The sequence below is a fragment of the Nicotiana tabacum genome, chromosome 17 (assembly GCF_000715075.1).
Source record: "Nicotiana tabacum cultivar K326 chromosome 17, ASM71507v2, whole genome shotgun sequence".
Classification (NCBI taxonomy): Eukaryota; Viridiplantae; Streptophyta; class Magnoliopsida; order Solanales; family Solanaceae; genus Nicotiana; species Nicotiana tabacum.
This window is the reverse complement of record NC_134096.1, coordinates 108,488,065-108,559,860: the sequence shown is the minus strand read 5'-3', so window position 1 is coordinate 108,559,860 and position 71,796 is coordinate 108,488,065. Positions and strand designations below refer to the sequence as shown.

Here is a 71,796-nt window from a genome sequence, read left to right as displayed (position 1 = left end):
CGCATGGTAGACTTAGATATTATTTTGGGCATGGACTGGTTGTCTCCCCATTATGCTATTCTTGATTGTCACGCTAAGACCGTGATGCTGGCTATGCTAGGATTACCACGATTTGAGTGGAGAGGTACCTTAGAATATACTCCCGACAGAGTTATTTCATTTCTAAAAGCTCAACGAATGGTTGAGAAGGGGTGTGATGAGTATCTAGCTTATGTGAGAGATGTCAGTATTGATACCCCTACAGTTGAGTCAGTCCAGTAGTGAGGGATTTTCCAAATGTATTTCCAGCTGATCTTCGGGCATGCCGCCCGACAGAGATATTGATTTTGGCATTGATTTGTTACCGGGCACTCAGTCCATCTCTATTCCTCCATATCATATGGCTCCTCTTGAGTTGAAGGAGTTGAAGGAGTAGTTACAGGAGTTGCTTGATAAGGGCTTCATTCGGCCCAGAGTGTCACCTTGGGGTGCTCCGGTCTTGTTTGTGAAGAAGAAGGATGGTTCTATGCATATGTGCATTGATTATCGCTAGCTGAACAAAGTTACAGTGAAGAACATGTATCCATTACCTCGTATTTATGATTTATTTGATCAGTTATAGGGTGCTAGAGTGTTTTTCAAGATTGAATTACGTTCAGGCTATCATCAATTGAAGATTCAGGAACCAGATATCCCGAAGACTGCTTTCAGTACTCTGTATGGTCACTACGAGTTCCTTGTGATATTTTTTGGGTTGACCAATGCCCCAGCAACTTTTATGCACTTGATGCACAGTGTGTTCCGGCCTTATCTTGACTCATTCGTTATTGTGTTTATTGACGACATTCTGGTGTGCTCCCGGACTCGGGAGGATCATGAGCAGCACCTGAGGACTGTGCTTCAGACCTTGAGAGAAAAGAAGTTATATGAAAAAATTTTGAAGTGTGAGTTTTGGCTAGACTCAGTGACATTCTTGGGTCATGTAGTATCGAGTGATGGGATCAAGGTGGATCCGAAGAAGGTGGAAGCAGTACAAAGTTAGCCAAGATCGTCCTCAGCTACGGAGTTTTCTTGGTTTGGCGGGGTATTACCGTCAATTTGTAGAGGGTTTCTCATTTATTGCAACACCTATGACCAGGCTGACCCACAAGGTTGCTCCATTCTGATGGACAGAGGAGTGTGAGGAGAGCCTTCAGAAGCTCAAGATAGCTTTGACTACAGCCCAATATTGGTATTGCCTACAGGTTCGGGATTTTATACGGTATATTATGATGTGTCACGGATTGTTCTCGGCACGGTGTTGATGCAGGACGGTAGGGTGATTGATATGCGTCCAGACAACTGAAGGTGCATGAAAAGAACTATCTCGTCCACAACCTTGAGTTAGCAGCTATTGTTCAAGCCTTGAAGATTTGGCAGCACTATTTATACGGTGTCCCTTGTGAGATCTACACCGATCACCGGAGTTTGCAGTATCTGTTCAAACAGAAGAATCTTAACTTGCGTCAGCGAAGGTGGTTGGAGCTGCTTAAGGATTATGATATCACCATTTTGTACTATCCTGGGAAGGCCAATGTGGTGGCCGATGCTTTGAGTCGCCGGGCGGAGAGTTTGGGGAGCTTAGCATATCTACCAGCAGCATAGAGGCCATTGGCGTTGGATGTTCAGGCCTTAGCCAGCCAGTTTGTTAGATTGGATATTTCTTAGCTGAGTCGAGTGTTGGCTTGTGTTGTCTCTCAGCCTTCTCTTTATGATCGTATCAGGGAGCGTTAGTATGATGACCCTCATTTGCTTGTCCTTAAGGACACGGTTCAGCACGGTGATGCTAAGGAGGTCACTATTGGAGATGATGGTGCACTGAGGATGCAAGGCAGGCTATGTGTGCCCAATGTAGATGGTTTGCGTGAGTTGATTCTCCAGGAGGCTCACAGTTCATGGTATTCCATTCATTCGGGTGCCGTGAAGATGTATCAGGACTTGAGGCAGCATTACTGGTGGAGGAGAATGAAGAAGTACATAGTGGAATATGTGGCTCGGTGTCTAAATTGCCAGCAGGTAAATTATGAGTATTATGATCGGGTGGATTGCTTCAGAAGTTAGAGATTTCAGAGTGGAAATGGGAGCAGATCACTATGGATTTCGTTATTGGGCTTCCACGGACTCAACAGAAGTTTGATGCAGTTTGGGTGATAGTGGATAGGCTGACCAAGTTAGCTCATTTCATTCCTGTGATGACTACCTATTCTTCCAAACAGTTGGCTCGAGTTTATATCTGCGAGTTTGTCAGGCTTCATGGCGTGCCGGTATCTATTATCTCTGACCGGGGTACGTAGTTTACATCACAGTTCTGGAGGTCTGTAGAGTATGAGTTGGGTACTCGAGTAGAGTTGAGCACATCATTTCACCCTCAGACGGACGGACAGTCCGAACGCACTATTCAGATATTAGATGATATATTGTGTGCGTGTGTGATAGAGTTTGGAGGTTTGTGGGTTCAGTTCTTGCCACTTGCAGAGTTTTCCTATAATAACAGTTATCAGTCGAGCATCCAGATGGCACCGTATGAGGCTCTGTATGGTAGGCGGTGTCGGTCTCCAGTGGGTTGGTTCGAGTCGGGCGAGGCTAGGCTATTGGGCACAGACTTGGTCCAGGATGCTCTGGAGAAGGTTAAGGTGATTCAGGATCGACTTCGCACAGCCCAGTCCAGACAGAAGAGTTATGCAAATCGGAAGGTTCGCGATGTTGCATTAATGGTTGGAGAGCGGGTCCTGCTCCGAGTGTCACCCATAACGGGTGTTATGAGGTTCGGAAAGAAGGGCAAGTTGAGCCCAAGGTTTATTGTCCCATTCGAGGTGTTACGTCGTGTTGGGGAGGTTGCTTATGAGCTTACCTTGCCTCCCAACCTAGCAGGAATCCATCCGCTATTTCATGTTTCTATGCTTCGGAAGTATCACGGCGATCCATCTCATGTGTTGGATTTCAGCTCAGTCCAGTTGGACAAGGGTTTATCTTATGTCGAGGAGCCAATGGCTATTTTGGACAGGCAGGTTCAAAAGCTGAGGTCAAAGAACATTGCTTCCGTGAAGGTTCAATATAGGGTTCAGTCGGGCGAGGAGGCTACTTGGGAGACCAAGAATGATATGCGCAACCGTTATCCTCATCTTTTCACCACTTCAGGTATGTCTCTATGCTCGTTCGAGGACGAACGATTGTTTTAAGAGGGGGAGGATGTAACGACTCGGCCGGTCAATTTGAGAGTAATAGCCCCGATTCCCTATTTACTACTTTTCCTGTATATTTTTCTGCTTATGTGACTTGCCGGGAGGTTTTATTTGTGGTTTCAGAGTGATTTGGGACACTTAGTCCCTAAAGCTGAAGCTTAAGTTCTAGGATTTTGACCGTAGTCAGAACTATGGGAAGACGACTCCGAAATGGAGTTTCGTCAGTTCCATTAGCTTCGTTGGGTAATTTTGGACTTATAAACGTGTCTGGATTGTGAATTGGAGGTATATGGCTGAATTAGGCTTGAAATGGCGAAAGTTGAATTTTTGGAAAGTTTGACCGGAAGTGGGCTTTTTGATATCGGGGTCGAATTCCGATTCCGGAAGTTGGAGTAGGTCCGTAATGTCAAATATGACTTGTGTGCAAAATTTGAGGTGCGAAATCGCTGGGCAGAAAGGGCCAAGTTCGAGGGTTTTATCCCATTTTCAATTTTGGGACTTTGAGAGCTCGGATTAAGGCGATAATTCAAGGGTTTTCCAGAAAGAACTTTGGGGTAATGATTCTTAACTTGTTTATGGTTATATTATACTAATCTATAGTTGATTTCATCATCTAATTAAGGAATTTGGTACGAGTGAACTCATGGTTGATTGGGTGTTCGTATTTTGTGACTTTTACCCGATTCTGAGACGTGGGCCCGGGTCGACTTTTTAGAACGATTTTCAAATTTTTTGTTAAAGTCTTGATTTCATTAATTAGATTAGTCTATTATAGTTGTATTTATGGTATGTAATTATGTCTGGCTAGATTTGGGCTATTCAGAGTCGGATAATCGAGGAAAGGGCATTCTTACTGATTTATTGAGCTTGGTTCGAGGTAAGTGACTTGCCTAATCTTGTGTAGGAGAATTCCCCTTAGGATTTGGTACTGTTGTGATATGTGAGTGCTATATACGTGAGGTTACGAGTATGTGCATGGGCTATTTGTTGTAAAACCAAATTTTTACTGAGTAGTAACCTATTTTCATCTTAATTGAGTTATACCAGCATGTGTAGTTATCCTGCTTAGTCTAATATCGTATGTCTACGTGCTTTAACTGTTTATTTGAACTATGTGCAGCATGTCTAGTTGATTTTCATGCTTTTCCTTGATCGTTATCAGCTTAGACTATAGAATTCTCGCTGTTAACTTTGTATTTATCGGTTGAGCTGTGTGTTTACTTTTGAGACTACGAGGAGGTACCTTAGGAGTTCTCCCTGCATATTTACTTTTGGGACTATGAGGCGGTACCTCGAGTGATCCTCCTGCACATTTACTTTTGAGACTACGAGGCGGTACCTCGGGAAATCTCCTCGCATATTTACTTTTGGGACTACGAGGCGGTACCTCGGGAGATCCTCCTGCACATTTACTTTGGAGACTACGAGGCGATACCTCGGGATATCTTCTCGCATATTTACTTTTGGGACTACGAGACGGTATCTCGGGAGATCCTCTGTTGAGTATTTACTTTTTGGACTATGAGACGGTATCTCGGGAGCGCCCCTGTTGTCATCTCATTGTACTGTGTTGTTATTTCTCTGTGAATTCTTTCTGTTAATTTCTCTGTTTTACTTTATTCTATTATATCATCTGTCTTATTATTATATCCCAGTAGGGCCCGGACCTAATCCCGTCACTACTCTACCGAGGTTAGGCTTGGCACTTACTGGGTACCATTGTGGTGTACTCATGCTACTCTTCTGCACATGTTTTGTGTGCAGATCCAGGTGCTTCTTATCAGCCCCGCTATTAGCTGAGAGTGCTTGCTACTGTACGGAGACTTCAAGGTACATCTGCCGCTTTCGCAGACCTCGAAGTCCCCCTCTATTCTATCCTATGTCATTTACCTTCCGTACTTCTTTTATTAGACTCTAGTGTATAGAGATACTAGTTTCCTTCTGTAGCTTGTGACTTATGATGTTCCGGGTTTTGGGAATATTGTGTGTTACTAGAGTGCTGGTTATTGTACAAGCCAATCGACATTGTTACCAGTTATTTAGTTATCTGTTGCAGTTAGTTGTTAAGTTTTACTTCCATATTTTATTTTCGCATTTTGTTAGGCTTACCTAGTCGTAGAGACTAGGTGCCGTCACGACGTCTTACGGAGGGAGAATTGGGTTGTGATAACTATATTGTTGATTGAGTTCATAGATTCTTCTAAGTAATCGAAAGAGGCTAGTTGAATCATTGATTAAATCTAGTTAGGATAATAATCGAAAGAGGTTTTCCTAAAAACCGATCCACTAATCATTCTTGCATATCTTCACAGAGCTTAAATTGGTTCATATTGTGAGGTTGAAACTTAATCGAGAGAGGAGTTTCTACTAAACATTTGTACTGATAATTAAGTAAATTCGAGAGACTCGCTTGAATATTAGAAGTGAATTATCTAGAGTTAAATCCGAGATAATTATCTTGCACTTATTCCGTCAAAATCCTATTTTCTCTCATTGATAACTTCCTTGCTTGCCTTTGTTGTGATTGTTATTAGTCAAATAGCTGTAGATTTTAGATTATTAATTATATAAATCCCAACTGTTAATCCTCTTGGATAGCAATCTAGCTACAAACTACGATAATACTGTTTAAATTCAATCCCTGTGGATACGATAATTATACTATACTATCTTTGACTAGCGAGCACAATTTAAATGCGTGTTTTGCGCTCGTCAATGGTAGTTGGAACATTTTTGTTTGTTTTAGATGCATTTTTAAGTGAATTCTATTCTAAAATTATTTATATGAACATGTTTTGCAGTGTTGGGATTTTCTTGTGCCGATAGACATAGATTACAGACCAAAGATAGATTGGATACCAACTGTAACATCATTCGTGAGTTGAAAGAGAAGTTAACAAAGAAGCAATTTCAGATGTTTAGGAAAATATGCTTTGGATATTTTATGGATCTGCCACAAGTCATTGTGCAGATTCGAGTTATGCACCATTTACTTACTATAGGAAAGTACATCATGAGGTGAAAGACGAGATGCGGTTTGTAGTGAGCGATTCTAGGTTGCGTTTTGATTTGGGTGAACACTTCGTAGAGACGGTGCTGCTGTTGAATCCCTTTTCTGTCCTTTTGTATCCGTAGTGGAATAAGTATAGAAAGCCCATCAGAGAATAGGATGATTTCAAAATATTTTGGGACTTCATCTATGACATGGACCCAACTAGAAGACTGTTTTATGAAAAGAAAATGGGAGTCCGATAATGATGCAGTGAAGATAGTAGTTCTTTATTTTGTGAACACCTTTTTAATTTCTATGATCAAAATAACGATTATTTCACGGTCTTACATTGACTTGGTTGAGTGCGATGATTTTAATAATTATCCTTAGAGTATAGATATTTATAACGCTACAATTGAGTCATGTTCCAACAAGTTTCAATATAAGCTTTCTTTTATAGGCTCGGTAGCTCCCGTTGGCTTTGCAAATTTGGTTGTATGAATGCTGCCCAAGTTTGGATGGTTGCTTTGCTGATCATATTGGAAACAAACTTCCACTAATTCTGAATTGAGTAGTCAAAGATCATATACGGAATGAGCAAGTTGCTTTGCGAATATTTAGCTTGCAATGCGAGCATGTAATTTTCTCCTATTTTTATTGCATCCTTTAATGTTTTGGTACAGTTGTATAGTCACAGATAGTTGTAGCAATATCCTAGAGCAATCATATACTATGTGGGTATATATGTATACCATATTGGTATCATATGGTACTAGAAATCTTTTTTGCTATTTATACTTTTATTGCATTTTTTAATATTTTATTATCATTTCTATTCTAACTAGTATATATGGAGATTTAGTGGTTAAAGATTGTGTTTTCTTGTTCCATAACTGGTTGTGTTATTGCTTATGGTAGAGTGTATACTGATATTCATAGGGAAGGAGGCAAGGTTTGTATGGCAATCACGTGTTGATTCTTAGAATCTGATTATGTAATTTATGGTGCTCAGCAGCAGTCAGTGTGATATTCATATTCAGTAAATTAGATCAAGTGACAACTGATATTATTTCAGTTTAATAATTGAATTAAAAAAATGAAAAAAAAAGACAAAAGGTAAATTATACTAGTTATATTAAAAATAAAGGTGAACAAATATTTACTATATCAGTTATCTTTTCTTATTGTATAAAAAAGAAGAAGAATAAAAAATAGTGAAAACAGTAAATGAAATTAGATTATGAAGAGAAAAAGAATATAAAAAGGGGAGTTAAATGAAATTGGAAAAGGAACAAGAAATAAAAAACAAACAAAAGAAAAAAAAAAGCCAAAATTGAGTGTGAAGTTAAATTATGATGAAAATAATAATAATAATATGATTTGGACCAAAATAATATACAGAAAAAAAGGAGAAGAAAACGAGAAAAAAGTAAAGGAGAAAGGAAGAAAAAAGACAAGAAGCTGAGAAATAAAAAAGAAAAGGAAAAAAAAGAGGAAGTTACCCCCAAAAGCTACAATATGTAGGAAAGGTAATTAGTTTGACGGGTAGAAAAGTAAATTGGTAGGTAAGGGTAAATAGTTCTGTTTTTGTGAGTAGAAGAGAAACATAACTGCATAAGGTTTCTACTTTATCTGTGAATTAAATGGCGCTCTTTGTACTTTGACCCCGATAGACGGAAAAATGTGAGACGAGATGCAATTTAATTCCAGAAACCAGAACCAAAAATAGGGTAAATTTGAAGAAAATAGTATACCTTATCTAGGAAATCAATCATTTACTTATCTACAACTTGAGAATAAAAAAGAAATTCACAATTTACAAGCTATACGTAAGTATTCCACAAATTTTTTCATAATTTAGAGATATTTTTATATTTTTATTTATTTGAATTATTTTTAGTCGGATTCCCGCACCCGTATCCACACTAGGACTGTATCCCCAAATCTTAAAATTTACATCTCGAATGATCCGACCTCTACATCCGCACCCATGTCCGAGCAACTTAGACAATATGTAAGTAATCTTTTGAAGCGTTGCTTTAAGATTTTGACTTTTGTTTTGTAGTAAGATTATGAGATAGATATATATTTTATTTTATTTTTGAAAAAGGATTATTTTTATTTTTTATTTTTATTTTGAAAAAGGATTATGAGATAGATAAATGTAAGTATAACAATAAATGTAAGTTCATGATATAAGAGCATTGTAGTTTCATTCTCTCTTTGTGCTTGAAATCAAAATAATATGTTATTCTTTACTTTGAGGAGCAGTGTCAAAGTACAATCATTTGTTATATCAAATTCTATTCTAATTTAATGCATTGAGTCATGGAAGATTACCTCATACTTTAGGAAGTAGTGCCAACTTGAATGTTTGGACAACATATAACAGAAATACATAAACATATCACACAACTAACGAACATCAGGTGCTGTAATTGTCACCTCATTGATCGAAGATGATGTTGTTTCTGTAGTATTCAAGTTGGAGGTAAGGGTAATCAATGGCTGCTTCGGGGAGGGAACTGTTGCCTCATTACTTAGCATGAACAGAATTGATGACATTGTTGGTCTGTGTGCTGCATCGATATGCAAACACAATAGTCCTATTTGAATACAGCGTAGTACTTCCTCATTGGGACAAGAATCAACTATTGTTGGATCTATCAGCTCAAAAGCCTTGCCATCATTCCACAGTTCCCAGGCCTGAAGCAGCAGTTCATTGAAATGAATTTTGATTTTTAGTCATAGATAAAGATTCAAATGCTTGCATCTTTAAAATTTACCTGCCGTATCAAATTTGGAGGGGAATCACTGTTATAAGATATCCTGTTCTTTTTTCCACTAATGACCTCCAATAACATAACGCCAAAGCTAAAAACATCGGATTTTACTGAGAACAGACCAGCTAGAGCATATTCAGGTGACATATAGGCACTGCACAGAAAAAGGGGTTATAATGAGTATGCAAAGTATTGGTAAATGGTAAGGATGTGATGGAAAAATCCCTTGTAGTATTTGTTTGCTTACTATGTTCCAACAACTCGAAGAGTCTTAGCTTCATTTTGGTTTCCACTAAATATTCTAGCAGTACCAAAATCTGATATCTTGGGGTTCATATCTTCATCCAAAAGAATGTTGCTGGCTTTCAGATCACGGTGTATTATTTTCAGTCTTGAGTCCTGATGAAGATAGAGTATCCCTCTAGCTATTCCAATAATGATTTCATGCCGCTTTTTCCAATCAAGCAACGACTTCTTGCTCTCGTCTAAGTTGTTCATATCAAATTTATCCAGTAAGCACTATTTGACAGGAGGAAAGAGTTAACACAAAATCAGGTGATAAGTAATCATACCGAATATGAAATAGTCTAAACTTTTGTTTGGCATGTATTCATATATCAACATTTTCTCCTCGTCTTCTACACAGCAGCCAAGGAACCTAACAAGATTTCTGTGTTGGAGTTTTGCAATGAGAAGGGCCTCAGTTTTGAATTCACTTATACCTTGCCTTGATTGAGTTGATAGCCTTTTCACAGCTATTTGCTGCCCATCTGGTAATTGACCCTAGAAATCGCAAACTACTAATTTATCACACCTTGAAAACTCAATATGAAAAAGACGTAAATTTAAACCAGTATGCCATCTGGTCATTTCAAGAGGGGCTTTTTCCATTTTCCTTAAGCGTGAGCAGATTTTGGTGTTGCAGATATTCAGGTTGTTAATATATTCTCTCATGTAGTAGCAATACCTTAAAAACAGCCCCAAAACCTCCTTCTCCAAGCTTATTGTCGAGGGAAAAATTGTCTGTCGCAACTTTCAGGTCATGTAATTCAAAGAACTTCAGTTCAATGTCACTTTTCTTTTCTTGTCCCTTATTACTGGAATGTCCAGGTTTTGCCAAGTTAGTTGCTAACTCAGCAAGTAACATTTCCCTGAACTTTTTCTTTCTCAAAATCCCTGAAATGGCAAGGGTATAGATTAGTTTAGAAGAAGCCGAACATACGCAGTTTAAACTTTTTATCTAGTCCATTATTCTCATTGACAATGAGAATACAGTTTCCTTTCCATGATCAACTAAACCAAAGCTAAATTTTGATAGATCCCCTGCAGTTATGTCAAGGTAGAATTGACTTAAGTCATTCAACCAGCAACCATTAAGAATTAGAATGTCACACGAAAATTAACCACATTCAAGAAAGATTAGGATTTGTTAATAAGCATGGAGTATGTTCATAAAGCACAGAGATGGATGCTAAAAGAAAGAGATGTACCTTTTTCCCTGAGATGTCTTCTCCATAGAAAGTAACAGCATGTACCACAGACAAATATTGCTGAAGTGATGGATGCTGCTAGTGCTACCAACAGTGGTTTCTTCTTTCCTAAACAATAAGACATATCAAGAAAGGAGGAAAATACCATTTTTTTCCGGTTGAAAGGAAGCACACATTAGAACAAGATACAGCTTGGAAGCAGCTAACCTTTGTTGGAGCTCTCAAAAAGCTTAAGGTTGAACTCTACTTGACTTGAATTGTTACGTAATCTTTTCAGATCGAACACATTGCCATTCCATAATAAGCACTGTCCACCGCTGCTGTAAGCATACGCATTACATGAGCAATTGGACAAACATATATATTCACAGATCTGATCATTCCCCACTAGCATTGATTCAGATGACGCAGGAAGTTTTACATTTTGTATATGGACAAAACCTACGTTTTTGCTGCCACACTGCATTGGAGTTTTTCTCACACACCCACCAGAATAGTCATTAATATCCCAGTCTAATTTATACTTCGGCTCATAACCTTGTAAACATTCACAGGGTGGAGCAGAATTTATGTCACAAATTCCAAAAGAACCACAGATGTTTATTCGGTCACAAGAATCAGCAGGTCCAAGCAACACTAATAGCCACTTCTGATCGTCTTTGGACCAGAACCATACACGTATCAGCCCTTGAGAGTCTAGGACAATTCGAGAAATGTCAGATTCACCAAAGACATTGTAAGTAATATATTTACTATCTTTAGTTGGATCATAGCTGAAGTTGAATACACCCTTTATTTCAGCAAGAGAAGCAAACCCTCCTTCGTCCCAAGGCCCACTCCTCCAGTTTTCCACGCGGTTATCTAGTAGTACTAACTCACCATTTTGATTCTTGTCTAATTGCAAAGAGTACTTTCCTGTAACCGGATCATTCAGATTCCTCCAAGAAGTAAGTTTCTGGAGTGTGTTCTTGCTCTTATCGAATCCAATCCTTGCACCAGGAAGCCATGTATCTGTTGGATAATCAAAACTCTGCCACTTTATCTCAATGCCATTTGTCAAAACTAAATTTCCAGAGTCAAGAAGTACTGCCCTATTGCCATCTTCTTTTGAAGCTATAGATACATTAGTACTCCAAACTCTTATTTTAAGTGTATCCAATAGTTGTAGGTTTCCATCAGTCAGCTCTAGATGAGAATTATTAAATGGAGGGCGAATGGGGTTGTCCCTATTTGCTATCCAAACTACAGTTTTGGTTTTTATGTTTGAATACCATATACCAATAAAGAGCTTATCGCAATTACCTGGACAGAAGAAACCAAGTTCAAACTTCCCTAGTTTGGATACTAATGTATCTCCTGCAGAAAAGGAAAGTAAACTGCCAGGCAACAACGCATCTGAACGAATATTATTGCAGCTAACTAAATAAAAATACAAAAATAAGAGAAGTAAATCAGCCAACAATATCTTCATTCCCGAGTACCTGTTGTGAAAGAGTATTGACAAGTCAAGGGAAGAGATGAACACTCAAACGAACATTCAAGTGTCCATAAATTGACATCAATGTGCTTATCTCATCATCTCAGAAGAAGAAGAAGAAGAAGAAAAGACTTTGAAAATTCTACCAAACCAGTAATACAGCCAAACATTCCCAACTAATCAACCACCATAGTCCAAATATTTGAAAATTCCACAAACGAAAATATGCAATTGATGAAAAAGTCATCAAACTGGTATTATTGCAATCCTTCCACTGGAATATAATAATTTTGACAAACTAATAATTCCAGTCACTCCACTAGATGCCCCTTCCTGACACTTGCTTCAGAAAAATCCAAAAACTGCAGGAAATCTTGGTAATGAATTTCCTGCACAGAGTAATTTGTTAAACTACTTCTGCTTTATTCTACTTCATATGATCCCAAAGGAGTTCCTGTTTACAAATCTTGTCTATTGCTTTTTCCAGCAACTGCTAATCGTCAAAAGAGCAATTCTCCCATCGAATGAAATTCATATATGATAACAACAACATCAACAACAAACCCAGTGTAATCCCACAAGTGGGGTATGAGGAGCATAATGTGTACGCAAACCATACTCCTGTCTTTGTGAAGGTGGAGAGACTGTCTTTGATAGACTCTAGGCTCAAGAAACAGTGAAAAGGAAGCAACCAACATTAACAACAACAAACCCAGTGTAATCCCACAAGTGGGGTATGAGGAGCATAATGTGTACGCAAACCATACTCCTGTCTTTGTGAAGGTGGAGAGACTGTCTTTGATAGACTCTAGGCTCAAGAAACAATGAAAAGGAAGCAACCAACATTAACAACAAAAAAAAAAAAAAAAACGTGTAAAAATGTTCTACTAATTTTACATGTTCTACTAATTCTTAAATTGAAAAATCTCCCTTCAACATTTAGTTCGTTGGAGATGGAGTAAAAACGAATAGTAAAGATCTAAAACCACATAGCTAAAAAGTGTGAATGCTATATGCTACTACTAGCCAATTAAGTTAGATGGTGGAATAACACAATTCTTAGGTTAATTAAACATGTTACCTGACAAGAAAATGTTGGATCTCAAATTCCATTCCCCTGATTATTTCAATGTGATCAATCAATTTAATCAAGTATGTTTAATCTCAAATTAGTTGGTATTGGTTATATCAATTCTCTGTAATATTCAAAAAATTCATCTTGGTTAGATTATTTTTACTTGGCTATCAATCTATTGCAACCATCTTCCTTTCCACGGACATCAAGCCAATTATGCCTTGCGAATTACTATTTCAGTGTGATAGAATTAAAAGTTAAAGGAGGGAAAAAAAAAATATAAGAATTCAAAAAAGAAAGACAGAGATCCAATGTGGGTAAGTGATTTTGTGGGAGTAGAAGATAATTGGAGCTGACTTTCCAAATTCATCGATTAATGGACGCCGGGAAAAGGAGACTTGATCAAATTGACGGTCCTGCTTGGCCATCGAATTGACTTTAAAAAATCATAATAATAATAATAATAATAATAATAATAATAATAATAATAATAATAATAATATATATAAAGCCAATATGGTCATGCCTACTTTTGTTCTTCTCCAAAAAAATATTTTCTATTGAAAAAGTTATTTTCCGGTGCTAAAAGATGTTTCCCAAGGAAAATATTTTACATCAAAAAATGGGAAATAAGTCACTTTCCTTATCAATAAAACTTTTTACTTCATAATATTTGCTTCGTGTAACATTTGGACATTATTATAATCTTTACAAATTTCATCAGAACACTCTCCAATTTGGTAATAATATTAATCTTTAATATATATATTTTTTTATTTTATTTGAATTTTTCACTTACCTACCTACATTATAAACATTTTCTAATTGAAAAATTCATTAAAAAATGACTTCCATCGTCGTGCCAAACACACATCATTGGTTTCCTTGAAAATTCACTTGTAAGGCATTTTGACGAATGAAAAGACTGACCAAGTCTGAAATAGAATTTCCAAACAAGCAAAGATCCTGAAAGGCTTGAACGCAAGTTCCAAGTAATAGTTAGAGAAATTCTTCATCTGACTTAGTCTTTAAATTCACCGGAAAACTTCCTTAAGAAGATATTGCATCCATGCTATAAATATCCACTCATTAATTCTGCAACAAGCACAACGGCTAGCTTTTGTCATTGAGCTGAAATGGAAGCAGGAAAAGCAAAGATGGTGCATTTAGAATTTCAAGATTTGCTACCAATTATGGCCAAAAAGCTAGGAAGAGATGGACTGATCAACGAGCTATGCAAAGGTTTCCAAATTTTAATGGATGGTGACAAGGGAGTGATCACACTTGATAGCCTAAAGAAGAACTCTGTGCTACTGGGGTTGCAAGATTTTAGTGAAGCTGAGTTAAAGAACATGCTTATGGAAGGAGATATGGATGGTGATGGAGCTCTTGATCAGATTGAATTTTGTATTTTGATGTTTAGATTAAGTCCTGACTTGTTAGATGTGGCTCAACAATTGTTACATAAAGCTCCTCAAAAGCATAAGTGATGTTGCAGTCTGTATCCTTTTTTTTTTCTTCTTATTTTCTGATCTTGATATGCTGATTCACATGTAATGTTTCATTTGATTTTAAAATGTGACACTTGATCTGCAACTTGAACTCGAACAAGTCCCTTTGTCTGATAGCTCATAAGCAATCAATTCGACTCCAAATTTCGAATAATGTGAAGCTATTGCATATTTACACCAAAAATTTAACCTGTGTTAGATTTTGTGTTAAGCGTCTGCCATGAATGCTTCTGTGGAAAGCTTTACACGACTGAGAGGAACAGAGAGGAAAAGAGAGGAAATGAATTTTCACTGTTATATTAAACAATGCACTGTACACAGAGTATAACCGACCTAACTACCTTCCTAATTACTTAATTAATAACTACTCAACTAACTCTTCTCCAGCTAGGATCCAGCTGTCACTCCACTCACGTGACACCTTCAACACTCCCCCTCAAGCTATGTAATGTAAACAGATTGAACATTCCCAGCTTGGATAATAAAATTTCATGTTGTGCCGTCCCTAGTCCTTTAGTTAAGATATCAACCACCTGCAAGTTTGTGGGCACATGTTCTATGCATATAAGGCCTTCTTGAATCTTCTCTCTAATGAAATGACAATCAATCTCTATGTGTTTCGTTCGCTCATGGTATATAGGATTAGCAACAATTTGAAGTGCTGCCTTGCTATTACAAAATAGTTTCACTGGCAACTTTAGTTGCATTCCCAATTCTTCCTATAACCCAGTAAGCCATACTATTTCTGCAATTGCATTTGCCATGCTCCCATATCCAGTCTCTTCTGAGCTCCTTGGCACTGTGTTTTGCTTCTTTGATTTTCAGGAAATCAAATAGTCTCCCATCTTGACTATAAAACCACTCACTGATCTTCTTGTCATAGGGCAAGTTGCCTAATCCGCATCACAATAAACTGTAAGCTTTGATGATAGTTTGGATGAAAATAGTATTCCCAATCCAGGTGCATTCTTCAGATATCTCACCACCCTTAGTGCCCCTTCCGTGTGTGATTTCTTTGGCCTATGCATGAATTGACTCAAGTTCTGTACTTTGTAGCTTATATCTGGTCGAGTCATAGTTAGATAAAGCAGCTTTCTCACTAGCCTTTGATAACCAGCAGGATCATGTAACACTTTATCAGTAGTGCATTCAGTCTCACAGCCTTGATCAAATTCTATGTTGGTAAGTCTCTAATTGAGCTCCATGGGTGTTGCAACAGGCTTGGAACCAGCCAATCCAAGATCTGCCTCTACATGTACTAACTGAACCCCCAAACAAGCCAACTGATGAATCTCTCTAGTTAGTTATCTTTTCTAGGCCTCTACATGTGCTAAGCTACCCATAGATCGGTGACTTAAGGCATCTGCTACAATATTAGCTTTCCCTGGATGGTAGAGAATGTAAACATCGTAATCTTTCAATAACTCAAGACATCGCCTCTATCGGAAATTCAACTCTTTTTGCTTGAAGATATATTGCAAGCTTTTATGATCTGTAAATACATCAACATGAACACCATATAAATAATGTCGCCATATCTTAAGTGCATAGACAACTGCAGCTAACTCGAGGTCGTGGATCGGATAATTCTTCTTGTGCTTCCTTAACTGCCTTGAAGCATACGCAATTACCTTCCCATATTGCATCAGGACACATCCTAACCCGACACTTGAGGCATCACAATACACGACATAACCCTCTGGACCCTCTGGAAGTGTTAGAACTAGCGTTGAGGTCAACCTGTTCTTAAGCTCTTAGAAACTCCGCTCACAAGCCTCCGTCCACTGAAACTTAGTTGATTTCTGCGTAAACTTCGTCAATGGTGCCAAAAGGGAAGAAAAACCCTCTATGAACCTCCGGTAGTATCCTGCTAAGCCTAGAAAGCTATGAACCTTTATCAGAGTGGTAGGTCTAGGCCAAGATTTCACGGCCTCAATCTTCTGAGTGTCTACCTTTATACCTTCATCGGATACAATATGCCCCAAGAATGCTACAGACTTCAACCAGAACTCACATTTAGAAAACTTAGCATACAACTTACAATCACGGAGGGTTTGGAGTACCGCTCATAGGTGGTTCACATGCTCATCCTCTGAACTTGAATAAACCAGAATATCATCAATAAATACTATCAAGAACAGATCTAAAAATAGCCGAAATAGGCTATTCATCAAGTCCGTAAATATTGTGGGTGCATTCGTCAACCCAAAGGACATGACAAGGAACTCGAAGTGGCCATATCGGGTCCTGAAGGTTGTCTTTGGAATATCTTCCTCCCGAACTCTGACCTGGTGGTATCCCGACCTCAAATCTATCTTTGAAAATAATCTAGCCCCATGCAACTGATCAAACATGTCATCGATCCTTGGAAGTGGATACTTATTCTTAATAGTTACCTTGTTCAACTGCCTATAATTGATATACATCCTCAGCGAGCCATCTTTCTTCCGCACAAACAGTACTGGTGCACCCCAAGGTGAGGTACTGGGCATGATGAAACCGTTCTCCAGCAAATCTTTTAACTGCTCCTTCAACTTCTTCAATTCGGCAGGTGCCATTCTATACGTAGGGATGGATATTGGTTGAGTTCCTGGAAGCAAATTGATGCTAAAATCAATCTCTAGTTCTGGAGGAATACCTGGAAGCTCATATGGAAATACATTTGCATACTCTTTGACTACGGGAATAGACTGAAGTGTAAGTATCTCAGCATCTGCATCTCTAACTCGCACAATATGATAAATGCACCCTTTTGCGATCATTTTCCTCGCCTTCAGATAGGAAATAAACCTACCTCTGGGTGTCATTGTATTACCTACCCATTCAAGGACTGTCTCATCTGGAAAATGAAATTTGGCTACCTTTGCTCGGCAATCAATTGTGGCATAGAAAGATACCAACCAGTCCATGCCCATGATAGCATCAAAATCCATCATCTCTAGCTCAACTAGGTCGGATGTGGTCTGACGACTACAAACTATCACCGTACAACCTCGGTAAACCCGTCTAGCAATAATCGATTCTCTGACCAGTGTAGATACTGCAAAAGGATCACTTAGTATTTCAGGCACTATACCAAACTTACCCGCGACAAATGGGGTAATATATGATAATGTAGATCCTGGGTCTATCAAGGCATAATCATCGTGAGAGCAAATGGTCAATATACTTGTCACAACGTCTGGTGAAGACTCCTGGTCCTGTCGACCCGCTAAAGCATAGATACGATTCTGATTACCACCTGAACTGGAACCTCTACCTCTACTAGTCGAAGACTGAGACTCACGCCCTAAAGGATGCACAGACATAGATGATCCTTTTGCTGAACTCTCTGGTTGTGCCATACCCCCGGAATCTCTATTTGGGTAATCTCGCATCATATGTCTCGGACTCCCACATGTATAACAAGCATCAGAACCTGCTCAACATTGACCCAAGTGTCCTCTACCACAGATGTCACACCGCGGCAGAAATGACCATGTCTGCCTTAAACTTCACTGTCGCTGCAAACCCGACGCCTGTGAGCTCTCACCTGGTCCTGGCTGGGTATAATGGTCATCCCTGTAACCTTGTAACTGAGGTGACGGAGGCCTAGGTGGTCATCCGAAGTACTAGGGCCTATAACTACCCTGAGACTGCTCTTGAGACCTAGGAAATCATCCTCTTACGTTGCCCTTGCTCAGTCCTCTCTGTACCCTACTACCGACGCCTACCCCTTTCTATATTTTGAGCAAATGCCTGAATCCGGGAGATATCCATACTATCATGCAATGCAGCGGTGGCACATGCCTCGATCAACTCTGGGGCTAATCCTGATATAAACCTGTGGATCCTATCTCGCATAATAGTAACTATGGATGGTGCATATCTGGCTAGTGAGTCAAAACGGAGACTATACTCTCGAACACTCATATTGCCCTACTTTAGGGCTAGAAACTGATCGACCCAAGCATGTAGGATCTCCCGCGGTAAGTACTGGTCAAGGAAGGCATCTGAAAAATTCTCCCAACTAGCTGGAGGTGCATCACGTGCCATGGACCTCTCCCATCCCTCGTACCAAAGGATGGCTATATCTTGGAGTTGAAAAGCTGCTAGCTCAACTACCTCTTTCTCTGTGGCATGCATAACCCGAAAGATCCTGTGAAGCTGATCTATGAAATCCTGCGGGTCCTCCCTCTGGTCTGTCCCCATGAACTCTAGGGGACTCAAAGCAATAAACTCTCGGACCCTTGAACTCCCAGACCCCTCTGCACTAGCTGATGCCCTAGCTTGTTGCTGGGTAGCTACCAACTGTGTCAACAAATGCACCACACTCCTCAAGTTCTGATCTGATGAAAGTGGAGGGGGAACTGGATGTGCGATATCCGTAGGAATCTCCTAAGATGGTGGAGGAGCCGGTAATGGTTGAGTAGGTGTCTCGCCCTGGGCCTCAGACTGGGACCCATCTACTGAGGGTACCCTGTTGATCCCTTCACCTGTTGATGCATCTTCCTTTTGGCTAGCCATAGTCTTCCTAGTCACGGTCATCTGTGTATGTAACACCAACATGTAAGTTTAACTCAAATTTTCTATAACTCAGTTCTACATCACGATTTAGATTTGAAAGAAGGGTAACCAACTCCAAAATACCCTGTAGTTCCCTGTTTATGTAATGTAGTGCACAACACATCTATAAACAAGACCCTACTAGACACGGCTTGTAGACTCCATAGGACAGAACTGCTCTGATACCAAGTTTGTCATGCCCCGAACCTTGGAGCGAGACCGGCACTCGGTGCCTCACCTAACCTAGCATACCAAATTGCGACTAAGGGACTCTGAACATATAATGTCATAATTTGGCCATGGGGACACATTGCAAGACAATTTGAGAAGCAAAATATAAAACTGAATGGAAACTAGCGCTAACTAAACATCAATATAAAGCTGGGCCGACAAGGTCGTCATAACTACTACAGCTGACAAACCAACAAAATATACATACCACGCCTACAAGACCAACATACTGTACTAACTGATAGGATATGTCTACAAGCCTCTACTGATGGATGTATTATGATCGGAATAGGGGCACGACCTACCCATAACATATATACATACATACAAAAGATGTACACAAAACCCTAGACTCGATAACTCCGAAGTTGATCTGGAGATATACTTACATGTTGATACTGACTCAACTCCTTCAATATAGTAAGTAAAATAAATGTTCGGCCCTAAAAGGCTCGGTACGTGTAACTGCTCGGCCGTAGTAGGCTCGCTCATAGGCGTTCGGCTATACTAGGCTCTGTATCTCGTCCATCCTGGGCTCGCTCATAGGCGCTCGACCATAGTAGGTTCGGTATATAACTTACCATCTGATCAGAGGTTGCCCAATAGGGGCATGCCCATCGATTATAGCTCGATGGTGGTGAAAATACTGTAATACTGTATATATATACCCTCTCCTCTCTTGACTAGAAGAAAACAATACTTAACTGAATATAAAGTCCCGATAAGGGAGAATACTGTAACTTCTGAGACTAGGATAATGTGAATAAATTCATGAATATGAACTTCTCTTTATGTCTCATTATCAAACACATGTAGCTACGAGATCATGCCAAAATGAAGGAAGGGCTTAGCCTTAACATACCTTATCACAATCTTTCCAATCACCAAGTTTAACTTGCCTCTTCGCACCTTAATATACAACAACAAATACTATCATTAAGTTACGAAAGGTACAACTATCGTACAACGAACGACAAGTTTATTTTGTATTAAAACGGGCAGCATCTCCTTTATAATCCTTACTTCCTCTAAATTCAAGATAACACCAACAACACCAAAAAATAACAATAAAAATATATATAGATTATTTTCCAACCTTATATACACCACAAAATATTACAAAACAGCCCAACACACCTCAATCTCTTCATACACAAAACGCCAACCGTAGTAGTGTCAAACAACCCGAAAATATTACGACGAACGACCAGACCACCAACCTGCATTTATGTGGTATTTATACACACCCTTCCTCCTCCAAAACTCCACAAAATAGTAGTAAAACATGCAGCCCAACAGCAACACAAAACAGTCCGCTACAAGTGAATAACTCGAACTCACGGCTTCCGATTACCGTCCCATAAATTCTTACAAATATAGAACGACTTACTATGCATTTAAAGGAGAAAAAATGGATGAAAGAGAGAAGTAAACTTACCTTATTTATTGGATAACTCAGCTCCTATCTTGGTTCTTCAAACTCTAAGTTTTTACCTCCAATTAGAACTTGAAAGGGAGAGAAAATTAATTGGGGTTTGTGGGAAATATTTGGGAGAATTTTGCAGAGCTTATGTCTGGTTATTATGCCCTATTATCAGTCAAATATACGAAGGAGATAGGACTTTAAAAAGGCCTCTTTGGACGACCCGAATTGGCCCATTTTTGGACGATCCGAACTGACCCATTTTTGGATTCTCGTTTAAGCAAGTAGGTGATAGTCTATGCGGTCTCGCAAACACGCCCATATCTCTCTATTCCGATATCGTATTGATAAACGGTTTAATGCGTTAGAAAATAGACTCACAGATATTTAATTTGATGGGTGGAACACCCCATAACTCTACGTATATTGGGAGAAAATCATAGTTACATTTGACCCAAAGTTTTAGTAAAACTTGTGAACGTAACTTGTGATGACTTTCATCGACTTTTGTTCCACCACTCGCTTGACTTCAAAACATAACACACGACTATCATACGACTAACATAACTCATAACGTAACCTTCTTATCATGTTAAACACCATGGTCCCACCCCAAAAGTACATGCTATAACATTTCCAACTTGTCGACTTTCGACGAAATATTATTTTCTTCAATTCCTTTAGCTCCTGAACCTTCCAACCCTCTTTGTACTTGTTATTCATGATCTTCAATATTTGTAACCTCCGAGGTAACATGATTAACTTACTTTATATATTTTCAAAGATGATCTTATTTTTTGTCCTACATTAGTTAGCTCGCGATGCAGTTTTACGTACGAAAATATATGGTGTAATAGTGGAACCATATAAGCATTTTCTATAAGGTAACCCTGAAGGAATGCATTGAAGACATACAACTGGTGCAATCTCCAACCAAACATAGCAGCTAGAGACAAGACATTTCTCACAGTAACCATCTTTACCACTGGAAAAAAAGTTTCCTGGTAATCTAATCCCTCCTGCTGGGTATAGCCCTTGGCCACTAGGTGAGTCTTGTACCTGTCTACCTCTCCTCTGGCATTGTACTAGACTTTGAACACCCATTTACACCCAATGGGCTTCTTGTCAGTAGGAAGTTCAACTAGTAACCAAGTATGGTTGTCTTGTAGGGCCTGCAGCTCTTGTTTCAAGGCTTCTACCCAGTGAGGATTGAGTAAAGCTTCCTAATAAGTATCAGGTTCTCCAATAGTGGACATGTTGCATAAAACTTTGCAGTATGAATTTGAGAGTGAAGCATAAGACGTATATGCTGACAAGGGATAAGTAGATCCTTCTGCTATATTAGATGTGGGCTTGGACACTGTATGTATGTAATCATTTAGCCAGCCAGGAGGCTTAGAAGTTCTGCAGGATTTTATTGGTCCCGTGGACACATTAGGACCAACAAGATCTGAAGCAGCACCATGAGTTGTGTCATCAAGCATAAAAGAACCAGTTCTAGTGGCAGGCACCACTATTTCATTAGCTAAGGAAATATGTAATGTGTGTCTGGTAGTATCATCGGTGTTACTAGTTGTTGAACCATCGAAAGACAAAGGACCAGGAGTACTGGAAGGACTATGGACAGTGTCAGTAGTAGATGGTGGCTCCAATAAACCTGTGACAACTTCTGCTCCAAGATCAAATGGATCATAGGAGTCATCCCAGTAGTCAACAACAACATGAGGCCTCAACTGATAATGAGAGGACTTTAAAGGAAAAACATCTTCCCTAAAAGACACATCTTTGCTCACAAAGAACAACTTTATAGCCAGGTTATACAACTTGTAACCTTTCTGAGTACTAGAATATCCCATATGTACTGTAGGGATTGATCTACTTGCAAATTTGTCACTCTTGGCAGCTACATTTGTGGCATAGCATAAACACCCCAACACCCTTAGGTGTTGCAAGTTAGGAATCCTTCCAGAGAATGCCTCAAAAGGAGATTTGGCTGCTAAAGTTATAGATGGAATCATGTTAATCAAATATGTTGCATTCTGAACACATACCCCCTAGAAGATTAGAGGTATAGATGCCTAAAATCTAAGAGCCCTTACTACTTCAAGAAGCTGTCTATACTTTCTTTCAACGACCCCATTCTGCTATGGAGTATGAACACAAGAGCTCTGGTGTACAATGCCTGCAATACTAAACAGATCTTTGCAATGTAAATTAAAGAATTATGTACCATTATCACTTCTGAAGACTTTGATTGAACCATTAAAATGGGTCTTTATTAGTTTCATAAAGTCCTTCATTACAACTGATACATCACTCTTCAACCTTAACAAGAAAATCCAAACCATTCTACTACAATCATCAACTAGAGTAAGAAAGAATCTATGACCATCATGAGTAGACACCCTGTAAGGCCCCCGGATATCTCCATGAACTAGTTCAAACACTTTACCAGCTCTACTAGTACTTTGAGGAAAGAGTAACCTAATTTGCTTGGCTAATGGACATATTGAACAGGTTCTGTCAGCAGCTGTATTGACAGTTTTACATATATCTATTTGTTGTAGTATTTTGTAAGGGACATGCCCTAGTCTCCTGTGCCATAGTCCTGTAGATAATGTCAACCTGGAAGCCAATGAGTGTGGTGCTTTATTTTGTATATTGTTTCTCTAGTAGTACAAGTCATTATGCATTTTACTAGTCCCCTTCACCTTCCCAGTGTGAAGGTCCTGCATCAGTAAGAAATCAGGATAGAAGGACATGAAGAACTGCAGCTCCCTAGTTAGTTTAGCCACTGGCAACAAGTTAAATTTAAACTCAGGTACACACATCACATCACTAATATCCCCTTGTTCTAACCTACATTTACCAACATGAGTAATTGGCAATTATTTTCCATATGGCAAATGTACTAGTGATCCCTGCTTAGGGTAATCATATAGATCAAATAACATTTCAGGAGTCGATACCATATAGTTTGTGGCTCATGTGTCCACTATCCAACTGTGACTTGTTTTACTTGCCATGAATGAACAAATAGTACCTGCCATATTAGCTGATATTTCTGGTACATTTTCTTTGTTGAGCATCTGTAGGATTTTATTGTATTGCTCAGGAGTAAAAGTGACAGTAACACCCCCTGTAGATCCTTGAGACTGTGCCTCTTGCATCTGCATAGAGTTGTGAGAACCTTACCTTTGCATATGCATATGATTGTTGCTTCCACTTGCTATACCTGCAAGAGAATTTCCAAAAACAACTCTAACCATACCTGTTTGTCCTGCATTACAATTTTCTCTAGCCTGAGCTGAGGAGCCTCCATGATGTGCAACATTTTCTCCTTGGTGTTGATGACCAGCAGTAACTCTTTGTACTGGTTTCCTTCTGCCTTTGAAGTCAGTTGGGTAACCAATGAGTTGATAATAATTTTCTTTGCTATGTCCTTTCATCTTGCAAAATTCACAATATATGCTGAAGTTCCTTTTGTTCTTATGCATTGAGCCTCCTTTAGCAGCTGAACTCCATAATGTTGTGATGTCGTACCCTTCTGCTATTGAGCTCAGTCCTGTATGTGATGTTCATGATGTACTCATTTGACTCTCATCTTCAACAATTAGAGCATAAGCCTGATTCAAGGTAGGTTCTACTGACTTCATTAAGATTTGTCTTCTAGCTTGAGCATAGGAATTATTCAGCCCACTTAAAAATTGTAGCAACCTTTGCCGTTGAAGATGATCTGTATATTCCTTCCAGTTTGTTAAAGGTACCATCGAATCATACTCAGCCTAGAGTACCTTTAATTTCGTAAAATGCATGGATATTGAATCTGTTCCTTGAGAAATCGTAGCAATTTCTCGATGTAGCTGAAAAATCCTCATCCTATTCACCTTATCAAACCTCTTTTTTAGATATTCCCAGACTAAATGAGCATTAGAAGCATACACAATACTACTAAGTAAATCTGGTGACACCGTGTTTTGATCCACGAGAGCACTATCGCATTACATGTTTGCCAATCTTTATGTAATTCTGCCCTAAATTGATCCTTGTTACAGGTACCGGTGACGAATCCTAGCTTCCGTTTTGCCCGAAGTGCAATTCTCATCGACCTTCGCCATATCCCATAGTTCTCAGAACCTGTGAGCTGGACTGGAACTAACACGGAGCTTGGAGTATCTAAAGGATGCACAAACAAAGGATGAGTGTGATCAATTTTCTCCGCTGCCATTGTCGATACGATATTTCCAAGGGAAGGAGACGAAGGAGAAGAAGAAGGAAAAGCTTCGTTAATGTGAAATCAAAAGGAAATTCAGACGAGCGTGACTACCGTGTTAAGCTTTGATACCATGTTGAGCGTCGGCCATGAATGCTTCTGTAGAAAGCTTTACACGACTGAGAGGAACAAAGAGGGAAAGAGAGGAAATGAATTTTCACTGTTATATTGAATAATGCACTGTACACATACTTATACAGAGTATAACCGACCTAAATACCTTCCTAATTACTTAATTAATAACTACTCTAACTAACTCTTCTCCAGCTAGGATTCAGCTGTCACTCCACTCACGTGACACCTCTAGCATTTTGTAGGAACTGTTTATAAAATAAATTAACAAGAACTCACATCAGATGTAGTATTTTGCTACTGTTAAAAAAACAAATTAAACAAGAACTCACCCGTTTATTATTTCTCGTTTATTTCTGGAGCCTAGTGCAGCTTTTGGCGCAGTTTCTACTAAGTATTTATGCAATTCCTAGTATTTTTGGTTAAATCTTTTTTTTCCCCTCATACTTCACATAAAAGCTAGACGATATGCTAAAAATTGTTACTCCAATAAGTGACCATAAGTGTCTATTTACATAATCAAGAAGGAATTAATTTTATTTTTCTAAAATTTATCCTTATTTACATATTCCAACGTGTCTAAGTAACAATTAATTAAGGTTAGTTTAGTGAATGCATCTTTTTTCTCTAGGAGTTCGTATTTCCTTAATGGGTGTGCCAAAGGTAAAATGATCACATATTGTGGACCGGAGGGAGCAATATTTAATTGGGACCAAAAGTGATCACTTTTATCAAATTTAGATGACCAATTTGAATCTACCCAAAGATAAGGGGCTAGTTTGTCATATTCTCTCCTGAATAGCTCCTTTTTTTCTTTCAAAGAGAGCAAGTCGATAGTGGTTCTTCTTCTTCCTTTGCTCTCCCCTCTTCTCGAACTCATGCGGTGCTATTTCGATGAAGTGACTAAACTTATTTCTTATAAGATTAAAGCAAGTAGGAACTGGACAATAGAATCCTCAGATTAAGATTATTCTTTCTCAGGTAGTCCCTTTGTCTTTCTAGACTTTTAGCAGTATTTTGGTAGGTAATATTGTAACAAGGTGCTTGGTATATACTATTACAAACTTTGGTTCTCTGATTGATTAAGCTCTAATTGCTGCTGGTTCTTGCCATTGTTGTCGTCATGAAGTTATATACTTAATTAAAGTACTCTGGATTATAATGCAATTTCGAGAATAGTCTGATGAATTGTGCACACCACATGTTTGATTCTTTGCTTGTTAGACTATCAATCTCTCGCGTACGCGTATTCTTTGCTTGTTAGACTTTCAATCTCTACGCGTACGCGTACAGGTACACCACTGGTTCAGGTAATAAATGTTCTTAAAGGTTCATTCAGCCCTTCTCCCGGTCATTCCCTTTCCCTTTTCTGTTTATAGCGTTTTGATGATCATGCTCTTAATTTCTTCTATGAATAAAGAGATTGAAACTTCAAAAGAGTTAGTACTATACTCAACATCAATACTATGACTTCTACACCTTGTTTTACTAGCTTCCCCGAATGTAGCTATAGCACAATAGTTGCCAATATTAACTTTGAATGTAATGCTAGTCTCCTTTCTTCTTTTTCCATCTATCTTTTAATTAGTATGTGCATAATACTATGTTGTGGATGTTCGAGTCTTTAGTCTTAAATGTTTTCAATATTGTGTTTTGTACACTAAAAGAGTTTAATAAATTTGTGTTCTTAATTTTGATTGGTGTTATCAACAGGTTTCTTATTTAGGAGTTATCCTTCATAGAGTTTTTAATCCTCCCAGCAGAGTATTTAAGTGAGAGAAAATGGTCATCCATTCTGCATTGAGTCTCAACTTTTGTGCACTTTCATCATTCTCTGTTCCCAAAGCGGGGCAACAGGGTAGTTCTTGCTCTTCTGCTAACTACCTATTACCGTCTCCTTTGAAACGTCTGACTTGCTTTGCCACTTCAAGAAAGTCCAAAGAGGAACATGTGCCTGATCCTAAGCATAACTCTGGTTCAAGGCCTAGGAAAGCTACAAGGTCCAGCGAAAGCAAAGTTTCTCTTAATGAAGACAAAGATCCCGTCGAGATCTTCCCTGCAACAATCCCTAAAAAGCCAAGACGTGGCCGCAGGAGCGAAGCAGCTGCAGTTGAGGATTTTGTTCGTGATTCATTAGAAAAGACATTTGCTTCTATCCGGGAGCAGAACTCTGAAATAATAAAAGATACCGAGAATATCCTCAAAGATAGGGTTGATGATGACACTGATTCTGATCAAAGTAGTGAAGATGAAGATGATAGTAGCAGGGATATGAAAGAAAAGAAAATGATCGTTGAGGAGGAGGATCCAGATTGGCCTCTAGATGCAGATGTTGGATGGGGAATAAGAGCATCAGAGTATTTTGACAAGCATCCAATAAAAAATGTAGTAGGAGAAAATGGAGTTGAGATCGATTGGGAGGGGGAGATTGATGATTGTTGGGTGAAGGAAATCAATTGCCTAGAGTGGGAGAGCTTTGCTTTTCATCCCAGCCCCCTCATTGTTCTTGTTTTCGAGAGATACAATCGGCAAGTGAATCTTGTTTTATTTACTAGTTGTAGTTCTTAGAGATACAATTGGCAATATGCAAATCTTCTGTGTTCTTTGAAACGTTTTCATAATGGCACAGGGCTAGTGACAATTGGAAAGCTCTTAAGGAGCTAGAGAAAGCAGCCAAGGTGTACTGGAGTAACAAAGAGCGCTTGCCTCCTCGGGTTTGTGAAACATAATCACTTATCCTGACATTGTCCATTAGTGAACACTCTTAACTTACCATCCTCCTAATTACTTGGTGTAGACTGTGAAGATTGACATAAATATTGAGAGGGATCTAGCCTATGCTCTTAAAGTTAAAGAATGTCCGCAAATATTGTTCTTACGAGGAAATAGGATACTCTACAGGGAAACAGGTACTTCTTATATATTCCCTCGCTAGTTTGATATAGTAATTGTAATCTTTTCAGCTGAAATTTCACCATGCGTCATTGTTCCGTGGAAAGATTGCTTTCTTTGACACTTTGGGTAAATCTGTGCAGACATTCGAATGGCTGATGACCTGGTTCAAATGATAGCATATTTTTACTACAATGCAAAAAAACCTTCCTGCATTAATGATGCAGCTTTATCTCAGCGGAAGTAGTCAGCAGAGGTACTCCTACTAACTTGTTTAGACTTTCATTATAATTTAATAGATCAATGTTATTTAAACATTCTTCTATGCGCAACTCAGATTAAGTTGGCAGAAGGATAGTCAAAGAGGCAGGAGAATTGGATCCCCGTGTAACTGGGATCAATTGTTTTTTTTTTTTTTTTGGTAACCATTGTGAATTACCATTGACAAACCAAATCAATTACAAATAAAGAGCACCTAATTCCACATAGCAGAATTTAGGCCTCCAACAAAAAAAACAACCAGAACGCTAGTTACGCAGAAGCTTATATACTAATCCTCTACATCTCCTAGCTCTACGAGATGTTCTATATGATTCTAGTCTAACCACTACATCCTTTTTAATCTGTGACACTATCTCTGATCTATGTACATTTATTCCTTTGAACAATTTCCAATTCCTAGCTTTCCAAGTGTGGTGTAGTAGAGCCCCCCATATTGCTGTCATCAGCTCTTTTTTGAGTCGCGGCCATTGCTTCCGTTTGAAACTTTCTAAAACTTGCTTAAAATCACATGCCCGAACCTGTATTCCTGTCCATTGCACCAACTCTTGTTTGACATTCTGAAACCAATCACATTCACCAAACAAATGCGTATTTGTTTCCATCACCTGTGCATCACAGAGACAGCAGTACATATTTTCGACTGGTATCTGCAACTTAAGCAGTCTCTCCCTAGTAAGCAACCTTCCATGAATTGCTAACCACATTATGAATCTATGCCTTGGTTGTGCCATAGCAGTCCATACAAGTTCAGCTATTCTCATCCTAGAGTGACTGCCAATTATATCCAAATAGCTCCTTGTAATCGAATACTCACCGTTAACTGTAAGCACATATCTTCCTTGTACATACCATTCCTGCATTCTTTCTTTTAGGGAGTTGAGTTTCTTCCAATACCAATTACAATCCATCGGTGGTTTATGTTCCCAGAAATTAGTTTCTGTCTTCATATAAATGCTATATACCCATTTGACCCATAACGATTCCTTATTTACTTGCAATTGCCAGATTAGTTTGCCTACAGATGCAATGTTCCATTCCTTGCACCCCTTGATATTTAAACCTCCCAATTTCTTAGGTTGGCAGATCTTTTCCCACGATAACAAAGCCACCCTTTTTTTCTTGTCAACTGATCCTCCCCATAAGTATTCCCTACAGATCTTATCCACCTCCTTCAGTACACTTTGAGGTAGAATGAACACTGAACTCCAAAAACTTTGTATGGAAAATAGCACTGCTTCTATCACCTGAAGTCTCCCAGTATAGGATAGTTGTCTGGAATAGGTGACTTTAACTCATGTGTGTAATCTTCTCCACTAGTTGATGACAATCCATTTTATTCCATTTCTTGGATGAGAGTGGCAGCCCCAAGTATTTCATAGGCAAAGCACCCAATACAAATCCTGTTCTTTGAAGTAGCTGCTCCTTAGTGTTATCATCTATTCCAGCCAAGAAGATGCTGGATTTATCCATATTTGCAATCAATCCAGTAGTGGCACTAAAATGATTTAGTGCCTCCATGAGGCGATTTACTGAACTCACATTACCTTTGCAGAAAAGCATCAGATCATCTGCAAAACTAATATGTGTAAGTTTGGTTGGCTTGCACATAGGATGATATCCAAAATCAGGTAATCTGCTTGCTATCTTCAATATCCTTGAGAGATATTCCATCACAAGAACAAACAAAAGAGGAGACATAGGATCTCCTTGTCGCAGACCTCTCATTCCTTCAAAAAAACCATGGCTTTCTCCATTTATTTTAACAGAGAACTTGTAGATGAAACACATGTCATGATTAAGTATCTGAACTTTCTTGGAAATCCAAATCCCTCCAAAGCTTCATTAAGAAACTCCCAATTAACCATGTCATATGCCTTTCGGAGATCAATCTTCAGCAAGCACCTTGGTGAAGTTTTCCTATTGTAATGTCTTAATAAATCGTGACATATCAAGACATTGTGCATCATTGATCTGCCTTCAACAAAAGCTGATTGATTCTCTGCTACCAAGTACTTAATTGCCTTCTTGAGTCTGATGCAGATCACTTTAGAAATACACTTATAGATTACATTGCAACAAGAAATTGGTCGAAAATGGCTTGCACATTAAGGAACCTCTATCTTGGGAATAAGGGCTATATTTGTACTATTAATCTGCTTCAAAAGTTGGCCATTCTGAAAAAATTCAAGTACTGCTTCTGTGACTTCTATTCCAATAATGTTCCACGCATCTCGAAAGAATCCACTACCATATCCATCAGGCCCGGGACTTTTATTCCTGTCAATATTAAATAAAGCCTTTTTCACATCCTTATCAGTATAAGGTTGCAACAACTCCATATGTTGATCAATAGTAAGTGTTGTTCCTTCCTGTAGTACTCTATTGTTTACTCGTGTTCTTGAATCATCTCTCCTCCCCAATAGATCTTCATAATACTCGACAAATATTCTAGCAATGTCGTCAGGCTTATTCTGCCATCCTCCTGCTCTATCCTTTAGCTGAGTAATGGAGTGCTTCAATTTCCTATGTTTGATCACAGAGTAGAAGTACTGTGTATTGTCATCACCCAACTTTATCCATACGGCTTTGCTTCTCTGTTGTAGATATATTTCTGCTAAGTATGAGGATTTCCTGAACCTATGATATATTCCGAGTTCATACTGTTGTAGAGCCCTGTTAGTAGGATCTCTCTGCAATTGTTGTTGAGCCTCCTTCAGTATCTTCCTATCCTCATTAGCTTCATTTACAATATTGCTAAAGCAGTCTGAATTAAGCAGCTGAGTTTCTTCTTTAAGGATTTCAATTCTTTCACCACTTTGAACATTTTACACCCTTCAAATGATGTATTACACCCCTCTCTTACTAGCTCCACAAACTGAGGGTGGTGTGACCATGTGTTGCAGTATTGGAAGGATCTTTTCCTCCTAGGATTCTCTTCTGCTAGTGAGACTTTTATAGAGCAGTGGTCACTTATGCCTTCCGGCAAAAGAATGGCTCTACAGGTAGGCATATTGTCCAGCCACATATCATTTATAAAAACCCAATCTATTTTGGAGAAGATTCTCTGATCAACACCTTTATCATTCCAGGAATACCTATTGCCTAGCATAGGCAATTCAATCAAGCCAGCATCAAACACACAGTTATTGAAATCCACCACCTCAGTCCAGGAAACAGGAAACCCTCCAATTCTATCCTCATCATGGAGCACAGCATTAAAATCTCCCGGTATCATCCAAGGTTGCATACTTCTTCTACTCTGATTCATCATAGTGTCCCATAAACCTCTCATTTCTTCTCTTGTGTTATGGGCATACACAAAAGAGACATCAAAAGTCAACTGGTGAGGTATATAGAGAGCCTCACATGTAACTATTTGATCAGTCATAGCAATAAGTTTGATTTTGTACAAATCATCTCTCCGTAGAACCACTATCCTTCCATTGTAATGGCAGTCCAAATTTGAGATGAACTGCCATCCACCAAACAGCTTCCCCATTACTTGATCTATTCTATCCCTCTTTAATCTCCTTTTGCTTATTAGGGGCATTTAAGCCCCATATATTCCAACTAAGTAAGTTAACCATCCCCTAAATGGGGCAATGGTTGGCCTCCCACATTCTTCTCCTTCTTCATACCTTCTACGTTCTCTGTCTCTCCCCTTTGCAAAACTTCATAAGCATTCGACCTCTCAATCTGTGTCTTGTCCTGTAGTGGATTAGCCCTACCAATTTTCATCGGAGTTACTCAACTGGAACTACTAGTAGTACTTGTGTGCCTTTCCTCGCCTTGAACAGTTTTTGTTTTACCTTTGTCCATCCTTTTATCTGATCTTATCTCTGCAAGCTGGTTATCCACCTTATCATCTTTGTTTGTTTGCTTCCCTTTCTGTTCTTGTTGTGTTGCTAGCGTTACTGGATGTTTCTTCCTACATATACTTTCTGAATGACCATACTTTGAGCAATGTGTGCACAATGTTGGTTTCCAATCATAGCTAACTCTTTGTTCTACCAATTGTCCCTTTTCATTCCGGAACAACACCACTTCAGGTAGTTTTGAGTCCATCTCCACTTCAACTAGCAGCCTTGCAAAATTCAAACCATTCTTCCTTTCAGTATTTTGGTCCACCATTAATGGTTTCCCAACTAGACTACCAATCTTGCTCAAGCCTTTAGGGCTCCAGTATTTAAAATCGAACCCTGGAAATTTTATCCAAATCGGAACCGTAAGCAACTCCTCCCTGGTGAACTCTAGATCAGGACTCCATGCCTTCACTATAAAAGGTTTATTATCAAAGTGATAAATCCCTCCTTGTATGACCTCATTCTTACCAATTTCAGAATCAAATCGCACAAGTGTGACTCCATTCTTCAACATTGATATCTTATTAATACCATGTTTTGCCCAAAGTCTCTGAATATACCCCTGTATTACTGCAAATGGAGGATGTGCCCCTAACACATAGCATACATCAGCATTTTTCCAGAATTCAATTTCAGAGCTTATGTCATCTAGCTCAATTTCAACAATTGGAGACTCACCATGAGTTTTGGGAGCAACATATTCCAATTTGAATCTTGCATTAGAAATTTTTGACAAATCGAAGTCCTCCCACACAGATTTCTTTTGTTTTTGCATTGCTAATTCTTCCTCAACTTCATCCGCCCATGATTTCCTTCCTTTACTTGCTGATTCCGCATAGCTGCTGCTTCGTGGTGGTTGTGCGACTTCATTCCAGATCTGTTGAGCTTCTACCTGTTTTTGCTTAGCATTTTCATTTGGTTGCACCACTGTTTCACTGATTTTTGCCCTAATTTGAGGAGTAGTAGCCTCTTTCTCTCTTACTTCACTACCTCTTTTCCCCCGCTGAGCATTGCTTTGCAATTGCAAGCTTGCTTGAGCCATTAGTGCTTTCTGAGATGGTTTGCGTGCTCTCTTCCCCATGGACGGCGCAGGTTTGCTAATATGCGCCCAGAGAGAAACATGCCATCGAGCAGAAAGTTCTTTTAGCTTCAAACTTTTCTTTTTCAATTGGTCGTTTTGTTCACTGGAATATCTGAGTATACAATTGCAGACAGAACCTTGGAGGAATGACTGGTCGAAACGTCATGATGTTATTATCTGCCTGATGCCTCTAGCTGCTGATGTAACTTGCAAGTGGAAGGTTGAAGAAAAAGGTTATATTCTATGCAGAGCTTAAAGTAGCCTATGCTCCATACAATATAGAAGAGGATAGTTGGAAAGAGAAGTTTCAGTTGCCATGATCTTACTTTAGTTTTATTTGCTTGTTTACCTGTCATGCTAGCCTAAGATGTCTATAAAATACTTTATACGAATTACAAAAGTTCATGTCATCTTCTGCTACTTATATCTACTCTTTCTTGACCCTGCAAGCTACAACTAAATTAGGTTATGGAACCCTTCCATTAATAGTAACCCAGATAAATACGAATGGATAGTAAATATTGGTACCTTGCTTTATTCCATCCTAAAATAGAAAGTGTAGATCAGATAAAGAAGACAGTATGTTCCTTGGGTGGGTTAACTATGTCTGCTTTTATCTGTTAGGTTAGAAGAAATACTGGAGTGCTTTCTTTTCAAAAGTTTGGGTTATCACATTATCAGGAATATGCCTTGATTAAGAAATGTTATATCACTCAACATCAAACCTGACTAGGAGCATTTGCAGATAATACAGTTAACAAAACCTGAACGCTGAATGGACCCAACAAACAAACTTTCACCTAAATAACCACTTAAACTTTTTTATTACTTTCTTAGGAGTGAGGTAACCAGAATCAAAGTAGTGTAAAATATTGGATGTCAGCGCCTCACAGGTGAATATGATTTTATAAAGAGGATTTGAGTTCCAAAAGTGTAATGCGATTCTCGCACCCAAAGTGTAGTCTACATGTCGATGAAATTAGTAAAAATTATGAGATATTAGGGTTCAGAGACAAAAAACACATTAGGTTATTTCTTTTAATCTACGTCGACTTTGGTGGGCAAAGTCCTTTGGGGTGTAGCAGATACTCAATGTGATAATACGCAAGCTGGCAAAGAACATATTATATGATGGACAAAGAAGACAATACGATTGAACAATAATTTTTTAACATTTATCAATTTGGGATCATAGGAATATACTGCACAACGATCCAGAACTTGGCAACTATGAGAGGTTTTCACGTAGGCTTAATTTCGTCATAACAGAACAATTACAATTTATAAGGGGCCCATTTTCCTACCTATGTAATTTTCAATTTTCTTCCAACATCCATTCATTCATTCTTGTCTTTTTTCTTTTATTATGCTATAGCCATCGTAAAAGGCGTCCGTTACCCTTTTTATATATTTGGAAAATACGCCTGCAAAGTCGCATTATCAAGTCAGAAAGAAATTAGTCTCTATTTAGAAATTCAATTGACCATTACTACTCCCAAGTGTTGGTCTAATAAAAGCATTTTTTAGATAAGCAAGAAGTATATTAGTAAAAGAATTAATGTCCCATATGCGCATTATTCCAACATAACTCCAATTATCAGTTTCCTAACTTGATAAAGACTACGTCTAGAAACATAACATGATCTACTATTTGTAATTATGTTACCAATCAACAAAAAGGAGATAATTTTTCCCTCAAGACCGTCAATAACTTATTACAAGGCTGACTACTAATACTACTAGGTTGTTCATAAAAAATCGAAAAATCGAATCAAATCGACTAAAAAATCTATATTTTTTATGTTTGATTTGGTTTTGGTTTTAAATTTTAAAAACCGATCAAATATGATTTGGTTTTGATTTTAATAAAAAAAATCCGAAAAAAATCGAACCAAACCGATTATAAAAGTAGCTATATAAATTGATTATTACACTTATATATATGTATATTTTTATATAAAGTTTCTGAAATTTTATGGTACATATTAGTCATTTGTATTTTTGGTCTAGTTCTTTGCTATTATAATAATCTAATTTTGTCTTCTAGTTTGATTGGTAGTTTTCTTTTGCTAAGTACAAGAATTTATTTCATGTTAAAAATAATCGATTTTTAATTGAGTGCTTAAATTATTCATCACTATTTGAGTCAATTATCATCAATATATCTTGGTAAATGATAGATTTCTCAAAGAGCAATTAGTTTGATAGTGTTACATTACAAAAATGTAGTCACCGGAATATGCGTTTTGTAGTGTATGTCTCATATTTAAGAAAAAATCGATAAATAATCGAAAAAACCGAAAAACCGAATCGATAAAAAATCGACTTAATTGGTTTGGTTTGGTTCCAATATTTGAAAAACCGACTTACTTAGTTTGGTTTCTTTTTAGGCAAAAATCGACCCAAATCGAACCATGAACACCCTACTACTACTATCGGTAGGGGTGTACATGGATCGAGTTGGTTCGGTTTTTATCAAAATCAAACCAAACCAACTATATCAGATTGGATTGGTCCGGTTTTGTCGGGTTTTCGGATGTTTTGTTACTTAAATATTATTCTAATCTTACTTTGTTAAATTTTTTTATAAGTAAATATATGTTTACTAAAAATATAAAAAATTGACAAACATATTATTTATTAAAATATTCTTATAGGAGAATTTTCTTAGTAATACATAATAGTTATTTTTTGAGTCTCCTGACAATAATTTTTCGTTGATGTACATTTTCAAGGTTAACCGAATTTAATAATTAAAGATAAAAATCGATATGATTCCTAAATAACAATAATCACTTCACATTCGAAAAAAATATAAGAATTTAATAGATCTTAACATATGATATGAATATGGAAGAACAAAGAGATTGACGCATTTCAATAACATTTGATAAGAAAGTGATCATACAACCCTTTATTTAAGATTAACAAATATGGAGCACTTCATATTCTATTAAATATTATATCCCGCAAGAGAATTCCAAATATTTTTAGATATTTTTAAAGAAAATTCTATACAAAATCTTAAAAGTATATATAAAAATTATATATTTATATGTCGGTTTGGTTCGACATATAAATAGTGGGTTGCTCTAGTGGTAAGCACCATCCACTTCCAACCAAGAGTTTGTGAGTTCGAGTCACCCCAATAGCAATGTGTGGAGTTCTTGGAGGGAGGGAGTCGAGGGTCTATCGGAAACAGCCTCTCTACCCCAAGGTAGAGGTAAGGTTTGCGTACACACTACCCTCCCCAGACCCCACTAGTGAGATTATTCTGGCTGCATGCAGGATGGTTATAGTCTAGTGTACGGAGGAAACTCTGTCAAAAAAAAAATTCAAAGTCTCTAAAAGTAAACATTCGATGACGAATGTTCCCAAGGGGGGATGATGTTACACCCTATATTTTGTACGTAAAACTACGTCGTGAGCAAACTAATGTAGGACCCAAAAATGAGATCATCTTTGAATATATATAAAGCAAGTTAATCATGTTACCTCAAAAGTTACAAATATTGAAGATCATGAACAACAAGTATAAAGAGGGTTGGAAGGTTCAGAAGCTAAAGGAATTGAAGAAAATAATATTTCGTCGAAAGCCGACAAGTTGGGAATGTTATAGCATGTACTTTTGGGGTAAGACCAGTGTATTTAACATGATAAGTAGGTTATGTTATGAGTTATGTTATTCGTATGATAGTCGTATGTTATGTTTTGAAGTCAAGCGAGTGGTGGAACAAAAGTCGATGAAAGTCATTACAAGTTACATTCATAAGTTTTACTGAAACTTTGGGTCAAATATAACTGCAATTTTATCCCAATATACTTATCTATGGGGTGTTCCACTCATCAAATTAAAAATCTATGAGTCTATTTTCCAACGCATTAAACCGTTTGTCAATACGATATCGGAGTACAGAGATATAGGGGGCTTTGCGAGACTGCGCAGACTGTCACCTACTTGCTTAAACGAGAATCCAAAATTGGGCCAGTTCGAGTAGTCCAAAACTGGGCTAGTTCGGGTCGTTCAAAGAGGCCTTTTTAAAGGCCTATCCCCTTCATATATTAAGATGATAATAGGTCAAAATAATCAGACTTAATCTCTGCAAAAATTCTCCCAAACATTTCCCACAAACCCTAATTGATTTTCTCTCCCTTTCAAGTTCTAATTGGAGGTAAAGCCTAGAGTTTGAAGAACCAAAATAGGAGCTGAGTTATCCAACAAATAAGGTAAGTTTACTGCTCTCTTTTATCCATTCTTTACTTCTGTAGATGCATCATAAGTTATTCTATATTTATAAGAACTCACGGGACGGTGATCGAAAGCCGTGAGTTCGAGTTATTCACTTATAGCGGACTGTTTTGTGGATTGTTTTGTGGACTGTTTGGTGTTGCTGTTGGGCTGCGTGATTTACTATTATTTTGTGGAGTTTTGAAGGAGGAAGGGTGTGGATAAATACCACATAAATGTAGGATGTTGGGCTGGTCGTTCATCGTAACATTTTCGGGTTGTTGACACTACTACGGTGGTCGTTTTGTGTATGAAGGGATTGGGGTATGTTGGGCTATTTTGTAGTATTGTATGGTATACATAAGGTTGGAAAATAATGTATATATGTTGTTATTGTTGTTTTTGGTGTTGTTGGTGTTATATTGAATTTGGAGGAAGTAAGGATTATAGGGGAGATGTTGTCCGTTTTAATACACAATAAGCATGTTGTTCGTTGTGCGATAGTTGTACCTTTCGTAACTTAATGATAGTATTATTATCGTTGTTATAGATTAAGGTGAGAAGATGGGAGTTCAACCTGGGATTGGAAAGATTGTGATAAGGTATGTCAAGGCTAAGCCCTTCCTTCATTTTGGCATGATCCCGTAACTACATATGTTTGATAACGAGACATAAAGAGAAGTTCGTATTCATGAATTTATTAACATTATCCTAGTTTCAGAAGTTATAGTATTCTCCCTTATCGGGACTTTATATTCAGTTAAGTATTATTTTCTTCCAGTCAAGTGAGCATAGGGTCTATATATCTATATAGTATTACAGTATTTTCACCATCATCGAGCTATAATCGATGGGCAGGCCCCTATTGGGCAACCTCTGATCAGATGGTAAGTTATATATACCGAGCCTACTGTGGCCGAGCGCCTATGAGCGAGCCCAGGATAGCCGATATATAGAGCCTAGTATGGCCGAGCGCCTATGAGCGAGCTTACTACGGCCGAGCAGTTACACGTACCGAGCCTTATAGGGCCGGATATTTATTTTACTTACTATATTGAAGGAGTTGAGTCAGTATCAGCAGGTAAGTATATCTCCAGATCATCTTTGACTCCCAGTTACTTCTAGTTATTATATTATCAGTTCAGTTTCGATTTTCAGTTATGTTATTGCCTTACATACTCGGTACATTATTTCGTACTGACGTCCCTTTTCCGGGGACGCTGCATTTCATGCATGCAGGTTCAGATAGACAGACGAGTAGACCTCCTCAGTAGGTGTTTTCAGAGTTTAGCCTGATCGGTAAGCTCCACATCCTTCGGAGTTATCGGGTCTAGGTTTTCGTGTACATCTTCTGTATGTGTGTATGTATGTATATATGTTATGGGTAGGTTGGGGCCTTGTTCCGATCACAATATATCCATCAGTAGAGGCTTCTAGACATATTCTGATGGTTAGTGCAGTATGTTGGCTTGTAGGCCTAGTATGTATATTTTGGTGATATGTCAATTGTAATAGTTATGATGGCCTTGTCGGCCTAACTTTATATTGATGTTTAGTCAGCGCTAGTTTCCATTTAGTTTTATATTTTGCTTCGCAAATTATCTTGCAAAGTGGCTTTATGGCCAAATTATGACATTATATGTTCAGAGTCCCTTAGTCGCAATTTGGTATGCTAGGTTAGGTGAGGCACCGAGTGCCGGTCTCCCTCCCAGGTTCGAGTCGTGACAGTTGTTGTTGGTTTGGTTCGAGTTTTTTTACTCAATACCAAACCAAATCAAAACAAACCTAGTCGGTTTTTTAATCGGTTTGGTTTGACTTTTCTGTTTGGTGCGATTTTCTGGTTCGGTTTGTACACCCCTAACTACCGGTATGGGGAAGACACACACTCGACTACCTACTAACCTTCTACCCTAATAAATAGATTAGAAAAACAATTAAGTTTGGTTTGATTCGATATCGAGTAAGAAAAAATCGAACCAAATTGGCATATAAATATATAATTTATATATATATATACTTCTACAACTCTATATAAAAAATTTCTTTTAAAAAAATCAATAAATATTTATGATCATCTCATGATCGATTGAATTTTAAGTATTTAATAGAACTATAAAGTGCATTTATTTTTATTTTGTTTAAATAATGTTTGATCCTAACGTGTTTCCTTACTTTTTATCAATTGTTATTGAAATGCGTTAATCTCTTTATTCTCCGTTCACATTCACATGTTAATATCTATTAAACTCTTATATCTTTTTCGAATTTGAAATGGTATTTTTTCGGTATTTTAAAATTAAATAAAGAATATCATTATTTAAGTTTTAAATTGACTCCTGTGTGTAACTATTAAAATTTGATTAAGTTTACATCAGTAAAATATTAATGTTAGACTAACAAAGTAAGTATCACGTGTTACAAAAAACTATCCCACAAAAATATTTTAATAGATCATATATTTTTTAATTTGTTAGAATTCTTATTAAACATATATTGACTTATTACAACTTTATTTATAACTCTAATAAAGTAAAATTAAAATAATATTTATGTGACAAAAAATACCGTAAAAATGTGATAAAAATTGAAACGACCAAACCGATATAATTGGTTTAGTTTGATTCCAATAAAATTGAGAACCGAATCAAAGCACCTCATGTATGCATACCCCTGAATTTTCTTTTTGTATTCTTGAGGCGAGGGTCTTTCGGAAACAACCTCTCTACTCCTTTGGGGTAAGGGTAAGGTCTGCGTACACACTACTCTCCCCAGACCCCATTAGTAAAATTTTACTGGATTGTTGTTGTTCGTTGTTGTATATGTGAATTTAATATTTAGAGTTAGTTGATATAATTTGGTGTAATCATATTAGAGAAGTATGATATTACTTTTTTTAATATATTTTTATACATAATTCGACTAACAATCTCTTTACCTCTCCAGGTAGGGGTAAGGTCTGTAACTCTACATACATAGGGGCGGACGTAGAGTACCGGATATGGGTTCGGCCGAACCCAGTATCTTTTGTTCGAACCATGTATTTGTCTTAGGAAATTCATTGGATATATAAAACGTATTAATTTAGAACCCAGTAATTTGAAAGGAATATAATCTCTAATCCATAAGGTTTAAATCTTGATTCCGCCTTTGTACATATACAATATTCTTTTCAGAACTTATTTGTAATATTATATTGAATATATTATTATTGTTGTTGTTGTATACATAACTCGAATAAAAATAATAAATTCATCTTAACCCACATAATTCGCTTTAATCTGCCTTTGGCCATTTTGTCCTTAGCTGCACCGCCATCTTTAAGCCAGTCCCAACAACCTTCTGGCGAAATTGTCAAAAGAAGAAAAACATGAGATAATGTTGGGGCCTGGGACGGACCAAATTATGATTTAAAGATGATTTTATTTTAAACTTATAAGCACGCGAGTTATTTATCAAATACATAAATAAGTTAAAAATATATTTATAAGTCATTTTGATCAGCTTTATCAAACTCAATATTTATCTAATTATCAATATTTATTTATCAATTCCATAGAATTTTCTTATACCAATTAAGAGCTTATTAATGTCCAAAAGTATATTATCATAAATTTGTCTTAAATTCGGGAGGATTAAAAGTACTTTTCTCGCCGCAGGATCACGAAATTCACGTGGTCAAGAAACTTCAACTTTTATTGACGTGTTTTTGTGATATTGGACTATAATAATTGTACGTTTTTTTTCTTCTTTTTTATTTTGCATATACTTTATGTGAGTTGACTTATAACAGTTGCACTACTGGGGTAAGTCAGTAAATGCATATGGTTTTCATAACGGTTAGACTTTCTCGTGACGACAGACAGCGATATTTTTAATTTGGGGACGTTAAGGTGGGTACTATGTTTTACTTCCAAAAGTACCCCTTTTAATTAAACTGTGGTTTTCGTATTGTTAATTATTGGAAAAGATTTAAGAAAATTGTGTTAAAGATAAGATTCAATTTCCCTTTTTTTTAAGGGGCAAAGTGACCGACAAATGCTTTTGAACCATTTAGCTGATTATTCCAAACGGCAAAATCACACTTCTCAGTTCTCTGTCATTCTCCAGCAGGTTATATGATAGGATTTCCTAATTACATTTCACACCTTCACATTCTAAGTTTTTGTGTTTGACTAAAATATTTACTTGACATATTAGTTATCTTGTCATATCTGGTTGGCCAAACTTTTAAAATCAGATTATTTTAAAAAGTATTTTTCTCGTAAGTACTTTTTAAAAAGTACTTTTAGTGATAAACAGATAAATAATTTATGTTTGACTAATTAATTTTAAAAGTACTTTTGAGTAGTAATTAGTGTTTGATAAACTTTTAAAAACTGCTTCTAAGTGTATTTTGCTCAAAAGTGTTTCTCACAAAAGTATTTTTGAAGAGAAACTACTTTTTTTTGCTTCTAAAAAACTACTGCCTCTACTTAAAAGCACTTTTTGTACTTTTTTCTCATTCTAAAGTTTGGCCAAACACGTCAATTTTTTTAAAAAAATATATATTTTTAGCCAAAAAATATACTTTTGGCCCAAAAACAAAATTGGCCAAACAGATTATAAGAAAGCACGACTCTAATAGTTTATTATTTGAACTTTAATTTTAAAACTTCAAAAAGAGATTACTTAATTTTTACGAAAAGAATCTTGTGGATTGATGATATAAAAATCATCGAATTAGATGATGAAGACTCGAAGTTAAGAAGTGGAAGTAAAGAGTGAAGCGAACAACACTAACCAAGCAACTTTAGTAACACATTACAGTCTAATTTGTTTTTACGTAAAACAATCTCATATTCTTTTGTTTAAGTTCCCTTTCCTAGTTATGTATCTTTTCTATGCAATCAATCATTCAATATAATTGAAAAAAAAATTATCTAAGATATTAATGAAGCCAATTTATGTAAAAAAAAAAAAGGTGTTTATTTTATTTTATGAAGTAACCGAACAGTTTTGACCAAAACTCAGTGCAAATTTTGAAACAAACACCATTATTAGTTAGAAAAGCAAAAAGGAGCAACAAATGAAAGAAAATTCATTTCCAAAAAGGGGGGAAAAGTCATTTCACATACAGATGCACAGTGTCACAAGCTGAGCTCCTCTACCTCATATTTGCACCTCACAAGTGTAACCCCTTTCCTTATACCTAAACCTCATAAACCCCTCCCCCCCCCCCCCCCCCCCCAAAACCCAAACACACACACCTTCTATATCTATCCCTCTTATATATATAGAAAGAGAAAGAGAGAACCTAGAGAGATAAAACAGAAACCCCAGTCCCCAGAGAAAAAAAAACAAAACAAAAATAGAAAATGGCAACTCCAAACCAGTTTCCCGACGACTTTCGGTGCCCGATTTCGCTCGAGATTATGTCCGACCCGGTTATTCTCTCTTCGGGTCACACCTTCGACCGTTCCTCAATCCAACGTTGGCTTGACTCCGGTCACCGTACTTGCCCGATCACCAAACTCCCAATTTCCGACCCGGTTTTTCTCATCCCTAATCACGCCCTCCGCAGTCTCATTTCCAATTATACCCTCGTCTCTTTCCCGAAACCACTCTCTTACCCTGACCCACAATCCCTTATTCAAACCCTCATAGCTTCCTCTTCTTCCCCTTTAGATTCTAAGCTCAACACGCTCGACCAACTCAGTAAGCTCTCCAAGCGTGACTCTGCGATTCGTCGAAAACTCATTGAGTCAGGCGCCGTTTCTGCTGTTCTTAACTGTGTCAACTCGGATGATGACTCGGCCGGTGGGTTACAAGAAAAGGCGCTTCATTTACTGTTGAATTTGAGCCTGGATGATGATAACAAAGTGGGGTTGGTGGCTGAAGGGGTGGTGGGGAAAGTAGTGGCAGCGTTACGGGGCGGCGCTGGCGACTCCAGGGCGGTGGCCGCCACGGTTCTGACGAGTTTAGCGGTGGTGGAAGTGAGTAAAGCGACAATTGGGGCGTACCCAGATGCGATTCTTGGATTAATTTCACTTCTTTGGGGTGGTAATGTTAGAGAGAGAAAAGAAGCTGCTACGGCTCTGTATACGTTATGTTCCTTTCCAGATAATCGGGTTCGGGTTGTGGAGAACCGGGCCGTTCCAATACTGATTCAGAATGCTAATTCGGGACTTGAGAGAGCTGTTGAGGTATTGGGCTTATTAGCAAGGTGTAAAGAGGGTCGTCAAGAGATGATGAAATTTGGTGGGTTAATTGACGTGTTGATTAAAATCTTGAAAAATGGATCTTCAAGAGCTGTGCAGTACGCTTTGTTGACTGTAAATTTGTTGTGTAGTTACAGTGAAAGAATGTGTGTGGTGGCTGTAAGAGAAGGGGTTTTTGAGATTTGTGTTGGGTTATTGGAAGATGATAATGAGAAGGTCAGAAGGCATGCTAATAGCTTGATTAAGGTCTTGCAAGGCAAAAGATTAAGTCTTTGATTAAAAGATGTGAATTTTGAAAGTGTTGATTTTGATGAATTATGGAACTAAGCTTTGGAGGGGAGGGTAAAGGTGAGTTTTGGGTTGTCTCAGAATTAATTTTTGTTGTCGAATAGTGTTTCTTTGTACAAAAAGATTAGAATTTTAGGGCCAAAAAATGTGTATCTCTCTCTTTTCTCTCTTGGATTTTATATTTTCAAAATAAAGAAGGAAAATAAAATCAATGGGTCTCTCATTGTCTTGCTCTCTGTCTCTCATATTTTCTTCACTTCTGTGAATGTAGAATTAAAAATCCATTCTTCTGGCTAAAGATTTACTATATTCTACTAATTTTTTTTTCAGTTGTTGCTACAGTCAGTATCCTCGGTAGTAGGATGATCAATGAGAATCTATACTACTATATAGCTGCTCATAGCAGTATACTATAATACAATAGTGTCCTAATAATACAATAGTGTATAGTGGAGTAATGCAATAGTGTCCTAGATATTATGTGGTGCTGGTAAAGACTAATTAAGCATAATTTTGGAAGGGTGGTGAAAAAAGGAAAGATTTGCTCTGGCTATTTTTATCTGCAACAGTAATGTGCACATTGGTACACTTGCTAAAGATTTACTGTGATTTTTGATTTGAGGTTCTTCTCTTGTTTTTTACTCCCTCCTTCCCAGTTATGTGGTATGTTTGACTCCGCACTTAATTTAAAAAAGAAATGAAGATTTTTGAATATTTTGATCTAAAATAAATCATAGATATTTGTAGTAAATCAATTCATTAAGGGTAAAAAATAATTTTTTTAAAAATAAATCCTTTTTAGATAAGGAAAGATAATATATTTTTAATTCAAAAAGAGAGTGTCGCATAAATTTAGATTGGGAAGGAATGAGTACTATTTTCTTTCACTTCTTCCTTTATTTGCTTTATAACTCAAATCTATTCATTCCTTTTTTCTTGGATAGGGTCGATCCATCTTCTAGTGAACTTGATTTTGGGATTTCCGCGTAACATATTAAGATACGTCTCACCTCTACTCCCTCTGTTTCATTTTTCATTATTGCATTTGATGTCATCTTTTTTTCTCGTAGCCTCCAAATTGTTTAAAGGAATCATTTGGTGTTATCCCGTTATAGGCTGTCATGTAAACTTGTTACTTTTTTTTTTGGTATAATTAATCATCTGATTCTCATCGCGTATGACATAATAAAATGAAAGAGCTCCTACCAGGCTCAAAACCTCTTTAAATTTATTACTGGATGTGTTGCTGGTTCTTGAGGTAAAGCAAACTAAAGCATTTCTCCGTTTTTCTCTCGCAGCCTCCAAATAGTTTTAACAATCTTTTCATATTTTGTCGACTTATAGGTGGGCTTATAATCTAAGCAATTTCGCAAAAGCGTGCATTAGAGACCTACTTTTTTGTGCAAAAATTGTGTACACTGTCAAATGTAGTTATGCTCGAGCAACTTCCTTAGATAGCCATTGCAGAAACAGACTGAAATATGGCTGATTGTGAAATTTGCAGAACACGGATTTCTCATGGTATATTCTCTCGGGAGAGCAAAATATCACTAAACGTTCTTCAAAAAATAATAAATGCACATCTTGTACTTTTTTTTTATGGGGGGGTTGTTGTCGTGGAATTATGATTATGTTATACACAAAAGAATTATAAAACTTAGAATGGTGTGTTGAAAGCGACCAAATTGTTTTGTCCTTTGGTGGTCCGGGGATTACATTCATTGTGGATTGGATGAACCTAGATACCTATTTATTTTTAGGTAAGAAATTTATTTCGGGATTCGAATATAACTATCAGAGTTGGAAAACCTTAGGTGACCAGCCCCGCACGCTTTGCAGATGGATACTTAGATTCCTATACTTGTTGAATTAAATACAGCAGAATTACAATCCCCGGAATATAAGGGAGAAATAAGCCATCAAATTATTGAAAATATTTTATTTGTGCAAAATTAATAATAATGTCTTATATATAGCTTTTGTCACTTAACTTTGGTTCCGTGGTATATATTTTCATTTTAATTTGTAATTTCAAGATTAAGTTATTCGATTTGCAGTAAACATTGAATGGAGCTAAGTAATTTTGACAAAGCTCCCTGTATTTGATTATTATTATTATTATTATTATTGGTGACAAAGACCGTCTCTTTCCTTACTTTCTCTTTCTTCTTAATTCAAACTTTTTAGTAATTCAATTTTGAAGATTTTGTTCAGTTCTTCTATATGTGAACAATTTGATTTCCAAGGAAATTTTCAATTCAACGTCGCTTATAGATACCTTTTGCGGTCTTCCCTAAGAAAGTGCCAAGGCTATATATTTTCTGATATTTTTTTGTTTTTGTTTTTTTACTTCTTCTCATTCACCATGTCTTCCCGAAAAGAAAATTCAGAAGCTAGTGGCCGTAGGTTACATCCCTTTAGGAGAACCTTATATCATGGGTCTGGGCTTTATATTATGGGCTTCACATGTTTGCAGGCCTATGAACCAGCCCACCATAGTAATCTAACGAGAAATCTATATTTTTAGCCGCTTTAAAAAATAATAACCGGTAAAATGTAATTTTTTTTTAATATATGTGTATTATATACATATAATATACATTTGTCATACACTTTGGAGCCTTACGAATACAATTAGTTTCAGCCGACCGACTTATTTTGTATTTTGTCCTAATCTGAATATGGACCAGCAGTTAACTTGAGACAGATATTTGTTTCAAAGGAGAGTTTCATTAATCTTTTGGAAAATTATTTTTAGCAACACTCGATTTTTTTAACTATTCAATGAAACGTATTTATACATGCATTAATAATTATTTCCTAAATTATGATTAGTTAATACATTTGTGCACTTTAATTTATCACGCAGCAAAAATAAATTAATATAGGTTGGTGTAATCTTGGAGTGCGAGTATACTTTTACCTATTTATTGTCTCAAACGAAGATAACGACATTCTATGTTGTGTGGGAAACAGAAATGATCCTAAGGTTACGAGTGAGTGTGATAGTCAAGATTGAATTAGATGGTGGGGGGAGTGACCTGACCACTAAAATAAGAAAATAGGAAGCGAAAGTGAGTAACCTTTTATAAGTGATGACTCATGTTTGGTGGACCCTAGTTGGAGCCAAAAAATTTGACTAAGATGATGAGCTTAATCAAATGCCATAATTATTTATTTATTTATGCTTATAGAACAACATGTCCTAGTGGTAAATTCAAAAGAAAAATTAAGGAAGGTGACATGATGTAACCCTCGTAAAAGCCAACATTCAACTGAAAAGTGGGACGAATTGAATGTCATGATTGTCAAAGATCGATATTCAGTGTGTTTCTCCATCCTCTTTGGTATTTGGCCGACACATCTTGTGTTATTTAGTATATATATAATAATTAGTAGTACTTCTGAAACAAGCAATGCTATTACGGACCAAATGATTTGAAGCTCATGCATGCAAGACGACATCCTTGTACCACAATTCACTGCTCCTCCGATGGCTGATCCAATCACGGATTTGCAGGTTTGTTAGAATCCACTATTTCTGAGTTGATTTTTGAGTCCATGAAATAAGTATAAAGTAGCGTGTGAAATACATTTCGGAATAAACTCTTAATGTAACACTCACAACGTCTAAATTAGATTCACTATTACTTTCAGGGGTTATCTCACTTACACATGTGATTGACCGAGAGCATGTTTGGCCAAGCTTGTGAAAGGCCAAAAATACTATTTTTGTCGGAAGAAATATTTTTTAGAAATTTGATGTGTTTGGCTAAAATACATAAGTGTGTTTGAGCGGCAGTAAAAATATTTTTTTTCTGCTTTTGGGAAGAAGCTACAAATTAAGTAAATTTTAATTTATGAAGGATCTCTTCTTTTATATAGGATTTATGAAGCAAATTTTTAAATATACCGAATGATTTTATTTTGATATATTTGAATCATCAAGTAAACGATAAGTAATACCAAATACCCAATATTATTGCTTTGGATAACTATATTAATTTTATATTGATTAAAATCTTTAATATATATTTTAACTTTATGTTTTATATTCTAACTAAATAAAAATAAAAAGTATTTGAATTCTTTTATAAGTATTTAAATTTATTTCTCTTTTAAATAATACTAATTGTAAGCTGAACATTTACTGTCTTTTCGCAATTTCACACTCAAAAAAGTATTTTATGAAAAGATTGATCAAACACAATTTATTTATCAAAAATTACAAAAAATATTTCTCAAATGAATTGCTAACTACACTCTCCAAAACTACTTTTTCTCAAAAAGCACTTATGAGCAAAAATATTTTTCAAAATAAACAGTTCTTTGCTTGGCCAAACATAATCTAAATTGAACATAAAAAGAGCCTATTTTGGGATGCTCAAGATGAATTCCTTTTTTTTGTCTTTTCAACATCACGTACGCTTGCAAGGTTCATTATATTGGGCTACCCGATGAGCATGATATATACTTGAAGAGTCGAAGTACATATATACATACATGATTGACATACACAAGACCATCTCCTCTTAAACTTTTGGAATAGAAAGTCTTAATTCTAATACTGAGTGTATTCCTCATCGTCGCAATTGATGTGACTAAGGCAGTTGAAACACCTTGGTATACAAAAATAAGTTAAAAGCATTACGAGCCTAATGAAGATTTAGGCCTAAGGGCCGACCAAAAAGAAAGAGACGTGTCCACAATATATAGAAGATTTAATCCTGAGTATAATGATTGATTAGCAATAATGCATGTTTATTAAATGCATATTCTATTGTGATATCATGAAAAAGCAGAACAAAAAGGTCATTATGTTAAATATGAGTTTCAATGATAGAAAAAAATAATATATCACGTTTGGTGCAGGATCACAAGGGATAAAACAAAGAAATCAAGATTCCCTATCACTCAAGCATGGACTAAGGAAACAATCTATCAACGAAAGCAAAGGAAAGAAAAAGTATCAATGATTAGGTATGAAAAAGGAAGAAGCAATGGAAATTCGGAAGAAGAATCAATGAATGATTTGAAAAAGGAAGAAGCAGCGGAAATCTGGAAGAAGAATCAATCAATGATTTGATAGATGATTGACAAAAGCTAATATAGGAAAGACCCAAAATCAAAGGAAAACAAGAGTGTGAAGCTCTACAACGGAGATCGCTAAAGCCCGAAATCAGAGGATCCATCATCAATCACTCAGGTAACGGAAAGATCTGCCCAACGGAAGAAAATCTTGTCAAGGCCACAAGACAAGGAAGATCAACGAAAACCTCACCTTATTCTTGGAAAGAATCAATTTGCGATTCCGTTCAAGGATCAATTCCCTTGGGTTTGTAATCTCTCATGACTCGCGTCAATCAAGAGTCAAGAAGGCCTCACGAAATACATATACATCTGTTCTAGGCTTGAAGCAGACATACTTTGAACGAACCATTATCACTCTTTTTGTTCTATTCCAAACAAGCATTGTATTTTTTTTTAGATTTGCTGTGTAATTAGTGAGAGAGGAAAAAGAGATAAACACTTGTGAGGCATTGTATCAATAAGGGAAAAGTGACATAGAGACCAAGCTATTGGTGTAAAGCTACATCAACCATCTTGTACCCGAGAAACTTCAATATTGAAAGAGATCACCATTGCAACCCAAAGGGACTGGACGTAGGATTCACATTGAATCCGAACCAGTATAAAAATCCTGGTGTCTTTATTTCCTGCACTTTATTTTCGCATTATTATTATTTTGTTCTTATCTTTAGTCAACTAATTGATAAACTATAATTCACCCCTCCCCCTCTTGTACTTTCAATTGGTATCAGAGCTAGTCTCATACTTATTGCTTAACAGCTTGTGAGAAATGATCATGGCAAATCAAGTAACTGTTGGAGCACTCTTTCAAGAAAGAACGTCGCAAGTTAGTCCACCATATTTTAATGGACAATAATTTTCTCACTGAAAAATATGAATGAAAATATATGCAAAATCCTATGATGTCAAAGTATGGCGCGTTATCAAAAAGGGTAACTATCCACTACCAGCAGCCCCACTAGCAAGAAGATTGGTCAGCTGACCTTGAAGGGTATTAAATTGTTGGTCTCTCTTTTCTAGCTGATCTTGAAGGCTATTAAATTGTTCATCTCTCTTTTCTTCTCTACCCTTTGCTTCTTCAAGCTCTGCTGACAGCTTTGCGATCTTCTTCTCCATAGCCGAAAGAGTTGACCTATCAAGTGCCTCGCCCTACCCAGAAGTCCCTATACCTTACAATCCAACCCTGTAGCGCCGAAATGATCTCTCTGGAAGGCCGTATGCTATCCTATTTTTAGGACCACTGACAACATCTAACCAAATCTTCTGTGCTTCTTCGTCTGAAATAGAAGGTGGGTCGTCCTGCTTAGTCGGTGGCTGAGTCTGACTGTATCCCTCCAGAGTAGTCTTAGAGCGGCCCTTTATTTAGAAGATTGAAAATTATTGACGCTATAATATTAGTATAAATATTAATTTTAATTTATAGTAGTTATGAAACTTATATAGGTAGTCTCCCCCCGGTCCTCGACCCATCTACTTGGATTCGTCGGTGCCTTCTTCTTCCGGATGTGAGTCTCCATGAAGAACTCATCGTGAGTCAACTTTCTCCCGATTTTTTTCCTACAAATATAATAAAACATGTTAACTAAATTAAAATAAATATAGTTTGATAAAAATAGATTTAAATATTTTAAGGAATTACCAGTAGTCTCCTCGCAGTCCCCATGCCCCTTGCACCCACACAATGCAAGGAGCCACCCTTCTCAGATGCTCGGGCCTTCTTTCCTTGTTCATTCTTCTTCTCGAAATCCTCAGTGGCCCAGTGCCTCAGTAGATCCTCCAATAAATGCAGTAGAACCCATGAATGCTTCTTGTTTTTCTTCCGAGTAGAACATAAGGCATCGACTAGTTTCTTTCGACATTTGAACTCAAAATTTGTAAGAATTGCACACTTAGCCTGCAAATGAAGTTTGTAACTTTAGATAAATATATTGTTAATATAACGCTTAAATAGATAAGAATTGTATTAAAACTATAAATTGATTGAAAATTTGCTCCACGAGTCATACAACCGGCCAAGAGGTTCAGTGATTATTTTTATAGTATCATGACTAGGTATGAACCTGCAATATAGCAATTATATTAAATAAGCAAGACTAGCTATTATAATTATGGAAAAATAAAGAAGTAATAAATAAATCTTACCCATTGCTCTCAGGCCTGATGATCATCCTATGATAACGACCATACCGCACTACATCTGGATCATCATCCGCATGTGTATCTAAAGCGTGCATAGAAGGGGGGCATCTGGCTCAGCGCTACTATCTCGAATGCGAAGTCCTGAAATGCTAGGAGATGCACTCTGTGGAGAGGGAGACGGGGTCACTGGTAAAGATGGTTGAGATCTAGACCCCTGCGATGTAGCAGTTTCCTCGCCATCTTAGTGGGACTAGTCTAAAAACTTTCACTTACTCTATTTTTTTGCGGGAAGGCCCTTCTAGAATTACGTTTAACGTCCCTTTATGACTTTCTCGATCGGCGCCTCGGGTCGGTAGCTGGGCTTCAGGGTATTTCTACCACGACTACTATTGACCCGAGCCCAAAGAAGGAAAAGAACGGACTAAAGCGAGGAGTTCATTAGGCATACATAGTTAAGGAGGATGGGGGTCAACCTCTTTCATGACCCATGGCCCCAGTGTGTCACTTGGTTAGCATTTGTAGAACAAAATAAGTAGGGCTGGTTTTTCGATAGGGAAAGAGACATGGGAGGGGGAGTTGGCTGTAATTGAGACACATTTTTCGGATGGACGATATGGATTTTTTTCGAAATAGTTAATTACTTTTTTAACCGTGAGATGATGGATGTAATCCAGCTAGAACAAAGTGAGAGGGAGGTCAATCAGAACCCGGTGGCTCCAGAACGGGGGGAGGGGGGCAGAGGCGTTGCCGCAGGCGCCAGTACCGACATAAATTTTCCACCCCGCTCCTGATCAAAAAGAGTATGCAAGACTTCGAAGGGACATTCACACTTTGATTCGTGAGCAACTTCACGAGAACATTGTGAAAGGGGGAAATGGCGGCTGTCTGTGCACTTTCCGGAAATGACGAAAATATAGTCGAGTGCCGCAAAGACTATAATATCTTACGATCTTACGATCTCCACGGAGATGGATATGGAAACCCTCCGTAGATGGGTGGAGAATATAAGGGGGGCATTTATCTCCTAAAGCTACTCATTAGGGAATATATATACTATATTTAGGATGTTAAATATATATAGATTTTAAATGACAATAATCTATAAGTGGTTGACCATTTTGACCATTAATATCGACCGAAATCGGTCGGTAACTTCATAATTATTTTAAAAATAATTTTGTTGTTATGAAAAAAAAAATAATTGACCCTGGGTGGAAAAAAATAAATTAAGATTTTCGACCGATATTGGTCGGTATTCTTAAAATTTTTTAATTAAACTTTTTTTGGGTAGATAATATGCAAGTATGATTAGGTTTTGATCAAAGATTAACCATTTTTCGACCGACATGGGTCATAATTTTCAAATGTGATAGATAAAGTAGGTTTTCTTTATTGTGGGATCATATTTTCCAACCGATGATGGTCGGTATATTTACGTAAAATTTGTTATTTGACTTTTGTAGCCAATTTACTTATTTTTCGACCGATTTCAGTCAATTTTTTCTTCCGACCGATTTCGGTCGGTATGCTATGGACGGTTTTTGGCAGTTTTCTAGTAGTGTGATAACATTATTAGGTCATCGATGCATCACTTATTTGGGTTCCTAATTTACAACTTTCATCCAAAATGTAAAGTTTAAGGCTAAGGCTATATAGCAATGAAAATAGACTTGTCAAGTATGAAATTCTTAACCATGTTTAGTCTGATCAAGTTCATGTTTGAAAATCTAACCTACGTATCATAAATTGAACCCTTTCTGGTTGTAATAATTGAAAATGACCCATTGATGCATGGTGCTATACGAAATTCAACAAAATGGATTTGCAAAGATATACGTGGAAATCAACTTATGATTTAGAAGTCATCGTCAAATTTGGCAAGTTTCAGTCTTTTCTATTTGTGATCGGTATATAATAGACATGTAATTTAACTTGTCCTACAAAAGAACAACAGAGTTGTCAAGGTCATGTTATTTTCAAGTAGTTCTCCTTCATTGCAACAAAGTCATTTCTTGATCTTCTGATTTCTTGCTTAATTACTACACTTTACAGAGTTTAGAAACTTAATTGAAGGCGACTCACAAAGCTAATTAATAAACAAACTTCACGGAAACGCATGTAGAGAAACTAAAGAAATAGATATAATCGTGAAAGTTATTACGTAAATTACCCTTTATGTCAATGTTGCCAATTCCCACAACATTAATAATTAAGTGAAGTGAAAACATTATTGTATATAGGTTTTTTAAGTCACAATTTAAATATAAACAAAAAAGTTGCATTGCCGTGAAATCAATCCAAATATTGAACTGTTTGCGCTACTCCTTGGTATTCATTTTGAGATAAAGGGAATAATTATCTTGTAATTCTTTGAGAATGAAGAAAATTAGTACTCAATATATTAATTTTGTAATAATGAATATTGAATAGCTTAGGCTTTGTAATTTGCTTAATACGAAGTATGAAATAAACTATACTCTGATCATACATGATTTATGCATACCTAATTAGTATAGCTAGAGTTAAATGCTACAATGTATTCTTTAGTAAACGGTATACAAAGGGATGGTGGCTACGTCAATAATATGTCATTTGACATAAAATGGACGTCATGGTAATGCAGAAAAATTGTGCTGAATAAAACTAGAATTTTGTAACCTGCAGAGGAATTTGACAAAAATGGTCTGAAGTCGTCGTCGTAGCCATTTTTATAAATTTGCATCCATGTTACGTCTCTCCTCTTTATGGAAATTCAATTACGATTTCTCTTGTTTTTTGCTTATTTAGGAGTAACAGTATATATCATCACTCATGCGCACATAATGATTTAATTTTGAGAATTTATTTTTGGACTTTGCTGCCTTAAATTATAGATTTGTTTCTTTCTGAAGTTTCAAAACGGTACTAGCTAGAAGTAGTCCTGTGCAAGTTACAGTTTCTGAAATTTGACTGGTTTCATAGCTAAGGACATTAATTTAATGCCATACGTTGGAAACCAATAAGAAGGTTTTTTTTTTTTTTTTTTTTAAACTCACCTTGACGGTGGGGGGTTTAGGCATAACCCCAAACCTGTATATTAGCATCCAAAATAAGAACACACAAAGAATGGGACATAAAACCTTACCTCTCCATCTACATCAAGTAAGTTAGGCATGCCTAACTTTATATATATTTTTAATGACAAAATTATACATGTTATCTCCACATCATGTACTGTAACATCTCCAAGAACAAAGAGAGATCCTAGTGTAAAGAAAACTAGGTTAAAGAAGTTAAATTTCCAAAAGAATTGGGAGACTTACAAGAAATTCCCTTTCCTTTGTCTCTTGATTCTGAAATTAGGTATCTGGAATTGATCCATCCTTGAGCAACCTCTAGCATCTCTTGGAAGGTCTTTCCAGTTATAGAAAAAAACAGCATCTCCATTTTACATGTTACTTGCAGCTTTAGCGAGAACATCTGCTATAAAGTTTGCTTCTCTGTAGCAGTGTTGGATTTTGTATTGGTGAATTTGCAAACTATCCTTAATCTCCTCCACCCATTGAGACAATTCCCAAGGAATTTTATTCTTGTTAGTTATCATATTTACCATCAACAGTGAGTCTAACTCCAAAATGATGTTACAATAACCTTGTTGATTGCACTAGTTAACCGCAAATAAAGCAGCCTGTATCTCTGCTTGATTATTAGTGCAGAAATGAAGCTTTTTAGAAGAAGCCATAATTAAGTCTCCATTTCCATCCCTTACAATGCATCCTATACCTGATGTTTGATTTCTTGAACTACTGCTCCCATTTGTATTAACTTTAATCCAGCTACTTGGAGGTTTCTCCCATATGACTAGTTTAATAGTTAAAGAAGGTCTTCTACTGTCCAGTTCCTTGCAAAGAGTATACCAGTTCCATTTCAAATCAATTTGTGCTCCAACTTTCTTCAAGTGTATCTTTAGATGGAAGAGAATTTCACTGCATATTCTCTCCATAGTTGGATATCCTCTGCCATATCTTGCTCCACATCTAGCTTTCTATATTTTCCAGCAGATGTAAACTGGTGCTATGTGATACAAAGTCTTGATATAAAAATTTGAGATTGTCTGATTCTTCCATGTGAGTGTTCTTATATAGAGGCTTTGGGGATTTAAATAAAAACCTAAAGCCTTGGAGAAGAAAGTCCATACTGCTCTAGCTTTGGGACTAGTATTGAAAACATGTTCAATAGTCTCTTCCTGTGGCTGTCTGCAGCAAGAACACTTAGAATCCAAACGTTGCCCAAATCTTAAGATAATTTCATCAGCTGAAATTTTTTTCTTCTAGATCCTCCACATTGAGAATGAGATTTTGAAAGGTATGTGTTTAATCCAAGTGTCCTTCCACATTTGATGATGTCCACTTCTTTGTCTTAGAAGATCAAAGGCAAGAGAAAAAATTATCAGTAGACAATCTCCATATTGCTCTATCCTGTCCTTGAGTATTTTCAATTTTGATTTCTCTGATGTGCTGAACCATGTTGGTAAGAACCAATAATTCAAGGAGTTTAATATTCCATGCTCTTTCTGTAATACAATCTTCCACCAAAAGATTACCAGGGTTTTGAATATGTAGCAATTGTGCTAATTGACCCATGCTACTCCAACGGTCCCACCAAAGGGAGATGTTTCCTTGTTGGACTTTCCACAAGATATGAGGCTCTACCCTATTTCTAATCTCCATCAGCTCCCTCCAATAACTAGAATCAGCACATTATTTTTTCTTGGCTACCGGATGTTTCTTTAGCAATATTTATTGATCATGAATTTGGATCATAGATTATCATTAGTCCTCAACCTCCACCACATTTTAGCAGTAAAGGTCTTGGCTATATCCTCCAATCTTCTGAAACCAGCGCCTCCCTCTGCAGTTGGGAAACACAGCTTGTTCCAAGCACTCCAATGGTACTTTTTATTGGAGTCATTATACCCCCAAAAGAAATTTAAAAATTAGTTTTCCAATTATTTTAGAATAGCTTTTGGAACAGAAATTGCAGCCATTATATGCAAAGACTGGGATTGTAATACATGTTTAATTAGTGTAGCCCTTCCTCCCACGAATAATAGCCTACCCTTCCACCCCTGAATTTTATGCAGAAGTCTAGTAGCCATGTCTGCAAAGAAACTAATCTTCTTCCTTCCACAATATATAGAACAACCAAGATATTTGAAAGAAAAGTGGTGGTGCTTGTAACCCGTCACTCTCTGAATTTTATCCCTTATAGATTGAGAGGTGTGAGTATGGGTGAGAAAGAAACTTTTTTCCTTGCTAATTTTCGGCCCCGGGGCTTGTTCATATTGTTGCAACTTTTTCATAATCATGTTCATTGACCTCTTTTGACAAGAGGAAAAGATGACTATATCATCAGCATAGCAAAGATGGTTAACTTGAGGACCTTTCTTACTCATAGAAAAACCCACATAACCTTCTTTTTCATGTAGGCAATTAAGAGAACTTGAAAGAGTTTCAGCGGCTATGACAAAGAGAGATGGTGAGAGTGGATCACCCTGTTTCAGGCCCCTAGTTGAGTGAAAAAAATCGTATCTAGAGCCATTGATTAGAATGGAGTACCAAACATCTGCCACTAGCTTGTATATAATGTTAATGAAGTCTTCTGAAAATCCCAACTTTCTCACGGTGGCTGTTAGAAAATTCCATGATATCTTATCATAGGCCTTTGTCATATATAATTTGATCACCATATTGCCTCCCATATTCCTTTTGCTAATATCCCTAACGATTTTCTGAGTTAACATGATGTTCTTAGTTATTAGTCTGCCTTTCATAAAACCTGATTGGTTTTCTGAAATGATTTTAGGAAGCATAGTGGATAATCTGATGGTGACAATTTTTGACACTATTTTGTTAGAGAAATTACTTAGACTGATAGGTCTAAGCTGGGAAAAAGAACTAGGGGCTTCTACTTTTGGAATTAGTACCAAGCAGGTGCTGGTATAAAACTTAGTCATTCTTTTGCCCCTAAAGAAATCTTGAACCATATTTGCAACATCTACAGCTATTATGCTCCAACAGGATTGATAAAAACACCCATTAAACCCATTCGGGCCAGCTGCACTGTTAGGATTTAGAGCCATGACTACATCTTTTACTTCTTCATCAGATGGCAAAGTAACCAAGAAAATGTTATCTTCTGCAGTAATATGACTCTGAAGCTTGTTCAAAATCCTGTAGTCAGTACTTTGGATTGGTTGGATAAATAGGTTGCTGAAGTACTGAACAACAGCTTCAGAGATATGTTTATTCCCCTGGACCCAATTACCTTCTTCATTTTTTATTCTGTGCAGATAAGATCTTTTTCTCCTCTGCCTGATAGTGCTGTGGAAGTATGTAGTGTTATTATCTCCTTCAAACTCCCATTTCACTCTAGCTTTCTGCTTAAGGAGATTGTTCTGCATTTTCATCCAACTAATTTGCTCAGCATAAAGGTTGTGCGAATTAGTTCTGTTGACATCGCTATTATCCGCCCCATAAGTTGCTTCCATAGCTTCAATCTTTTCTTCTAATTCTTTGGTCTTATCAAACACATTTTCTATTGTGTTTCTAGACCAGTAACTGAGGAAATTAGCAAGCCTCTTTAGTTTCTGTTGCATAATTCACATAGGATTAACTATGACCTCTTCATCCCATGAGTCTTTCACAATCTTCTGAAAATCTTTCTGCTCGGTCCAGAAGCTCAAAAATTTAAAATACTTGATTGGAGGAACATCTTCTATAGAGCATGTCATAAGGAGCATGTTGTGGTCAGAGCCTGTTCTAGGCAGATGTCTTACATTGATTAATGGAAAGGTAGCAGACCATTCATCATTATAAAAGACTCTGTCTAGTCTCTCTCTAATCCTCTTCATCTTCCTTCTGTTATTTGTCCATGTAAAGTCATTACCAGAATACCCAGTATCTAACATACCATATTCATTCATACAATTGATGAAATCTAAGTCCTTCCTGAGGTCTGCCCCCCTCTTTCTCTGTGGCATTCACGATACAGTTAAAATCTCCAAAAATTGACCATGGCCCTTGAAATTGACTATTCATCTGTTCCAAACTTTCCCATAATTTCTTCCTTCTTCTTGATTTAGATTTTGCATACACTATAGTTACACAACAAACTTCAAGAGAGCTAATATGTTGGATAGGTAAAGTAAGATGCTGCTTATGATTGAAAATCTCTGTACAAGTGTAACTAGAGTCCCAAAAGCACCACATCTTTCCATTGAAGTTTGCCAAAGCTCCATGCATTCCCAGCTTCCTTTTATAATTCTCCAACTGTGAATTATGTAAGAAAGGCTCTTGTAAAGCAACAAAGCTAACTTTGTGCCTTTTTTTAAGTTTGATCAATCTGTCAAAAGCACCTTTTGACTCTACCCCCTAATATTCCATATGATTGTACTAATCATCGGAATAATGATTCTTATTCTCGCACTATATACACACATACCATATGAAGAGACATAATTTAATAGTGCATATTTGATCAACTAATGACTTGTTATTACCCATATGAACCTACTTCATGGGATCTCCAATCACATAGGTTGGGTTACCGTCATTGTTGATACATCTCAAATTGGTAAAAGTCTCAACCCCTCGATATTACACTTATAAGTCAAAGGATCGGCCAAATCCTCTTTTGACTACACATGATATGTATAAACATTTCTCTCTAAGCAATTGCTTTATCACATTATGTCTCAAGAGAATATGTCTACTCTTTTCATTGAAAGATTTATTTTCTTACAATGATTATTGCGCCTTGGCAATCACAATTCATCGACACAAATGTTATCGATTTAATTCCTAGTGGAATATTTACCAAGAGGTTACTTAATCAACTTCATTGCCAGACAATTCCAATATCATAATACCCCATCAAAAGGTGATCACACAATCACTAGTGAGTTTTTCATATTTGAATCAGAGATTCAATATCATCAATGTATCCTTCTAATATATTGGAAAATCCACACATAGAATACTAATTCATAGTATTTTCCAAGTAAAATATAAAATCATCTCAAATGAAATGGAACTTGACTTCCATTCAAGTACCTTTTGAAACATCTTTTAACACATATAAGAATTTATTTTCTTTTGATATCTTCCATATTCAAATATCAAAATAAAATTTTCTGAATGTAGAAGCAATTTTAACTTCTACTGAAATATCTCAAATTAATATAAAACATGCCATAATTCAATAATTTCTTCATCCAAATTACTACGATACCCAAAGCAAGATAACTTTTCAGAGCCAGAACTGTAATATATTTTTGATCTTCCAATATAAATTTTCACCACAAAAAATCTCAATTTTGTAAGGCCTCATTATAATTTTAACAAACAATATTTCTCAAGTATTTCCTTCTTAGGAACATGATATATAACTCTGGACACCACGGACCCCCACATTTTCAAAAATTTAAGGTTAAGGAGATAATCATTTTACAACTCATCAAGAGTTCTACTCTATAAATAACATGCTAATAATATAGCTTCACCCTGAAGATTATTCTTCTATTTAGCTATATCTTTAAATTCAGAAGAATATACATAGACACACTACTAATTTTGATGTTTTCTAATATGACCATTAAGCATTCGTCGACCATTAACATATATATGATAATTATGCTAAAACAAATTAGGCAAATAGAGCTTACCTCACAAAAAAATATATTTCATGTCATAACTTTTCATGGTGGTAGACAGATTGACAGGTCGAGGTAGAAACATTGAAGGTTCAATTCGTTTTCTTGTCATTGCACTCCAAAAAAATGAGGAGACTATCTGTATATGGATAAAATCGGGCACACCCGATTTTACTGTTTGACCGAGACCGGAAAACTATATCGGAGGACGGCCTCGTAACGGATCATACTAAAATACGAGGACAAGGTACCGAGTTCAGAACTGAGGTACCTGTCGAGATCGAGGCTAGTAGCGATCGAAGCCAAATGAGACAGACATCGAACAAGATCGAAGATAGCATAATAACTGAAAGATAAGATATCCGTGACTAGTCGAAGAACACGGCGTAAATCTCGGTGACTGGTCGAGGATCATGCCGTAAATCTCGGAACAGATCAAATCAGTAACGATTGATTAGCTAATCATGGGATTTCCTTCTGTAATTAGAACTATACCATAAGTGAGATTCCTCTACTATATAAAGGGGGTCCTAATCATTTGTAGACCACGGTTCACAGAGATCAAAGCAATATAATTCTCTTTCTCGTTTATACGATTGTTCATCAGCTTGTTATATTTTAATTATTCTTGCATCAACTAGTTCGAGGGTATCTAGACTCGAGGGCTGAGTTCCATTCTAACACTGGTTTGCTTTACTTTATAGTTTATTTCTGTTATTAATCCTCATATATATCAATTGGTATTAAATAAAATCACGTGTTCTTAGAGCCATACTATAAATTTAATTGTTATCCAATTTTAAGGGTAAATAATTTGGCACCCACCGTGGGGCCTAGGATAATAGTGATTGCTTAATACTGATTCTGATAACACACACTGCTTTACACTTATTCTCGTAAGAAACTTTATTTTCAGGATAAACATATCAAACTCACAAGCAGCGCCTACACATGGTGACAACAATCCTCGGATTTCACGGGGAAAATGACAACATAGCCGCCAAAGGAATCGAGGTGCCTCAAGCCGACCTCGAGGGATCACCAATTGCAAATCCCGTCGATGTCAATTCACATATCGCCCTAAATGCAAATTTGGGCTTTGAGCCCGAAAGGAAGTTCGATTAGGTGGTCGAGATACGCAGGGCGGAGAAGATGGTGGAGTTAGCCTCCAATTGATATTCGAAGTGTTACAGGCTCAACAGGCCGCTATAGCACAACTACAAAATCAACATCGAACAGCGAGTAAGATCGAACCAGAAGTCGTTCAAAGGACCGAGCCTGTGCCGGAAAGGTCGAATGCCAACGAGTCGGGGACTGACCCCGCCATTATGAAAATGTTTGAGGAGCTCAATGGATTGAATCGGGAGAAAAAAAAATCGAGGCAAATGACAAGAAAGTAGATACATACAACTCCCGGGTTGACCAAATACCGGGGGACACCGTCGATTCTAAAGGGTATGGATTCAAAGAAAATTTTATAGAAGCCTTTCCTTCCAAGTGCGGCACCGAAACCCATTCCGAAAAAATTCTGAATGCTAGAAATTCCTAAGTACAATGGGACCACCGACCCTAATGAGCATGTCACTTCTTATACATGCACCATAAAAGGGAATGACTTGGAAGACGATGAGATAGAGTCTGTTTTACTGAAGAAATTTGGAGAAACCTTGTCGAAAGGAGCAATGATATGGTACCACAATTTGCCGCCTAATTCCATCGATTCCTTCGCCATGCTTGCAGACTCCTTCGTAAAGGCATATGCCAGAGCGATAAAGGTTGCAACTAGGTAGTCGGACATCTTCAAGGTGAAACAAAAAGACAACGAAATGTTAAGAGAATTCGTATCTCAGTTCCAATATAACACATGGAACTACCAGCGGTCACAGATGATTGGGTTGTTCAAGCCTTTACTTAGGGTTTGAACGAACGCAGTTCAGTGGTATCACGATAGCTAAAATAAAATTTAATTGAATATCCAGCAGTAACCTGGGCCGCTGTGTATATTCGGTACCAGTCAAAGATCAGGGTCGAGGATGATCAATTGGGAGACCCCTTCCGATTCCGTTTATCCAAACATGACCGTCGGCAGAACTCAAAAGGATATCGACAGAGAACCCCGATCAAAAAGAGATCGGTATCAACCATACAACGCAGATCATAGAAACAATGGCCCAGGACGCAATCCCATCCGAAATGATCGAAGGAACGATCGAGGACAGAGCTCTCGAAGACTCATGAGCAAAAGTGACTTCGATAAACATGCCGATCCCACAAAAGCACCACGATTATCAGAATACAACTTCAGCATCGACGCATCAAATATTGTGTTAGCCATTGGGAGAATCAAAGATACTAGATGGCCCATACCCCTACAAACCGATCCATCACAAAGAAACCCCAATCAAATATGCAAATACCATGGTACACATGGACATAGAACCGAAGACTGCAGAGAACTAAGGGAGGAGGTGGCCCGTCTATTCAACGAGGGTCACCTTCGAGAATTCTTGAGCGACCGAGCTAAGAACCATTTTAGAGACAAGGATGTAAATAGGAAAAATGAGCAAGAAGAACCATAATATGTGATTCACATGATCGTTGGCGGGGTCGATATTCCACAAGGGCCCGTGTTCAAACGCATTAAAGTATCAATCACCAGGAAAAGACGAACTCGAGACTATGTGACAGATGGCACTTTATCATTCAATGATGAGGAATTAGAAGGGATATCACAACCCCACAATGATGCTTTAGTAATCTCTATACTTATGAATAAAATTTAGGTTAAGCGTGTTTTAATTGATCCAGGAAGCTCGGCCAATAATTGATCCAATATGATCTTGCAGCTCGACCTACAAGATCATATCGTACCCATAACTCGGATTCTCAATGGTTTCAACATGGCAAGTGAAACAATTAAAGGTGAAATTACCCTACTAATAAATGTAGCCGGAACTATTTAAGAAACAAGGTTCCATGTGATCGAGGGCGATATGAGATACAACGCACTGCTTAGAAGACCCTGGATTCATAACATGAGGGCGGTCCCCTCAACCCTTCACCAAATGATGAAGTTCCCAACACCGGATGGGGTAAAAATGGTGTATGGGTTACAATATGCTACAAAAGAGATATTCACGATCGACGAAGTAATACCGGTATCGGCGCTTTCGTCAACAAAGGGATCAGAGTCCAAAGAAAAATAGGAAGCTAAATAGCAACCACAGCCACAAGCCTCGACTCAATCGGAGAAGCAAGGAACGAATGAGGACGATGCCTACTGGATTCCTCGATCCTTCATAATCCCCGAGGATTCCAACGCCACCAAATCGACTGTCGAGGAACTAGAGCAAGTCATACTGATCGAGTATCTACCCGATCGAAAGGTATACTTGGGTACGGGGTTAACCCCCAAGCTCAGGGAAAAATTTGTTAGATTTCTTATCGATAATATAGATTGTTATTCTTGGTCCCACCTAGATATGACAGGGATCCATCCGGATATCACTACACATCAACTGAGCTTGGACCCGAAGTTCCACCCGGTAAAACAAAAGAGAAGGCCTCAGTCCGAGGTAAAACATGCATTCATCAAGGACGAGGTAACCAAACTTCTCAAAATAGGATTCATTCGGGAGCTAAAATATCCCGAATGGTTAGCAAATATAGTCGTAGTCTCTAAAAAGGGAAATAAACTTAGAATGTGCGTAGACTATAAAGATTTAAACAAAGCATGTCCTAAAGACTCTTTCCCTCTGGCGAATATCGATCGCATGATCGATGCCACGGCCGGCCACGAGATCTTTAGTTTTCTCGATGCCTACTCCGGGTACAATGAAATACAAATGAACATGGAAGATCAGGAAAAGACTTCGTTCATCACTAAGTACGGTACCTATTATTATAATGTAATACCGTTTGGACTAAAAAATATTGGTGCCACTTATCAATGCTTAGTAAATCGAATGTTCGAAGAACAAATATATAAGTCAATAGAGGTTTATATTGACGATATGCTAGTTAAGTCCCTGCGAGTAGAGGATCATTTAACACATTTGCAGGAGACCTTCGATATACTAAGGAAATACAGCATGAAGCTCAACCCAGAGAAATGTGCATTCGGGGTCGGCTCGGGCAAGTTCCTCGGCTTTATGGTATCAAATAGGGGAATCTAAATCAACCCCGATAAGATCAAGGTAATCGAAGACATCACGGTCGTGGAAAATGTTAAGTCCGTACAAAGATTAACAGGGCGCATAGCCAACCTAGGCCGATATCTCAAGGTTTTCAGATAGAAGTCACATGTTCTTCTTACTGCTCAAAAAGAAGAACAGTTTTGCATGGACCCCGTAATGCCAACAAGCATTGGAAGAATTAAAGCGGTACCTCTCGAACCCGCCATTGCTTTATACCCTGATAGCAGACGAGCGACTCTACTTGTACTTAACAGTCTTGAAAATCGCGATAAGTGGGGTCCTAGTTCGAGAAGAGCAAGGTACACAATTTCCTATTTACTATGTTAGTCGAACTTGAGGTGAGGTCGAGACTCGGTACCCACACTTAGAAAAATTAGCGCTTGCCCTAATAAGCACCTCTAGGAAATTAAAACCATATTTTCAGTATCACCCGATCTGCATGGTGACTATTTATCCTCTTCGCAATATTTTGCATAAGCCCGAACTTTCGGGCTAATTGGCCAAATGGGCCGTCGAAGTCAGTGGGTACGATATCGAATACCGATCCCGAATGACCATCAAGTCTTAAATATTAGCGGACTTCGTGGTTGACTTTACGCCAGCCCTCGTACCCGAGGTTGAAAAGGAACTATTAATAAAGTTGGGTACATCATCGGGCATGTGGACCCTCTCCACAGACGGTGCTTCGAACGTGAAGGGGCCTGGGTTAGGCATCGTTTTAAAGCCATCCACGGGTAATACACTTAGACAAGCTATCAAAACTGCCAAGTTAACTAACAATGAGGCCAAGTATGAGGCCATGATTACAGGTCTCGAGCTAGCTAAAGGTTTGGGAGTAGAAGTCATCAAGGCCAAATGTGACTCCTTGCTTGTGGTAAACCAGGTCAACAGAACCTTCGAGGTTCGAGAAGATCGAATGCAGAGATACTTGGACAAACTACAAATGACTCTACATCGGTTTAAAGAATGGACCCTACAACATGTTCCTCGAGAACAAAACTACGAGGTCGATGCCCTTGCAAATTTGGGATCATCAGTCGAAGACGACGAGATTAGCTCGGGGACTGTCATACAACTTTCAAGGTCAAATATCGAAGAAGGCCACGCCGAAATCAACTCCACAAGTCTGACCTGGGATTGGAGGAACAAATATATCGAATATCTAAAGAACGGGAAGCTTCCATCGGATCCTAGGGAATCAAGGACTTTACGTACGAAGGCCGCACAATTCACATTGGCCGAAGACGGAACACTGTATAGAAGGATGTTCGATGGACCATTGGCAATATGTTTGGGACCAGGAGATACCGACTACGTCCTACGAGAAATCCACGAGGGCACCTATGGAAATCATTCTGGTGCCGAATCATTGGTTCACAAAGTCATCAGAGAAGGATACTATTGGGCTGATATGGAAAAGGATACAAAAGAGTTCGTTCGAAAGTGCGACAAATGTCAAAGATATGCGCCGATGATTCACCAACCGGGAGAGCAACTCCACTCAGTCTTATCCCCATGGCCATTCATGAAATGGGGAATGGATATCGTCGGCCCTCTACCATCGGCCCCATGTAAATTAAATTTATTTTGTTTATGATTGACTATTTCTCTAAGTGGGTTGAAGCATAGGCTTTCGAGAAAATTAGAGAGAAAGAGGTCATAGATTTCATTTGGGACCACATTATATGCCGATTCGGGATGCCTGCCGAGGATCGTATGCGACAATGGAAAGTAATTCGTCGGCAGCAAAGTGACAAAATTTCTCGAAGATCACAAAATAAAAAAGGATCCTGTCGACGCCATATCATCCTAGTGGGAACGGACAGGTCGAATTGACAAACAAGACCATCATTCAAAATCTAAAGAAAAGATTGAACGACGCTAAGGGAAAATGGAGGGAACTATTGTCCGAAGTCCTTTGGGCGTATTGAACAACATCAAAATCCAGTACGGGGGCAACACCGTTCTCTTTAGTATATGGTGCCGAAGCTCTGATCCCGGTTGAAGTCGGGGAACCTAGCATCAGGTTTCGATATGCAACAGAGGAGTCAAATCATGAGGCTATAAATACAAGCCTCGAATTGCTAGATGAAAAATGGGAAGTCGCCTTCGTTCGAATGGCCGCACAGAAATAGCGGATCGAAAGGTACTACAATCAAAGAGCCAATCTTCGACACTTTAAAATCGGGGATTTGTTTCTGAGGAAGGTCACCCTCAATACTCGAGACTCAAACGAAGGAAAACTTGGCCCGAACTAGGAGGGATCGTATCAGGTCCTTGATATCATCGGCAAGGGATCCTACAAACTTGGCACGATGAATGACGAACAGCTACCAAACAATTGGAATATATCACTCCTCAAACGATACTACAGCTAAGGTACGACCTTCTCCATTTTCATTTATATTTCATACTAACCATTTGCAGGTGTTTAATCAAAGACATCGAAGGATTTTTCAAACACAAATTCCTTAGGTCTGAAAGCTTGCGTTGCACTCTTTTTCCCTTAGACCGGTTTTGTCCCAAATGGGTTTTTCCGGCGAGGTTTTTAACGAGGTAACCATTGTTCGTGCTAACTTAGAGCAATTCAATAGTATCCAAGGTTTCTTTACAATCAACCTTGAATATTGGGGGGCATCACCCTCGGATAGGAAAATACTTCGTGCCAACAGGGTCTCGATAGGGAAATTATGTAAGGGTCAAACGGTCGAACGAACCATGCCCATGTAGATTACTCGAGCCCTAATGGTAAACATGTACGCATGTTAATCTATTGAAAAAAGTATTTTTCCTTGCCAAATGTTTCATGCCTTAGAGAAATTTTTACTTTAAAATGTCATACTTGTGATCTGTTGCGGAAATTGACTTAAGGGAAGGTCACAACCAAAGTTCGAACAATTCACCCCGCACTTGGGGACTGCCATCCAAAAAATTGACATGATCGAATTACTAAAACCTCGAGATCGTAAGACCTTAAAAAAAAGGCAACGCTCGATCTTATAGGCCATGGCCACCCCACTCGGGGACTGATACTTTGAACAAGTTCGAAGTATAATAGGGGAACAAGCCCAAAAGGCGAACCCCAAGATTAAGGCTACGGCTAAATTAACACAGTTTGGAGACGTCCAATTTCTGTTATAAAACAGGCCTTCGAATATTTTCATAAACTGGTTATAAAGGCTATCCTCGGCTGAATTACTAAGGGTTTCGATAATATCGACCCTCAAAATCCCTAATGGGTACAAAGTCGTTCGAACTCTCGAACAAATTCTTTATTTCATGCTAAGGCACAACAGATTTTATATGATTAAACAATAAACTTTTAAAGCCGAAAAGGGGGGAAAAGCCATTCTTTTTACTATGGCCGTATCGGCCTGATTCAAGAGCCTAAAGGGCCATTTTATTTTTGAGTTCGAGAAATCATCCTCACTCAATTAAAACCTAAGGGCCACCCCACTCCGAGTTCGAGCAAGTACTCACTCGATTATAAAAACTACACTAGTCCGGCTTCAATCAAATTGCCTAAGCCTCGAACTTATTTTCATAAGGCATGAATGAAACAAAATTTTCACAAGGCAGAAAATGAAATAAAGACAAGTCGGAAAAAGATCTTTATATATATGAGAATATTTACAAGGTCCGATCAGGATCCTACATAAAAAATCAAAAGTAAAAAATCCTAAGGTTCCTAATCTTCTCCGAGGGCAGCTTCTTCTCCATTGAGGTCCCCTCCACTCTCGGACCCACTCTTGCTCTTGGCGTCATCATCATCATTAGAGGAGGCCAGCACTCCAGCATTGGCTTCATGCTCTCTAGCCTTTATTATCTCGTCGGTAAGATAGAAACCTCGAGCGTGGATCTTCTCGAGGGTTTCCCTCCAAGATTGGCATTGGGAGAGTTCAGCAATCCAATATGCTCGAGTTTGAGTGGTCTCAGCTTCCTCTCTCGCTTGGACTTGAGCGGCTTCAGCATCGGCTCGGTAGACGGCCACGATCGCATATGCCTCGGCTTTAGCCTTTTCCACTTCAGATTTGGCCTTTGCAACTTCGGAAGCCAACCGAGCTTCGAGCTCCTCTATTTTATTTTCCTGAGCCGAGCTCTTCTCCTTCATGCCTCGTAGCTGACTTTTGGCCGATGAAAATTGGGATAAAGTAGTCTCTTTTTCTGCAGCCAAATGGTCCATACCTTCTTTCCACCCCAAGGTCTCCGCCTTCATCATATAAACCTCCTCGCGGAGCTGCTCGATCATCTCGACCTTCTGCTGCAGCTGTGAGATTGAAATGTTAGCCACCGTTCCCGAATCGAGCCCATGAGCTTTTAAGATTTTCATTACCTACTCGATCAGGTCGGTCTGATCTTGGTGAGCCTTGGCCAACTCGACTCGGAGGTCATTGGCTCCTCTTCTCTTTTCCTACAGAGAAGTCTTAGGGCATTTCTCTCCTCCGTGAGCCCTCGGAGGTCGGCCTCATACTGACTCAGCTCATCTCGAGACCAAGAAAATGCTTCCCGATGAAGCGATGAGGCCTACACAGAAAGAAGAAAAAAAGTTAGACATGAAGAGAAAAACAAACACAAGGGTAATACCAACAAAGGGAGTTAAGGCTTACCCGATTCAGAGCTTGCTGCGCTTCGTTGAAAAGGTTCGATGCCTCGCTCGAGTCCTTCCTCGATACCTTCAAGTCGCTCAGGCCTGTAGCATCTTCGACCCCAGTAAAATAATCATGGAATAGATCTTCCCTTCCGTGGGCTCCTTCAATGGAGAGGGTCTTCAAGGCCCGGTCCTCTTGAATCATCTCCTCAGAAAATGAGGGGAGCATCGGGGGGCCTCCAATTTCAATTGCCCCAAGTGGATCACTTGGGGCGCTCTCTCCATCTCGAGGGCCTCGAGACCAGCCCCTACAACCGTACCCACCATTGGCTCATTGTGGTGGGAGGCATCTTCAATCCTCGATGACTCGGGGACTTCACCCGAGTTTCTTCCCGAGACCCCCTCATCTCGAGACGGAGTCTCTGCAGTCCACCGATTCAATGGCTTTTGGGGCCTCGATGTTCATTCCCACTCAGGCCACCAACTCGGAGTCATCTTCTTCCTCTTCTTCGTATTCATCCCTTAGACGCCGAACAGAGTCTTCGGTCAGAAGGATGATATTCTTCCTCGGCTTACGAGCCACCTTCTTCTTAGGTTCTGGATCCTCGAAGGTTAAGATCTTTTTCCTCTTTTTGTCCTTCGTCGGTTTCAGTGCCGGGATCGAAGTATCCTCCTCACCAGATAAGGGCCTCATTGCAGCATCTTTGCCAAGGCCTGTATGAAAGGAAATTAAGAAATGCGTTAACAAAATCATCAAAGACGTAGAAAAGGGGCTTACCATGAGTTTTGGCCTCCCATCGGCCCTTTGATAAATCGCGCCATGAGCGCTCGGCATATGTAGAGGTCGAGGCCAGGTCCCGAACCCAGCTCTTGAGGTTAGGAATTGCACCGGGCATCCAAGCAACCGCTACATCACAGAAGAGTATATTGATGAGAAGAAGCAAAGGAGCAAAACAATTAATAGGAGCTAACAGGGGGATTGTACTTACACTTCATATTCCATTTCTTAGGAAAAGACATCTTCTCGGTCGGGATTAGGTCGGAAGTCCTCACTTGAACGAACTGGCCCATCCAGCCTCGATCCTTTTTCACATCTATGCTCGAGAACATCACTTTGGTAGCCCGGCGTTGGAGTTTTATTAAACCGCCTCGATAGAGGCGGGGGCTATACAATCTGATGAGGTGGTTGAGGGTGAAAGGCATCCCCTCGACTTTGCTCATGAAGAATCGGAGCAGAATGACAATTCGCCAAAAGGAAGGATGGATTTGGCCTAGGGTTATTTGGTATTGATGGCAAAAATCAACGACAACGGGGTCGAGGGGGCCCAGCGTGAAAGGGTAAGTATAAACACTTAGAAACCCTTCCACATGGGTGGTGATGTCCTCTTCGGGGGTCAGGATCACCACCTCTTTTCCCTTCCAGTTGCAGTCTTTCATTACCTGCTTAAGATATCCCCCATTTATCGAGCATATATACCTCGACACTGGCTCGCATCGACCGGGAATGGACGAGGCTTTATCGGTCTTAAAGTCGGAGGTGAGGACGCACCCCCCGGGAACACACTCCTCAGGGCGCGACTCCACCGGTGTTTTATCACTAGCCGGCCGCCATGAAGAAGCGTTTTCCTTTTGAGGAACATGTTTTGGCATTTTTTCCATTTGGATTTGAAGTTAAAAATAAATGGAGATGATAAGATTTGGTTTTCTAAGAAAAGGTTAGCAGTGAGAATCGTAGATTTATAGATGAAGAACTTAGAAGATATAAAAAGAACTTAGTAGATTTGGAGATTGGAAATTTGAAAGTAAAAGTTCAAAATGGTGAAGAGAGGAGCTATTTATAGAATTCACAATGACGGTTCAAAATTGGCGGTGGCCGACCATCGACTGACGCGCTGTCATGACCCAAAATCCGTTAAAGGTCGTGATGGCGCCGGACTCCACTGTTAGGCAAGCCAACACTAAATAATTAATTAAATCCTCATTTTAATATTTTTAAAATCGTAAATTTACTTCAGTTTAACTAGTAAAAGATGAATTTTACAGAATAATTAATAATGTTTTCCAAATTTCAATGTTGAACACCCCATACTCATCTCAGAACCCGGTGTCACAAGTGCATGAGCATTTTCTAGGAATTTAAAATAAAATACAATAACTGTTTGGAATACAACTTTGGATAGGAAGACAATACAATACTCTGAAGGAGACTCTGCTGGCTGCGGATTGTACATAAGCTGCAGCTCACCTAATTCCCCGTAACGACCGCCCTCTGCGCCCACAAGGCCACTAGTCATATATGTACCTGCACAAAACGTACAGCAAGTGTAGTATGAATATGTAAATCAACGCGTACCCAGTAAGTATCCCGCCTAACCTCGAAGAAGTAGTGACGAGGGGTCGACTCGGACACTTACTATGCGCTATAATCAATATACCAATGATATGATAAATTATGGATTTGTTTTTATGAAGCAGTGGTAAACACAATAACATGAGACAGGTAAATAGTTCTCTTGTTAATAGGAGATTTCCAAATTTATTTTCATCTTTTAACAATTTATATCTCCGTCCAATGAGGCCATATCAATTTATCAATTTATCTCAGACCAGGTAGGCAACATCGTTATTTATAAATTTCAAGGCAAGCAATACAAGCATGCGCAAATCATGCCGAGGTCGTACGACCCGATCCAATAAATATTTAAACCGTGCACTGCCAGAGGGTCGAATGGCGTGAACCATAGATACATCTATTTACTACCGAGGCGCTTGGTCCGATCCATAAATAACAATTATTTTCAAAAAAAAAATATAAGTTTCTCATTTACAGTCAAGTATCTTATACCAACCTTCAAGTAAGTGAATTTAACCTTATACAATTCTTTTATCAATTTCTATCATGACTAAGTGATTATATTAGCAAGTAAGGGCACAAACATTCTAAGTATAGCATGATACGGGTCCTAAACTACCCGGACAATAGCATAATAGTAGCTACGTATGGACTCTCATCACCTCGTACGTACGTAGCCCCCACAATTAGGTACAAACATTTATTTAATTCACCTATGGGGTTAATTCCCTCTTACAAGGTTAGAAAGGATACTTACCTCGCTCCGAAGTTCCATAACCGGCTTCCGAGCCCTTTAAACAACTTGAATCGATGCACAACGCTCCAAAACTATCC

The 71,796-nt window shown here is 38.0% G+C and overlaps 6 protein-coding genes and 1 long non-coding RNA gene across 8 annotated transcripts; 4 read left to right on the top strand and 3 right to left on the bottom strand.

The window, feature by feature from the left end:
* Positions 1 to 8,420: 8,420 nt before the first annotated feature.
* LOC107786171 (putative G-type lectin S-receptor-like serine/threonine-protein kinase At1g61610) lies at positions 8,421 to 13,316 on the bottom strand. The gene is made up of 7 exons (XM_016607623.2): positions 10,673 to 13,316; positions 10,466 to 10,573; positions 9,943 to 10,151; positions 9,548 to 9,758; positions 9,223 to 9,460; positions 8,979 to 9,129; positions 8,421 to 8,898 (listed from the first exon to the last, which is right to left on the bottom strand). The coding sequence occupies exons 1-7, from the start codon at positions 11,934 to 11,936 to the stop codon at positions 8,608 to 8,610; spliced, it is 2,472 nt and encodes an 823-aa protein (XP_016463109.1). The 5' UTR covers positions 11,937 to 13,316; the 3' UTR covers positions 8,421 to 8,607.
* An 837-nt stretch (positions 13,317 to 14,153) lies between these two features.
* Positions 14,154 to 14,507, top strand: LOC107786167 (calcium-binding protein PBP1-like). The gene has a single exon (XM_016607619.2). It carries the CDS (start codon positions 14,154 to 14,156, stop codon positions 14,505 to 14,507), a length of 354 nt encoding a protein of 117 aa, XP_016463105.2.
* An 11,383-nt stretch (positions 14,508 to 25,890) lies between these two features.
* LOC107786174 (thioredoxin-like fold domain-containing protein MRL7 homolog, chloroplastic) lies at positions 25,891 to 33,634 on the top strand. Of its 2 annotated transcripts, none has more exons than XM_075234802.1 (6): positions 25,891 to 26,053; positions 26,786 to 27,600; positions 27,702 to 27,786; positions 27,870 to 27,981; positions 28,108 to 28,220; positions 33,325 to 33,634. In XM_075234802.1, exons 2-5 carry the CDS (start codon positions 26,855 to 26,857, stop codon positions 28,209 to 28,211), a joined length of 1,047 nt encoding a protein of 348 aa, XP_075090903.1. In that variant the 5' UTR covers positions 25,891 to 26,053; positions 26,786 to 26,854; the 3' UTR covers positions 28,212 to 28,220; positions 33,325 to 33,634. The 2 variants fall into 2 exon arrangements, with proteins under 2 accessions (XP_075090903.1, XP_016463111.1); XM_016607625.2 differs by having other exon boundaries at positions 33,321 to 33,634.
* Positions 28,492 to 31,745, bottom strand: LOC107786164 (uncharacterized). The gene is made up of 5 exons (XM_075235791.1): positions 31,097 to 31,745; positions 30,393 to 30,983; positions 30,109 to 30,290; positions 29,539 to 30,016; positions 28,492 to 29,444 (listed from the first exon to the last, which is right to left on the bottom strand). The coding sequence occupies exons 1-5, from the start codon at positions 31,743 to 31,745 to the stop codon at positions 28,492 to 28,494; spliced, it is 2,853 nt and encodes a 950-aa protein (XP_075091892.1).
* Positions 31,850 to 33,314, bottom strand: LOC107786173 (uncharacterized). Its single transcript, XM_016607624.2, has one exon. The coding sequence runs from the start codon at positions 33,188 to 33,190 to the stop codon at positions 31,994 to 31,996; it is 1,197 nt and encodes a 398-aa protein (XP_016463110.1). The 5' UTR covers positions 33,191 to 33,314; the 3' UTR covers positions 31,850 to 31,993.
* Positions 33,635 to 42,693: 9,059 nt separating the features above from the next.
* LOC107786165 (U-box domain-containing protein 8) lies at positions 42,694 to 44,126 on the top strand. Its single transcript, XM_075234801.1, has one exon. It carries the CDS (start codon positions 42,773 to 42,775, stop codon positions 43,889 to 43,891), a length of 1,119 nt encoding a protein of 372 aa, XP_075090902.1. The 5' UTR covers positions 42,694 to 42,772; the 3' UTR covers positions 43,892 to 44,126.
* Positions 44,127 to 44,851: 725 nt separating this feature from the next.
* Positions 44,852 to 49,557, top strand: LOC142171604 (uncharacterized). Its single transcript, XR_012701401.1, has 2 exons — positions 44,852 to 47,423; positions 48,776 to 49,557. It is a non-coding gene; the product is annotated as an uncharacterized LOC142171604 (long non-coding RNA).
* The last annotated feature ends 22,239 nt before the right edge of the window (positions 49,558 to 71,796 follow it).

What these genes read in the sequence shown, in the direction of transcription:
- LOC107786171 (XM_016607623.2), bottom strand. Translation starts at nt 11,936, where the DNA reads ATGAAGATATTGTTGGCTGATTTACTTCTCTTATTTTTGTATTTTTAT. An exon ending in TTTTGAGAGCTCCAACAAAG is followed by an intron (nt 10,574 to 10,672) that starts GTTAGCTGCTTC and finishes CTTATTGTTTAG; the next exon opens with GAAAGAAGAAACCACTGTTG. An exon ending in GTTTTGGGGCTGTTTTTAAG is followed by an intron (nt 9,759 to 9,942) that starts GTATTGCTACTA and finishes TGCGATTTCTAG; the next exon opens with GGTCAATTACCAGATGGGCA.
- LOC107786167 (XM_016607619.2), top strand. Translation starts at nt 14,154, where the DNA reads ATGGAAGCAGGAAAAGCAAAGATGGTGCATTTAGAATTTCAAGATTTG.
- LOC107786174 (XM_075234802.1), top strand. Translation starts at nt 26,855, where the DNA reads ATGGTCATCCATTCTGCATTGAGTCTCAACTTTTGTGCACTTTCATCA. An exon ending in GTTTTCGAGAGATACAATCG is followed by an intron (nt 27,601 to 27,701) that starts GCAAGTGAATCT and finishes ATAATGGCACAG; the next exon opens with GGCTAGTGACAATTGGAAAG. An exon ending in AAGAGCGCTTGCCTCCTCGG is followed by an intron (nt 27,787 to 27,869) that starts GTTTGTGAAACA and finishes TACTTGGTGTAG; the next exon opens with ACTGTGAAGATTGACATAAA.
- LOC107786164 (XM_075235791.1), bottom strand. Translation starts at nt 31,745, where the DNA reads ATGGGGAAGCTGTTTGGTGGATGGCAGTTCATCTCAAATTTGGACTGC. An exon ending in ACTTTTGAAGCAGATTAATA is followed by an intron (nt 30,291 to 30,392) that starts GTACAAATATAG and finishes GTATTTCTAAAG; the next exon opens with TGATCTGCATCAGACTCAAG. An exon ending in TCCGAAAGGCATATGACATG is followed by an intron (nt 30,017 to 30,108) that starts GTTAATTGGGAG and finishes TTCATCTACAAG; the next exon opens with TTCTCTGTTAAAATAAATGG.
- LOC107786173 (XM_016607624.2), bottom strand. Translation starts at nt 33,190, where the DNA reads ATGGGGAAGAGAGCACGCAAACCATCTCAGAAAGCACTAATGGCTCAA.
- LOC107786165 (XM_075234801.1), top strand. Translation starts at nt 42,773, where the DNA reads ATGGCAACTCCAAACCAGTTTCCCGACGACTTTCGGTGCCCGATTTCG.